The 72,089-nt window shown below is 40.8% G+C and overlaps 1 protein-coding gene across 2 annotated transcripts; it reads left to right on the top strand.

Moving 5' to 3' along the window:
• Nucleotides 1–13,119: 13,119 nt before the first annotated feature.
• LOC130595684 (chondroitin sulfate proteoglycan 4-like) lies at nt 13,120–43,297 on the top strand. Of its 2 annotated transcripts, XM_057402632.1 has the most exons (10): nt 13,120–13,573; nt 14,094–14,257; nt 14,839–18,414; nt 19,413–19,883; nt 20,528–20,704; nt 25,671–25,869; nt 29,317–29,448; nt 33,462–33,634; nt 39,706–39,889; nt 40,367–43,297. In XM_057402632.1, exons 1-10 carry the CDS (start codon nt 13,570–13,572, stop codon nt 42,418–42,420), a joined length of 7,134 nt encoding a protein of 2,377 aa, XP_057258615.1. In that variant the 5' UTR covers nt 13,120–13,569; the 3' UTR covers nt 42,421–43,297. The 2 variants fall into 2 exon arrangements, with proteins under 2 accessions (XP_057258615.1, XP_057258616.1); XM_057402633.1 differs by lacking the exon at nt 29,317–29,448.
• Nucleotides 43,298–72,089: the final 28,792 nt, after the last annotated feature.

Below are 72,089 nucleotides of genomic sequence, written 5' to 3'. Positions count from 1 at the left end.
ATGTTGTTACAGTATTTATTTCCTAAGGTGGTTTTAAATATTACTTCCCAAAGCCTACAGTGCCAGCAATGCTGACCCTTCTGAGGTATATCCAAGGACTGCCGTGGCAAACTTCCCTGCAGAGGATTAGGGATGTGAAACTGTTAAGTCAGACCTGTGCAACACATGAATGTTGCAAAGGCACATTTTTCCCCCAGGCTTCCCCACTGCAGTAGAGTTTTGTTGCAGCAGATCTGGAGGTCTGCTTTTACAGCCTCAGCCTTGTTATTCCATTTTACTCCACATTAAATCCTTTTTTTTTTGCCTTTCTCTTTACATCTCAGACTGATGCTTTTTCACAATTCTTTCTCCAGGTTTTCACAAATCTTCCAGTGCCAGTTTGAAGAGCATGAAATTTATTAGGCCTTTGCCTTTGAGATCTTTAACAAAGCTGTTAAGTGCTATCTAGATGAAGACCACTCCCTGTGATTTCCCTCTGGGGATGGATCACTCCTCCCGCCATGCATATTGTTCTAAAAATGTAAAGATAGTACAGCCTGCCAAAAATTCCTAAGGGAAATCTAGACTAAATGATGACTGCAAACCTCAACGGAAGAGAAGGAACCAGACAGCTGACCCAGAAAAGAAATTCTTGCCATCACCACTTTTTCTTCTTTCTGTCGTTTTGGAATATTATCTCGGTTACTTACTCTGCTTGCTTAGTGTCAGATTTCAGGGCACAAATTCCAGTCCTATGTGTAAGCAAGCAACAAGTTAAAAAAACAACCAACCTGTTGAGACACATTGCAATGCACCCTGCCAGCTGATAACATCGGAGAAAATTTCATGCCTGCAAGGCCATTCCTGGCACAGATGAGATATGTAACTGAAAGAATGTCTGCATATTTGATTAGTTCAGTAAGTGGCTTACACACCAGTGTCCTCTTTGTTTCTGAACAACACTTTGTGCTTTCAAGCACAGGACAACAAGGAGGAGGTGTGAAAACACATCTTATAGAATGTCTACAGACTTAAAGGCTCCTCCAGTTCCAAGGCCCCTGCCACCAGGGACATCTTCCACTAGGCCAGGTTACTCAAAAGCCCCATCCAAAATGGGGGAATGCAGAACTTTGTCTACTTTAGGTCCTGTACTGGTTATAATAATCCCAGTTTCTGTTCCTAATGCTTCTTCCACCTGTTACACGTTTCCTCCAGAAAGAACTATGATGCATCCCTTTATGCACAGCATGCAAATACTGTGAGGGACAAGGCTGCCCCACGCAGCAGAACGGAAGGCTTTGGAACACCCCAGGGCAGCCTCCAGCCGTCACAGGCCACCGAGCGGTGTACAATGGCTGAAGGACTGACACGGCTGCAAACGACCCCTGGTCAGTTCCCACCCCACACAAAGACAAAACTAGATCCGTGACGAGAGTCAAGCCACTCGTGGCAGGTGGCCCAGGCATGCTCCGGAGCCTCCGTCCTCGGAGGATTCTAAGACGTGAGCAACAAAAACCTGAACAGCCTGGCCTAACTTGGCCACATAGCACAACTCAAGGCCACCATGATTGCCGCGTACGAGGCATGGCGCCCCGCAGTCCCCCCGATCCCCCACGATGGAACGGCCCCCTCTCCAGTCCCAGGCCGGTGTTTATGGAGCGGGGGGCGGGCCGCGATAACAGCTGCGCCGTGCGGAGAGAGGGAAGGAAGGAGGAAGGGAAAGAGGAGGCCGTCCCGGGCAGCGGGCGGGGAGGGCCGGGCCGCGGGCCCCGCGGGAGCCAGCAGCGGGACTGGGGTGGTGACACCCTCTCGCCGCTCGCCAGGGTCCGAGCTGGGCCCAGCCCCGCCGCCGGCCGTGGAGGTGCCCGGTCGGTCAGCGGCTCCGGCCTTGCCGTGGCAGCGGCATGGCGGGCAGGCAGGGGGCCAGCGCCCTGCTGCTGGCGCTGCTGATGGCCGGCAGCCGGACGGCTCTCGCAGGTAGGGCTGCCCGCGGGGCGCCTCCATGGCGGAGTAAGCGCTGGCCAGTGGCCCCGCCGGCAGGAAGGCACCTGCGCCGGGCGGGGGAAAGGGGCGGCTCGGACGCCAATGATCGGCAGCCCCCGGTGCGGTGGGGACAGGCGGCTGGGCCGGGCAGGGACCACGCTGGAAGTCGCCTGACCGCTGAAGCGGACTTTTCGCCATGGCCCCGCGAAAGGCAGGAGCCCGACAGCAAGATGCCCCTGCCTGCCAGGCGCAGCCGGCAGTGGGCCCAGTCCCCGCGCTGGCACCGGTCGCGGAAGAGGCCCAGCTACAGCCGCTGGAAGTGTGCGCGGGGCTGGGTGTCCCTCGGGTGGTTGGGAGGCGGTGTCCTGCTGCTGTCGGCTGTCTCTGCAGGGAGCGGCTTCCCGGGAGGCTGGACAGCACAGCCACTGCGGGGAGCTGGTTTTTGGCACCCAAATTCAGCTGTTTTAGGTGTGACTTCAGACGTGCCTTGGGCCTGAGGCTCCCGCTGGTGGTGGTGAGTGTTGAGGCGCGGGTCTTGGGCAGTGACACAAACCATTGGATTTCTTCTTGTGGTATGTCTTCAAGTACATTAGAGCATCAAAGTTTGGTAATCAAATTTCTTATTTAAATACCTTTTTAAAGTAATGGACCCTCAGACAGTCGCAGAAGGGTGGTTTTTCATACTCTTTACATTCCCATGTGACACAAATCGGTTGCCGTAACTCCCTTTCTTAGAACCTGTCAAATGTCTTGCCAGTTCCTGTGACTGTATGGTGGCTGTTTTCACTGGAGAAGAATAGTTAGAAAGAAACTTCTGGTACTTAATTCTAACTTAAAAAGACAGTTTTTGGTTTTCACAGGTTAGTGATGGCTGCATTGGTAGTTTTTCTTACAGGAGTAATTTCAGATACTACAAATGAAATATGCCTCTCTTGTCTTTCCACGAGAGAAGTTCAGAGCTCCAAGGGATGTTCTCACTAGTTTTGTGAACAAAAAGCCTTCATGTAAGGTTGTGGTAGTTGTGGGTTTATTACTTGTAGAGGTGTCTTAGAGCTGTCAAGGATGTTACAAACCAGTCAATCTCACCTCTGTGCCTGTCAAAATCTTGGAGCAGATTCTCCTGGAAGGCATGCTGAAAAACAGCAAGGTGCTTGGTGACAGCCAGCATGGCTTCACTAAGGGGAAATCCTGCCTGACCAGTTTGGTGGCCTTCTGTGATGGGGCTACAGAACTGATGGACAGGGGTAGAGCAGTTGATGTCATCTACCTGGACTTGTGTGAAGCATTCAACACTATCCCACGCGACATCCTTTTCTCTAAATTGGAGAGACATCAATTTGATGGATGGGCCACTCGGTGGGTAAAGAACTGGCTGGATGGCCGCACACAAAGAGTTGTGGTCAATGGCTCAGTGTCCAGCTGGAGACCAGTAACGAGTGGTGTCCCTCAGGGATAGGTGTTGGGACCGGTCTTGTTCAACATCTTTGTCGCTGACATGGACAGTGGGATTGAGTGCGCCCTCAGCAAGTTTGCCAATGCCACCAAGCTGTGCGGTTCGGTTGATACGGTGGAGGGAAGGAATGCCATCCAGAGGGACCTTGACACGCTTCTGAGGTGGGCTGATGCCAACCTCATGAAGTTTAACCATGCCAAGTGCAAGGTCCTACACCTGGGTTGGAGCAATGCCAGGCACAGCTACAGGCTGGGCAGAGAAGAGATTCAGAGCAGCCCTGTGGAGAAGGACTTGGGAGTGTTGGTTGATGAGAAAATGAACACGAGCCGGCTTCAGTGTGTGCTCGCAGCCCAGAAAGCCAACTGTATTATGGGCTGTATCAAAAGGAGCGTAACCAGCAGGTCGAAGGAGGTGATCCTGCCCCTCTACTCTGCTCTTGTGAGACCTTACTTGGAGTATTGTGTGCAGTTCTGGTGTCCTCAACATAAAAAGGACATGGAACTGTTGGAACAAGTCCAGAGGAGGGCCACGAGGATGATCAGGGGCTGGAGCACCTCCCTTATGAAGACAGGCTGAGAAAGTTGGGGTTGTTCAGCCTGGAGAAGAGAAGGCTGCATGGAGACCCCATAGCAGCCTTCCAGTATCTGAAGGGGACCTACAGGGATGCTGGGGAGGGACTATTCATTAGGGACTGTAGTGACAAGACAAGGGGTAACGGGGGGTTAAAACTTCAACAGGGGAAGTTTAGATTGGATATAAGGAAGAAGTTCTTTACTGTGAGGGTGGTGAGGCACTGGAATGGGTCACCCAGGGAAGTTTTGAATGCTCCATCCCTGGCGGTGCTCAAGGCCAGGTTGGACAGAGCCTTGGGTGACATGGTTTAGTGTGGGGTGCCCCTGCCCATGGCAGGGGGTTTGGAACTAGATGATCTTAAGGTCCTTTCCAACCATAGCTATTCTATGATTTTATGATTCTGTGTTAGGGAGATTTGATTGCCACTGAAATTGCTGTATTAATAGTAGTGTTGTCTTAAGTGGTATTACAGAGGGCATTGTTACTAATTTTACTGGCAGTAACATGCAGCCAACCAGTACTGCTTTGAAAATATGAAGCTGTCACTTTATGCCTCATTGTTGCAGTAGTGTCTCCTTCCTTGTTGTTACAGGCAGTGCAAGATAAAGCCAGAGACAGGGGGTATGTTTCCAAACTGCAAGGTAGGGACTTCAGCAATGCAGGCTGCTGATGCTTGTGCTAACCTAGGTGCAGCAGTGCAGGATGCTGCGGCTGAGCTGTCTTCAAGATGAGCTGTGCCAGCCCATGTGTACTGGCATCGCTATCAGGTCAGCTTAAGCTCCACCTTTCCTCTTACTCCAGCGGCTGCTATAGCTGTAGCAGTACCCAGAGATTAAAAGTTCTGGCTCCTAAAGTCTGAGAGTGAAATGGAAAATCAGTTGAAGGCTGGAAGGAAAAAAAGCACCAACAGCTTCTTATAGGCAGTGAACCGAAATGAGGCATTAGTGTTTTTCCCAACTCTTCAGTGTGTTTCTGTGAGAACCAGAAGATAATGTTAGCTCTTCATTAGGTGTTCAGTGCTTTAACTGCAGGACTGTATTTTATCTGGAAAACAGAATCATAGAAAGTTTTGGGTCAGAAGGCACTTTTACACATCATCTAATTTTTTTTGATGGTTTTTAAAGCATTTGTAGATGCAACGCAAGAATGTTCTTTACTGTGTACATTTTAAGTGAGTGTAAGAAGCTTACAGACTTGCAGTGTTTGATTTACCCACTAAATCTCACTGTAATGATACACTGAGAAACTGTGAATCAGCCCTGAGAATCCACTTCTGAATAATGGTTATATCAGCCTTAAAGGGCATTCCTAGTGAATCTGACAGCTCCCTTTTCCATTTCCATTTTCCCTGTGGCCCTTCTGTGCTTAGATAAAAGGACATAGATGGAATTAGTATTTTTCCGTGATGAAGTGTACTATTTTGGTTCTTTGATTTCTTTCTCTCATTCTGCTGCATTGTTTCTGCCTTTTGTCCTCACAGCAAAGCTTCATTACCAAACACCTGTTTTGGGGAGTATCAGCAGAACTGTTTTGGAGAGTGTAAGATTTGTAAGCAAACCATATTACCTAAGATATTCTGTGGTACTGGAGTGCTTTTCAGTCTCACCAGTTAAAGTGGGTTATATCTGTGATGTAGCAAGTACTGAGTTAAAGAAAGGAACATTCAAAATACAGTTCCATCTAGCTGTAAGAGAAAAGGAAGAAGCCATGAGTTTATTTGAGGATGTATTTTTTAAGTTTGTTTTTGTTTGGTTGTCTTTCACCAGGTGATTATTAGTAATTGCTGCTGGATCAGGCAAAGGAGGTTCGCATTTTTCTGCCCCTGCAAAAGTGAGAGTCATTGAGATTCATTGTAAAAGACAGGACTGTCATCAGCATCAGATTACAACTGTGTAAGGGTAGTCATGCTTATGAAGTTCTAGTCAGGACTTTAAAGCCCATTCAGTCTACTTTTAATGGACAGTCACACAAACTGTAGGATTTTCTAACATAAGGACAGGTTTCAGTGAGAAACTTCCAAAAATCAGCTACCAGTCTGATTCTTCACTGCTGTTCAGAAGCAAAAAGCCAGATGTGAAAGTACTTGAAGAAAGTAATTGCTGTTAAATTTTGGTTTTCTCACTGCTAGTTTACTGGAGCTTTGAATCATCAGAACTTGTCATCTTTATTTCTAGAATATGCAGCTCCTGACAACCACATGAAACATATGGCAATTTCTTGCACTATTTGCAGTGCATTTTAAAAAAATAGTGATTTTTATTACTGATGTGTAGTAAAGTACATGCAAACCTTTTCCAAAGTTCCAGCAAAATGTTAGCCATACAAGGTAGTTTGCCTGAAAGAATTACTTTTCAGTTAGGACAGTTTAATATAATGAATTCTTTTTATCCTATCTTCATAGCATCTTTTTCGTATTAACCACTTTTAAAGTAGTTGTACGTGAATGCTAGAACACGATATCTGTTCCTCCAAGATATTTTTATATAGTCTGAAGTTAGGATTTGCTATAGTCATAATGGTTTCAAACATATAATTGGCATATTCAAGGTGAAAGAAAGAAATACAACTAGATGGGGAAATAAATGTAGAAATCACAAAATTCAGAACAGATACAGTATGATAAAAAAACCACTTTGGCTCATTTGTGCTGATAAATGGTTCCAGCTAAGTTGCACAGTACAAAACTAAAACACTCTAAAGTAGCAGACTTTTGTAGGAGTAGAGTCAGTATTTGTACACTAGGGAATTCGCTTTGGAGAGGACTGACAGCTCTTCTAGTGAAGCAGTGATAGAAGTCCTGGACCTGGGTGCAAAGCTTTGTTAGCTGGAAAGAGAGAAATGTTTTGGTTCTGTAGGACGCCTCTAGGCATGTTTATACTGCAGAATGTGTGTCCGTGCAATAACTGCAAGTGAGTTCTTTAATCTCTCATTCTGCCTTTTTTTTTTCTAGCAAAAGGCTGTTAAAGGCTTGTTACATTGGGTAAGTGGAATTTGGTACTCTTTCGCTAATGTTCTCTCCCTTTTTAATGTGTCTACACTTGTCCTGTGCAATGACAGTAAACAAGGCCTTTAGAAGTTATTAATATCACAACGTCTTATTTATATTTGGTATTTATAGGCTGTGAACACTTATTTCCATCACTCAAATCCTATCGCAAGGGAGAGTCTTCCTGTTATATTTATTTTGGAGGTTGTGTGCTGTTTTTCCTGTGGTTTAGGACAGCAAAGTTCAGACCTGCATATTTCCTCTTGGTTACAGCAGAAGCTATTTGGAACTCAAGGTGTCTCTCATTGTTTTGCCTAGCATTTAGTGCATAAGGACCCTTAATGAGTCTTCAAGCTGTACTTCTGTATAGCTTGAAAGTATTTTTACTATGTGGAAACCTTATTTCTTCCCCAGGTTGCACAACCCCTCCAACTCTCACTGGATCACCGTAAAAGACTTCATGGAACAAAATAAATGTACCAGTACAGAAAATCAGCTGCTCTGTTTTGAAGATGGAGGGACAAAGGCAGAGCAGGGGGACCAAGTTATACCACTTTGGTTTCTCTACAGCTGTGAATTGAGCTCCTGCAGAACGTACCTAGTTGTTTAATATTAGTGTGAAAAGGTCTGCTTCTCAAAAAGTTGCACCTGTTTTACCAACCACAGGGAGAGCCAGGTCTCACTCTTAGCAAGAGGTTCTACTTGAACATCCAAAATAGAGTCAAAAACATACCTGAATTTGTCAACACAGGGAAACCCACAGTCGTCTGGAAGATGAATACTTAAGCTACCTGTGCCACTCTATTTCCTGTTACACCTTCATGAGTGAGCTGCAGGGTACAGATCTTCAAGGTGCAAATCTCAGCAGGACAGTGGGAAGCTTATTCATTCAAATGCCTAAAACATGTGTTGCTTCTAGATATGCTAAAGGTGATAAAGCCAGGACCTCATCACTCTCAGCTTATGTTGTATGTGCTTCTTGCACTTTATCTGAGTGTGCTGGTAGGATGGATGCATTAACCTTTATTTTGACTTCACATTTTTCACATAAAAAGATAAAGTACTTTTATTTTCTTAAAGGTACATTGTACAGTTGGAGTGTCTTGGGAGAAATGTGTATCAAGTATTCCAACCTTGTCCTGAGCTGCGTCAAAAGAATTGTGACCAGCAGGTCAAGGGAGATTGCACCTGGGGTCTGCTGTGTCCAGCTCTGGGGTCCCCAGCACAAGAGGGATGTGGACCTTTTGGAATGAGTCCAGAGGAGGGCCACAATAATGCTCAAAGGGCTGTAGTACCTCTGCTATGGAGACAGGCAGAGAGAGCTGTGGTTGTTCACCATAGAGAAGAGAAGGCTCAGGGGAGGCCTTCAAGCAGCTGCCAGTACCTAAAGGGGCCTACAAGAAATCGGGAGAGGGACTTTTTACAAAGACATGAAGGCACAGACAAATGGTAGTGGATTTAAGATGAAAGATGTTAGATTGAGATTAGGTATTAGGAAGAAATGATTTCCTGTGAGGGTGGTAAGGCACTGGAGCAGGTTGCCCAGAGAAGCTGTGGCTGCCCCATCCCTGGCAGTGTTCAAGGCCAGGTTGGACGGGGCTTGGAGCAGCCTGGTCTAGTTGCAACCCCCATGGCAGGGAGGTTGGAACTGTATGATCTTCAAGTCCCTTCCAACACAAACCATTCTGTGATTCTATGATCTAGCAGATAAGGACCCTCTGACTGGGGCTCCTAGGTACCAGGGCACCACAGGCTAACATAGATGGCAAGACAGCAATTTCTAAAGTGACCTTCCCCCTCCTGCTTTCTTCTTTTTAATTCCTTCTTACACAGCGAGCCTGTAGAGCACACTGATACAGATTGTTAGTGAGGCCACTGTCTGAACCGTGTTCTCTACTGAGGTGTTACTGTGGCTCAGAAGTGGTGATTGTCTTCGGCTTTTTTGCTGTCTGCTGCAACAAAAACTGCTGATGCGGCAGTTCCAGAATTTGGAGAGGATCCTTACTGAAAATACATGGGCTATGTTAGACTTAATCCTTTACTTTTATAATTTTATCTTTAATGACTGAGCGGTGTAATAGATTGCATGACTACATGTCACCTTCCCGTAAATTGAGTTATATATAGTTGTTTTCACAGCAGATTAACAGGCTACACGGAAGCAGTTTGTATGAGCACAGTAGTTCTGTAGTATAATTACGGCATTTATTGTAGAGTTGAAAATAGAAGATCAATATGCTAGGTATTAAAAGTAAACAAATGTTTTTGTCTACATCAGAAGGATTTAGGATATCTGAAAATACTTTAAACTGTTACCTACATTATTTTTCCTAACTCTGTAGGCTTCTGGCCAAAGCATTATCTTTAAAGGGGCCTGGCACTGTTATCTCCTGAGCATTCTGAAGACAAGAACTTTGTCCAAATATTCTCTTATATGGGAACTACGTCATTTTTCTGTTTGAAGATCAGATTATTTAATTTTTTTCATAAAAGGATGGCTATTAAGGGCAGGGAAGGGATCTGGTAAAATGCCCCTCTTTTTCGTCTGGTATGAATATAAAAAGCTTTATGAATATAAAAGTCTTTCTGGGTTACTGCTTCCTGTCCGTAGTAAAGGTGAAAAGATGCTGAGCAGACTTGAAGCTGCATTAAATTATTTCCAATTAATATGTGAATATGGAATTGTGATTCTAAGATCACTGTTCATCCTTATGCATTGTTGAGAAGATATGTAATCTACTCTGAAATGAGAAATACAGAAAAAAAATGGGGAAAAAAAAAGTTTGCTCTTTCAGTTAGCTCTCTAGTCTTGATTTTGTTGTTGGATGGATGTCCTGGATGGATGTCCATAGCTTGTGATAGCTGTTTGAGTCCAGGTTTGGCTTCTTGTGGCTACATTTCTGGGGTTGTTAGTTTTGGCAATGGAGAAAAGAGCTTTTATTGCTTTGCACTTTGAGTACAGAAGCCAAGAGGAAAATTATTCAAGGTGTAGCTGTTTGTTGAATTTGCTGAAGTTTTTAACACTAGAGAATGAAAGCTGAACAAAAGGGTAAAATGACAGTCCAATGCCATCACTAGATGCTGAGTGAATGAAGAACTTTCTGGTCTGTGATTATGAAGGCTGTTGCTGTGCCTGACCTGGTTTCTTGCGCTTAATTCTAAGAAAGATGTGGACGGAGCTGGTCAGAAGTCTTTAGTAAAATTACTTGAACCAAAATTCACACTTCCCATATAAATGTTATCTGTTATGATGGAAATATTAGGATGGATTTGTAGCCCTAATATGTTTGTAGTCAGAGTTGAGGGCTGGCTCTAAGGGAGAAGGAAGAGGGATGGGAACCGTATTAGCCATTAACTCAGGTTGAACAGATCCTTAAATTGACATCCTAAGTGATTATACCTTGTTTTTTTTAAGCCTTCATGTAGCTGTGTCCATGTCCATGAAGTGGCCATAGATCTGACTCAGTTGCTTCCACTCATCTTTCCTCTTTAGGGCATAAAGCTGTTAAGAGAGTAGATTGTCTGCCCAGGCATTCCAGAGGAATCATTCCCTATATGATCTGCTGAATTCACCTGTCCAGTAGTAAGAGAGATGCAAGGCTGGTGGTGTTGATTGAATTCCTCTTACTTTCTGTAATGGTCGACAATAAAATGCCCTCTTTTAATAAGCTGTGGCACCGCATTCATTTTGAGATAATTCATAACACGGTTTCAGCCAGAAATCAGTCTTGAAGTTTCTGCTCCAGAGAAACTTGATTCCTATACTACAATAACACGCTTCTTAGTTTGGTGGGTAGTGAAGCAGAAATCGCACCAAGGCACCGTAGGTGGTCTTGGCCCAGGATCTCGTTTGGTACTGGATCAGTGCATAGGCTGATGTTGAGTTTCCTGCTTCGCATTCAGTGGTGGATTCTGACTCTTGAAGTGTTTTATGGAAGGCAGAAACTTTAACTTATGTTTGATTTTTCTTTTCCAGGAAATTCATATATAGTGTAAACACCGAACTGCTTCCCAGCGGCACACTGCAAAATACTGACTCTGTAACTTCATTTCTAGTTATTCTAAATTATACTGAATAATCCATGAATAAGTTTATCTTTCTGCTTAATTGCTTCCCTCAAAATCCTTTTTTTTCCTCTACATACTAATGAGATTATGATGTCTTTAAAAAGTTACTGTTCTATCAGCAGCCTTTAGTTTCAATTCAGAAATTCTGGGCTGTGTTACAATGATTGTAATGAAACTTTAAGGACATCAACATCTGTGAATGCTTTGGATTTCATTTGTTAATTTCTGAGGAACTTCACTGAGAAAATGATAATGAAGTCTCTTACTTGCTGGTTCTGTAGGGGTGCTAGGATGTAATGTAGCAAAGCAAATGTAACTGCTTCTCAGTTTCAGTAGGGTTAGAATGGTTTCTCTTCTCAAGGTAAAACCTTCTTGTACCCATAACGTTATATTGATGCTACTATATTGGCTGAAGGAAATGGAGTAATCTTTTGATAAAGACATGTTATTTCAGGTAGCTAGGTTATGCTTCCTTTGATCTTCAGAAGGTATCTCTGGAGGTCAGGGGACCTTTCCCTTACCTGTATTACTGGGTGCAAAGCTTTATAGGATAGAGACAATCACCTATAGTCATCTGTTTCGTAGGTAGAATAGTGGCAGTCCTCGTCACTGCTGTAGTATGAATTTACAACAATATAAAAATTACAAGCATTTAACCTGTTTCCTATCCTATTAGTAAAAGTTAGTCCTCGTTTGCGTGTGTGTGTGGGTTTTCTCTAGTTCTGTTACCTGAATACATACTTTAAAAGGGAGGTCTTTATTAACCCCATAGTATAAACATTTATTACCAACAAACAGGATTGGTTCTCCTACTGTATAGATTTAATGGAAGGCCTGTGAGTTATATTAGAGCTGGCTATTTGATGAAAACTTTTACTAGAAGTAAACTGATGGGGAAGAATTACTTTTTGTTCAACTTGGAGCCAATTTTTCCATGCACAGTGGTGACTCTTTCTTTGCAAGAAATAGGTGTATTTCAGTAATCTAAAAATCTTTCCTGTGTTTCTCTGGGTATTTAACACACTGTTACATAGCTGTTGGCCATGGGGTTGGCTGAAATCTGATTCTTCGGAGAGCCACCTCGAATGTATACTGCAGAGAATTTTTAGATACTGTTAATGATTGTGTCATGAAACAGCTGTTTAATGAGAACTTTGATTTGGTACTTTGTACTGTGCAAAATCCAGTCAGGGTCTGAGTTAAAGCCACACTTTGTAAGTGTCACCAGAGCATGTGATATTCAGCAAAGGGACAGCTAATGTAGGGACAGGAGCAATTAAACCTCAAAACGTATTTGGAGTTATGGTTACTTTTAAAAAGAACTGTGTTGAAATAAGAAAGTTGACTCAGAATGAAGCTAAAAGCTGTAAAATAAATATTTAACTGGTGGTGTCCTTAAAGAGTTGTGTTCAGACACAGCTGAAAGCATCATAAACCCTGACAGATGTAATCTGAAAATAGACAGGCGTGGGAAAAAAAAAAGGTCAAAGATCAGCTGGCTGAATGAATCGAAGCTTTTACTAAATCCTTCTTAAATATATCAAGAACAAAACCTCTCCAGAGGGTCTGTGCAGCCAGTTGATTGAGATATCAATATAAAAGAAGCACTCAAAAAGGGCATGACTACTGCAGAGAAGCTAAAGGAAATGGTGTTTACTGCTAACTGGGAAGCTTCCCAAGCTGAATTTCCCCCCTTTTTTTTGTGGGGGAAGCAAGAGGCACTGACTTAAAAGACCTCAGGGATGAAATTGCTTACTTGCTAGGGGTAGCATCTGATCTTGTACTTCAGAATACCTGGGTACTTGAAGCCTGGAGGGTGGCAAATTTTATGCCAGTGTTTAAAACAAGAATGACCATGGGATCATAAGCATGACGTCCATGTCATTCATATTTGTAGATACTGTAACAAAGGGAAAAAGATGCCGGAGTAAGTAAGATCAACTTGGGACGAGGCAGTAGGATTGTTCTTAAAGCTGGGCTGGATGAGGCTTTGAGCAACCCAGTCTGTGCAGGGGTTTGGAACTAGATGATCTTTAAGGTATCTTCCAACCCAAACCATTCTGTGATTTTGTGGTGTAAGTTCTGCATTACAGACCTCTAGGAGATTTCTTAATGGGCATGGGAAAGCTAGCTAACATTTAGATTCCCAAAGGGCTTTTGGTGAAGTTTGACATCAAATGCTTTTGAGGAGCCACTGGATGGAAATGCAGGGCTATGCATATTAAATAATGGTTTAAAAGATGGGAGAAAGGGGTGAATATAGGAGAAAAGTTACCAGAGAATTTCTAGTGATTTGGTCTTAGAATCTTTGGTCTTGTGTTTTTCAGTATAGTAATAACAAGGATGGTAAAGGCAGTGAGTAGTCAAATGAGGAAGTTTGCTGCTGTTACTGTTTTTCAAGGCAGAAAAGAGGGGAGGAGAGTGAAGGAAGTCTGCACAGAACTGCGTGACTGGCCAACAGGGCAGCAGGGGTGGTTGTTGGAGGCTGCATGCTGGAAGCAAGAGGAAACTTCAGCCTGGAAAAGAGATGGGTGAGGAAACATGAAAGAATGATGCAGATATCTGGAGACCTGTGGGTCATTCATCAGAGATGACAGAAGATATCTCTGATGGAGATGTAAGAGTGTGTTCTAGATGAATGTTTCCAAGAAAATCTGCAGGAGTACTTCAGAGAGAAATCCTTTGGTAGTTATGAAATAGAGCGACTATGGCAAGCTCAGGAAAACACCAAAACAAAAAAAAAAAAAAAAGAGAAGAGTATTTGAAGAAAAGTATTAAATGTGATTGCACTGTTCTTATGATTTCCCTGTCATCGCTGCTGGAGGTAGAATACTGGGCCATATTCATTCTTTGTCCATACTGGTTTGGCCCTTTGGGCTCTTATCCAGTAGGTTGAACTGGTGAATTTGGAATCTGATACCTAGTTTCATTCATTCATATTTAAGTATATAGAGGGTTAATATAGGTTTTAAACATATGTTTAGCTGTAGAGAAGAAAAATACTTTTGTGTGTGTGTGACTAAGTCCTCCATTTGTTTTCCTTTCTTTCAGTATCATTTTATGGTGATAGCTTTGTGGAGTTGAACATGGTAGAAGTATCCTCTCAGGTATCCTTACAGTTACGGTTTCGAACAAGCAAGCCGAATGGACTGCTTTTTCTTGCAGCTGGGAAGAAAGGTTATTGTTTAATGGAGCTACATTCAGGATACTTAGAGGTATGGTCTATAACTGTAGCTAAAAGGACATGTGTGGCTCGTATTGTTTAGTGTTTTAAGGTGGTACCTATAACAATTCTAATAGGTTATGTTTTTAAAAATGGAAAGATCACAAAATATAATTGATAATTTCAAAATATGGTATTTATTTCTTATAGTTATTAGAATTTGACTCTAAATGCCTTTTGAGATCTGCAGATCTTAAAATGAAGATCATTGTGTTCAAAGCATGAGGTCAGTAGAGTAAAAATTTCAGATTTGATGATGTTAGCATCGTAGAAAATGATTCAAATAATGTTTTTCGTGCAGGGTAAGTCCTTGAAATGTTATTGTCCTTTGGGTTCTCAGGAGTTGTTGGTCCTAGCAGAACTGCAGAGGAGTCTATTCCCTCTTCTGCAATTGTTCAAGCCATATTTGTCATGGCAGGTAAACCTGCAGAAAATTTTAGTGGATTTTTTTTTTTCAATTACATTTTTAAGTAATGTGCTTAATACGAAAATTAATGTATTAGCTACATACTGATATATGATTACAAAAAATACTACTTTGGATTTTGATGGTTAAAATTCTGTTTCTTGCAGTTGAGAATAAACTTTGGCATGGGGGAACGAGTACTGCATTCTCAGCAAAGATCTCAGCTGAATGATTTAGCTTGGCACCTGGTTGAGCTACATCATGAACATGACAATGTCACATTGGTAATTGATAAGCAGGATACAAGTAGTGCAAAAATGCCTGGAATTTTCTATGAATTAAATATTGATTATGGATTCTACATAGGTGGTACTAGTAACCTTGATGTTCCCTACCTTGTTGAAGCACTACCTAGTTTCCGAGGATGCATTGATGATGTATCATTCAATCAGCTAGACATTCTGAAGCCTCTGAGACCTTCTCCTGGCTTTAAAAATGTCCATGAAGTTTCAGTGGGATGCAGTGATGAATTCTTTGCAGGCGAAGATGAACCCATCAGTTTCTTCAGTTCCAGATCCTATGTTTCTTTCCCATCGTGGAATGTTGATGATGAGGGTATCTTGGAGTGTACATTGCAAACCTCAGCCACACGTGGCTTGCTGCTTTACCATGCTGGGCAAGTGGGAGATTTCATTGCAATGGAAATGGAAAATGGACTAATTAAAGCCCATGTTGGAAAAATTAGAAGTAGAACCCAGCTTTCCTCTCATAAGTCAGTCAATGATAGTCACTGGCACTACATCAAACTGAAATTTACTGCAGAATATTTGCAGCTTACACTGGATGAAGAAACTGTGAAAAAATCATTGCCTCCCTACACTAAGCTGCCGCTTCTGGAGGGGTCTCTCTTTGTAGGTGGTGTAGATGACAGCACACGATCAGAAGTGGTTAAGTTAGGGCTAGTCTCGGTGTCTGGGAAGTACGCCAGAGGAGGATCCTTCAAAGGTTGCATACGAGACCTGAAAACCAATTCAGAAAAGAAATCGCTTAAGAATGTTCTGGTAACAAAGGACATTTCAGCTGGATGTGAAACAAAGAGTGCTTTTAATACAAACCTTTCTTTAGAGATGGCTGTGAACAGCCCTACTGTGAAAGCAGCCCCAACATTTGCCATTTCCTCTGAAAGCTCTGTCTTTCTGGGCAAGGAAGACAAAAGCCACCTTTTAGTTCTTAGTAACTTGATTGTGCTTGAGGGTGGACAAGCTTCACTTGAATCTAAACATATAGAAGTCAACTTAGACTTTCAGAAATTAGGTATTCATCTATCACAAATTGTTTTTGAAATTAAAAAAACGCCCTCTTATGGAAACTTGAAACTAGATCTTGAACCAGCGCAGGAGGTAAATACATTTACTCTGCAGGACATACGGCAAGGAAAGATTCTTTATGTCCATGATGGCTCTGAGGGCACTTATGATTATTTTAATTTCTCCATTTCTACCAGCAGGGAGAAGATTGTGCCTCCATATTTGCAAGGAAGTGAGCAGCATGTGTTTAGCATTACTGTCACTCCAGTAAATGATGCACCTGAAATTATACTTCCCAAGGGAAACTTGCTTCTTCTCTTGGAGAACTCAAAGAAACGTTTGACTAGTGACCTGATAAAAGTTGTAGATAAGGATACAGCTCCTGTTGGTCTGAGTCTTTCAGTGCTTGGAAATCTGAATGCAGATGTAGGGTATTTAGAAGATTCAAAGCATCCTGGAAAAGCTATTACTACTTTTTCTAATGAGGACTTAAGAGAAGGCACTGTTTTCTTTGTCCACACAGGCATCAAGAACTCAAGGATTGTTCTGAGGGCAAGTGATGGTGAGAAGGTGAGCAACACTGTTGTGTTACGCGTCATGGCAGTTCCATTGGATTACAGAGTTGTTAACAATTTGGGAATAAAACTACTCCAAGGTGTTACAGCTCTGATCACACCTAGGCATCTGGCAGTTGAAACAAATGCCAACCTCCAAGAGCTGGAGATACGCTACAAGATCACAGAGCCACCCCAGTTTGGGGAAGTCCAAAGGCAGCATTCAAGCGGGGAATGGAAGCGAGTCAGCTCTTTTTCTCAGCGCTCCCTTGAGCGCAGCCGTGTGAGATACTGTAGCACTTTTAAAGAAATACAGCTGGGAAATGTTACTGACCAATTTAAATTCAAAGTTAGCATAGGAAACACAATGAGTGAAGAGCATGTGTTTCCAATCAAAGTGAAATGGTTGAGATACAGTTTATCGAAACATGCTCCTCTAGAAATTGAAAAATCAAAGAAGAAGTACTTGAATTCAGATAATCTTTTTGCTGTGATTGTGGATCTAGAAATACCAGATCATGAGCTTAATTTTAAATTGCTATCCCTACCAAAGAATGGGCAGATACTACTTAATGACCAGCCTTTAGAAAAAGGTTCAGTCTTTAGCCAGAAAGATATTATGGATCAAAAAGTGGCATATGAATTAAACTGCAGATATCATGAAGGTAACATTGATTCATTTCAGTTCCTCATTTCTACAAAATATCTGGAATCAAATGTATACAGCTTTGAAGTCTACATCAAATCAGATCTCAGAAACATCATTTTGACTAACAATGGCCTTAGAGTTACTGAAGGTGAAGGAGAGTTAATAACAAACACAGAGCTGTTTGTGCAAACACCAGATAATAAAACTTTCCAGTATAAAGTTGTACAGTTTCCTAAACATGGGAAATTAAAACTCATTAATTTTTCAGGCTCATTTGAAAGTAATGACAATCTCACTACTTTCACTGACAAAGATGTAACTAATAAGCATCTTATGTACGTGCATGACGATTCAGAGACAGTGTTTGATGAATTTCTTGTCAGAGCTTTGAGTTCCAGTGAAGAGTCAGGAAACTGGACAAACCTGGATCCTGAAGTAGAACCTTTGTCAGTAGAAATTAGATTCAACATTTCTGTCCAGCTGAAGAATGATGAGAAACCAGTACGTGTAATTGATAAGATATTTAACATAGTGAGAGATGGGCAGCGATTATTGACTTTGGCAGATCTTTGCTATCATGATCCTGATTCTGATTTTGATGATGGACAGTTGCTATATACTAGACGTGGCATTTCCAATGGGGAGTTGGTGCTAACAAATGATACTTCACATAGACTCTACCAATTCAGACAAGTGGACCTGGAACAAAAGCAAGTCCTGTTTATACACCATGGTGCGGATTTTGGGCGTTTTGTGCTCTTTGTGACAGATGGCAAACACTACACCTCTTTGCTTCTAGAAGTTAGTGCCACTGAGCCTTATGTTACTTTGGCAAATAATACAGGCTTGTTGGTTCAGAAAGGGAAAGAGGAAACTGTTACAACAGCTAACCTAAGTGCTATTACAAACCAAGATATAAGAAACGATCATGAGTTTACATATGAGATATTCTCTTTCCCAAAATATGGAAGAATATATGTAAATAATGTGTTGATGGATACCTTTTCTCAACTTGATCTGATAAAGGGGTATGTGACCTACAGGCATGATGACAGCAGCAATTTTATTGACACATTTAACTTTACGGTCCATGCTGGAGATGCCCATCTGGATGCTGGAGTGCATGTTCACATATATTTGGAAAGTCAGCAGTGGCCACCAACAGTTGTGAACAAAAACAATCTCTTGGTTGAAGAAGGAAAACCAGTTAAAATCAGTAAAGGAAAGCTTCAAGTAAGTTAACTGTGTTGTTCATTTCTCCAGTCTTGTAGCAAGTTTTCTTCACTGCTTTCTCAGCTGTTGCAGTCTCCAACGCTTTTAGTTTGCACTAACATGACTGCATTCTGGACGCTTTATTCTGGAAGGGGCTGACACTAGCAATCTTCTGTTTCTAGAATGGAAAACTGGTTATGTTAAAGAAAAAGGCTGCCCATAGTCTTTGATTCCATTACATATTGGTGCTCGAGAAGGTTAAGATTTGAAGATACTGCACCTGTATATTTGTTTTTTGTTGTGACAATTGCTGTTACTTCATGTATCATTCTTACTCGAGCTGGTGTGAAATTCCAGGGAATCATAGAATCAACCAGATTGGAAAAACCTTTAAGACTATCAGTTCCATCTGTTACCCCAGGACTGCCAAGTCCATCACTAAACCATTTCACTAGGTCTCAACTACATGTTTTTTGAACGTTTCAGGGACAGTGATACCACCCCTTCTCTGGGCTGCCTGTTCCAATTCCTGGTCACCCTCTCAGTGAAAAAAAAATTCCTAATGTCCAATATAAACCTCTGGGGTTTTGTTTCATTCCTTTTGGAACTAGCCCAATTAATACTCTCTGAGGATTGCATCCAAATCTTTGAAAACATCCGTTCACAAATCTGATGAGGTGCTTTCCCTTTGGTTGATACCTTCCTGCACGTTGTGTGTAGCCTTTCAGTAACCACCGCAAGGGGGCTCTGGCACCACATTACTGTGTAACTGAAATCCCTCTTTCATGCAGGGGCTCTGAGGCTGTTCGTTAACAGTTCCTTTTCAAAACACTACCATGCCATCTTTATTTAACACATGTCTACTTGAAGTATTGTATTAAGAACCATGTAACCCGAATAAGGAATCCCAGTTAATTAGAAGGAGAATGCCATGGTTGAGAGTAAAAAAATCAGAAGAGAATTATAGAATTTCTCCTGTTTCTGTTTAAGTAATTTTGAGGTGTGTTTTTAAATTTAAGGTTGTTCATGAAAACAGTTCTCCATCTGAGATTGTGTTCACAGTAAGACAGTTTCCAGTGCGTGGATACATTCGGAAGTTTTCCTCCGAAGAAAGTTATCTCGGTGCTGACCAAAGGCTAGTTTTGAGCTTCACACAACAAGATGTTGATGAGGGCAAAGTTCAGTATGTGCAGACAGTTCCTGACCAACTAGATGACCGTTTTTCTTTGGATGTGACTAACGGTGTCCGAACAGTGAGTGGAATAGAGGTCTCCGTAGACATCATCCCCAGAACGATTCCACTGGAAGTACAGAACTTCACTGTGATTGAAGGGGGCTCTAAAGCTTTGGTGGAAGACTATCTCAAAATTTCTAGTAGACACTTTGTTGGACTCAGCTGTGAATTTGTTTTAATTGAGCAGCCAAAACATGGGTATGTCGAAAACTCTCATGTTCCCGGAATAAAGTTAGCCACATTTACCAGAAAACAGGTAATGTGTTTAGATCTGCTCTGCTGTAGTCCTGATGAAGTTTTGTATTGCTAAAAGCTGTGGGATAATTTGGTGAGAGGTGGTGAGATGCCTGAGTTTGAGCTTTATTCTGGCCTTGTATCAAAAGATCTGTCTGCAGTTGTTAGCTGGTCATTTGGGGTGGGGAGGGAGGGTGCATTGCTGGGATAAGCTGCCACTGGTCACACAGACTAGTGTGCTGTAATCACAGTATACTCATGGCCACTCATACTCAGGCAGAGCTGATACTCTGGAAACCTAAGACAGATTGTGGGTACATTTTGAAAAGAGAAAACGGTGTGTGGATTGAACAAGGAGGAAAGTGGGGAAAAAAAAACCCTCAGGTCATGGTTCCACTCACAGTGATCCAGTATATGCATGATAAGCTAAATTTCAGTCTTTTAGCTCTAAGAAGTGAAACTTCTTATCATAAGTCACCATTTAATACTATGTTCAGTTTATAGGTTCCAGGAAACATTGTGGTAAGTATAGGGGGATTGGATTTTCCATTTTCCCTTGAGGAGGGAGGGGAAATGCCAAGACTTTCAAGTTAAGATATTCTGGCTAAAAGAGTGGGCAGATGATGTTTTAGTATCTTTAATTTTTCAGGTTGTTATATTTTCCAGGTGGAACAAGAATTAATCTACTATGTTCATGATGACAGTGAAGAACTAATGGACAATTTTACTGTGATAGTGAATAACACGGAATTATGGAAACAAAGCTTGCCCAAAACTGTATTTATAACAGTTACTGCAGTAAATGATGAAGCTCCTGTTATAAAAGTTAACAGAATTCTTAAGGTATGTTTGTAAAAATTTTGAAACATTAAAATTATATTGAACCTGATACCATTTAGTGCACCTTCATTAGCACAGTGTTAGGTTTGTATATGGTGGGATAGTCAATATAATAAGTGGTGGTTCCGGAATTTGAATAAATTACTGTTAGTGAAGCAAGGCAGTACATGGGTAGTGTGTATTTATGGAGATTCTAGTCATCATGAAGAACAAGTCAAGTTTATCTAGGAGGCTGACTGAGCTTTCCTTTTATCTAAAAGATACATAAAGTCTCTTTGGACTGAGTTAGGGCTTGTGGAGTAGGATGTCTTGCACCTGGATCACTGTTGTGTTTTGGTGTTGTTTGCTAGGGCATCTTGAGGGCTGTTGGTGAACAGTGTAGCTTTGAAAAGTGCCAAGATTAATGATGGTGAGGGTGCAAACATCTCACTGTTGTCCTTGCAGAGCCTTGAGACTCTGCCTCTTGCCATTAACTGTACCGAAGGGTCAGACCTGTTGAAGTGCATTCTGCTGCCTACTCTTCTCCAGATCTCCAGTGGGGCAGGATGACACATGAGAGCAGCATTCTCACTGGTGCTTCATTAGAGAATTGACTACATGTGGAGTATTTGTGTTACAAAACAGGAATGTTTCCCTCTTTAAAAAATCCTGATAAGGATAATACATTCAATCTGTGAAAATCTGGGGTGTTAGATATCATCAAAATATTAGTGCAGACACTGAAGCTGTTACTGTGTAATACTGTGAGCTGAAAAAGGGACGTTTCTAACTCTGTTCCACCCAAATTCCTGAAGAAAATTTTAAAATTGTTGACTGATGCTACCTTTGTCTCCTAATAACCATAACTGGCTTTGTAATCATTCAGTCTTCAAAAAAAAGTAATTTCTGTCACTTCACTTCCTGTGCTTTATTGGATTTATTTATTTATTTATAGGACTGTTACTTGTTTGTGTTAAAATAGCACTCAGTAACCAGAACCAATCTATTATGGAATTACTGCCCATGTAAACTAAAAAGCCCCTGTGTGTAAAGGATGCCGATCTGAGATCTGATGAGTAAGAGCAAATTAGATGATTGAAAAGTGGGTTTAAATGGATATATAATAAACCTGTGGTCACAGTAAACCAGCTGGGAGGCATCAAGACAAAGATATTTAGAAATAAGTTTAAAAGAAGCTAAGCAGGGTATGCTGAGGCTCCATCCACATGTATTGTCCACAGTGCTGTATGATACAGTTTACACAGTGGTGATACCTGAAACATACACTTAATTTTACATAGTTAGTTGTGTGTGGCAAAGGGAGAATGGGTTACTGCAAAAGTGATTATAACCTTGTGTTGTGTATTTAGGCTTTTCACATGAGGAAAGACATAGTATTTGAAGAGCAGTAGTGGTAGTATTGTGTAGCTTCGCAGCAAAGGTAGATGATCTGTGATGAACTGCAGGTCTCTATGATGCAAGATACCCTGCCCTGAGCAGAGAGCACTGGCAGAAGGGCAGACTCACTTGACAAGCATTTGGGTGGTACCGAGTAAAAACTTTAAATAAAGTATTTACAGTGGTACTCTACAGACATCAGCACAGCATGCAGTAATGTTTGTCCAGTCACAGACAAGAGGGATGTATGTCCAGTCAGAAATTTTTCTGTGTCTCCCTTCTGGTGCATTGCTGGCATTGAACTGCAGTCTGTTAACAGAATTGAGGCCTTGCAGTGCTCTGCAGTGCAGCATATGGATTTTTCTAAAAATATCTAAGTCTGGTCATCCCAGGAACAGTGGTAACAGAGCTTAACCTAGCCAAAGTTGGCCCTCTCTGCTGGGGAGGCAGTTTGCATACCAAGAATTGGGATGCTGCCTTTGTGCCTGTGGTTTTGCTTGTCACGCATTAAGCTATTGCTGAGAATTAACCTTTAGTTTTTGCATGAGTGGGTACTTATATGTGCATAAATGTTGGATTCATGTGCAGATTGTAACAAAGCTGGCAATTTTATACTGGGAGGAATACACTGAGATGATCCTTCAAAGCAAACTTGCACACCCCAAGTAGATGGGAGAAAATGGATTTCTCTTGGTCCTGCTAAATATTTAGATGAGCTAGGCATTCCTGAGCAGGGTGGTACTAGCTGGCGCCCAAACAGCCTGTGCTCTTCCAGGACATTGCTAGTGGCAAATGTTGGCGTGTTACTTTTAAAAAGGCAGTAGCTCTTTTATATCTTTTGACAGGTTGTACAAAATGTACGAAGGTTTACGTGAGGTCCAGTAGGACCATTTGGATTGACTGAAGTTTAGCACCTCAGAAATTTTGCAGGTCCCAATATAAAAAGTTAGAAAGAACTATGGCTGTGTATGAAATATGGTTAGTGTATGGCATCTGCTGTTGAAATCTCATTTATGAGGCATCTGTAACATCTATTCAAACAACCTTGTCTGTTGTTCCGAAGGTTATGAACACCATAGGAAGAGGTGCAGGAGGACAAACGATGAACCATTTTGTAGAGATTTTTCTTATTTTTCTCTAAGAACTGAAAGTGAAGTTTTTAGCCTTTCCATTAGAATGTAAGTGCCTGAGGGATATATTTCTTTAGAACCATAGAGCATTTAAAGTGTAATTCCCTAAAATTTCCACAGGTTCTGTGGCAATTTCTTTTTTTTTCTGGGGTGGGAATGGGGAAGGGAGATAGGATCTTTTTAAGAAAATCGCTATCTGGCATTATTTGCTGCATTTATGTATATGTTTAAATATATGGGTAGGGATGCTGTGAAATTACTATATCCTCCCTTTGCCACAAGAGGGCTGTATTTTCCTAGAATTAGATTTTAAAAAATCCAATAAATTGAAACACTGATTTTTTTGTTGTTGTTTTCTTAATATCACTCACTTACCGGAGTAATAAAATGGCCGTGAATAGAGTGTCTGGTAGGATGCATAGCATGCAAGGAGATACTGCTGAGCTGAATGCTGTAAGTAGAACAGAATGAATTATTTTCCATTGGGCAGGGTCGTGAATTTTTTTTTTACCATGCTGTGGAACATGCAGAATTAGTGAAATGGTACGTCCTGGAAGTTTCAATGCAGTTTTCATGGTGCTTTTAAAGGAGGACTTGATCCCAGATGTGGAAAATAAGACACTTGTACAGCAATTGCAGTATTCTGGGTGTCCACTTCCTATAGCCCTTTTCAGCCCTTGGATCTCCTTTCAGTCCTCAAGGATCATGTTGCAAGGCATGTACAGTGCTTTAAAAAGCATTGTGTGTTAGTATGCTGGAACAATAGAAGTAAACACTGTCCTTCTAGAAAAAAGCTATTTTTTTCCTTTAGGATGAGAAAATATTTCAAAACTCAGTAAGTCACTTGTAATAACATGTTTGCATAGTCCTTTCTTATGTTTTTTGGATATCCTGTACCTGGCCTTTTATTTTCTGTTCAGAATAATCTAAATCAAGTTCTATAGAGACAAGTTAAAGGGTCTCAGTACACAACCAGTGACACTGATGTGCTTATTTGGTGCCACTCATTAAGTCAGCCTTTCTTATTAGTTATCATCCTTTGTGCTCATAGGTAGCATCTTTTATGAAACTTCACTAGTAGTAATTACATTACAGAGAAATACATATTAAAGGAAGGAAATAGCTATTTCCTGTTTGCAAGACTTCTATTATAAATTGTAATACAAATTCTTTTTTAAGCCTTTTTTCTAACCAGAAAGCATGTATCATTTCATTTTAATGACTCTTTTTCCATGGCACATATTTTGTTACACTGTGTAGTCTGAAATCTTTCCTCTATTGAAGTGTTGTGGCAAAAATCCCAATGGCTTTGAAAGGTTTTATTCCATGGTTTTTATTAAAAAGTAAAGTTAATACTTAAGGAAAAATCTGTGATTGCTCATTTTTGGTTTAGGAGAGGTAAAATGCCCTTTTACAAGGATCACACTTCCTCTTCAACCATTTGGTGTGATATTATACCAGATATTTTTCAAGTGTACTGAGACCCTTTGAAGACAGGAAGAGATGATGCAGTTATGTGTTTTGAAGCTCCAGCTGAGATTTTTAAAAGCTCAGGCTCTTGAGATTATACACTGTGATATAAACTCAGCATAGAAAGCATTGGCATTGATGGAATGAATGTTTAGGGTTTCATTTCATGTTGAGATAAACATGTATTGTTGTTAGTACTTTTCTCTGTGATTCCAACTAAAACCGGCAAAGATGAAGAGTAAAATGGGCTGTTGCATATTGTTTCCAAACAACAAATTACCCAGTAAGACAGAGATGAAGCTCAGGCAGCAAACCCTGCTTGAAAGAAGGGTATTTGCAGTTCATGCATATCTTGGACTAAAAAAAAATTAAATAAAAAAGCATGACTTTGCAAAGTGCTAAGTAGCTTTTGGAGGTGTTGATTTTGTCATCTCCCACAGGACTAAGCACCTCTGTAGGTTGTTTGGTGCACTGAGAAAGGGCCTTTAGCATGTGTTGTTAGAAGGAAATAAGGCAGCTAGAAGAAGTGTTTCTTTGTATTAGAGATTGTGCTGTCCCTAGATTGTTTTTTCTTTTCTGCTGGTGAAAGTAGAGCATATTGAATGCATTGCCTGCTGTGAAGTACATAACACTAATATTCATGTGTATGTGTTGGAAAGTTGCTCCTTTGACTCAGTTGTCATAATAGAATTCTGTTATGTTTGTAAGAGTTTGGATAGTGCCTGACAAATAGAGCACTCATACTGAAGCTATGTAAAACTCAAACTGGCGCGGGATGTGTTTGCTTGTGTTATTTCATGGTCTTGTATTTTGAAAAACATTTGCCAACTGTTCCAATCTATGAGGAGAGAGTCAGGAGAAACACGTCATAGCTGCTAATGTTGCACAGCAGAAATACTTATTGTTTTCTTTGAGGACTTTTTCCCCCTCTGATTTTATTTTGTATGCATTTTGTTTATTACTATTAATACTTTTTTTTTTTGCTTTTCTAGGTCTGGGTGGGTTCAGTCACAGAAATAACTATTGATGACCTCTGTGCAGAAGACAAGGACTCCTCACCATCAGAACTCATATATTCCGTTACTCCACCTAGCAATGGGCACTTGGCTCTGAAGTCTTCTCCAAACAAGAGCATCCTTAGTTTTACCCAGGCTCATATAATTGAAGGGCAGCTAGTATTTGTACACAATGGTATGTGGTTTCAAAAGTACCACCTCTGTTACCAAAATACTGCTCCTATTCTGTACATTTGTAATCCTTTGAAGATCTCCTTGTAATGTCACAAAAATCTCAAAGCACCGGTTATGTGACACATAGTCTCACAACTAAACAGGGAGGGGTGTGATGGCTACTTTAATGTGTGCTTACCAAGAAACCTTGGTGTATTAGTGGTTCTCTTGGTAGCAGCCTTCTTTCTGAATGCAGGTTTGCAGAGAGGACCGTTGTCATACAGCTTTCAGAGACTGGAAATTCATTTTTTTGACCTTTGTCATTGAGGCTCTCCTGGAACCTTTGTGGGTTGCTACAGTGCAGAGGTACACATGCACCAGCAGTGTCTCAGATACCTGTCGCAGCCTAGCTGTGTTCCTGAACAGCTCTGGGCAATAAAGTTATGGTTCATCTAGGTGATGTCAATCTCCTTTTCAGACTGTGAAGGAGTTCAGAATTTAAAGATTGGCTCCTTTCTGCCAGTGGCCAGAGCTAGAGGTCAGGTTGTTCATGCTGCTGCTACAGAAAGAATGTCTGGGGAGTAAAAATAAAGTGGCAGTGCTAGGAAGCCACAGGAATGAACATCCTAGCAGGGTTACAGCCAGAGGATGAGGAGAAAAGTAGCTATCGCCAACTCTACTATCATCTTACCTCAGCTGAAAGAAGAAGGGAGGTGCTAATGAAGCAATGCCAGTTTTGGGGAAGAAGACACAAGAGGTACTCTCTTCCTAGCCCTCAGAAAGGCTGGAATTGTTTGCAGTGCTCCCTTGAGTGCAACAGCCACTCTAGGTCTGTGCTGTGTATTCATGAGGCTTGGTTGCAGGTTGAACTTCTCTGACATCCCATGCTCTGTCTTGCAGAGTGCAAATGTGTTGCTGAAATTGTTTTACAAGCAGCTGCTGGCAAGCTCTAAATATACTGCTCAAATAATTTGGTCAGGAAATAAAAGGTTAAGAGCATGGCAAAAGTGATCCAAGCTGTCTAAATTGTTCTGAGGGAGACTTTGACGTGTAAAAACTCCTATGGTGTTAGGATGGTGGTAGTCTCGGTGTGAGGAAATGAATCCACTTTGTGTTCTAGAATGGGAAAATGCACATCTGCAGTTTTAAGAAGTGAACCTTGATTAATAAAAGCAAAAAGAACAGCAGTTTAAATTTTCTAGTGAGTGGGAGTGTGGGTTGTATTGTAAATTTGTAATGTTAAATTGCTCAGGTGATGTGTCACCTTTTACAGCTGCTCTGAGCTGCCGTCTGCCTAACCTCGTGGCCTCCAGTGTTTCAGAAAGTGCTTTGGACATTTTGCTGCTTTTCCTTTCTCAGTCTGTGATTTTCTTACCTTCTTCATGTTGGACTGTTGGTAGAAGTGTGCTTAGTACTCTAATGTTACTGCTCCCAGCCTTGTCCAGGGGGTTTGCTTATCTGGTTGCTGTCATTCAGCTTTTTACCCCTTTTCTCTTGCCCCTTTCCAAATGCTCTGTCCCTCATCTTCAGTCTTCTGGTGTGTGCTAGATTCTCTCCTGGGAGGAAACCCCACTTCGTGGTCTCAACAGCCTGGTATCTACTCTTCCTACTCGCTCTAGGCTTTCCCAAGGGGAAGAGCAGCATCTTGGCTGAGGCAGCTTTTCCATCCCCTGGCTGCTCCTCATGACACCATGGGTCTTTTACATCTGTACATGGAAGTGACTCAGGGTCTTTTGTACTACTAGAAAAAGTACTACTGAACTTTGCTTTTGTGCCTCTAATTTTCGATCTCATAAAATTTTCCCTTCATCTTTGCTCAGTCTTGCGAGTTACATTGTGCTCTTTATTCTGTGCTGTGACTTGCAGATCTCCCTCTTTGTTCTCATGTTTTCCCCTTAAATTTTGTGTTTCCTCTATAATCCCCTGTCACCAGCATAAAGGCAGAACCAGAACATGGCTTTCTGGTCCTGTATTTCTCTCTCAGTATGAGAATTCCTTCCCTTTTCCACCCTTGCTCTACTCCAGGGTGCTCTTATCCTGCTTGCACAGTATAGGGTCTGCTGTTAAATCCTGTCTGTGTTTTTTTTCCCTTAGGGCAGTAGTGAACTCTTGATGGTTCTGAATTCTCAGTGTCTTTTCAATGCAGTACAATCCTCTTTCTCATGTCCTCTTTATCACATCTGATCAGATATGCCTTTAAAAATCAATTGTGATAAAGTAATATATGCTCCACCCAAGCAGCACCTCAGGATTTAGTTCTGTTCCTGACTGCCAGTGACAAAATGTGTGTGTGAGTTGGGCAGTTGAGCTGTATTAGCCAAAAATACAAGTGAGGCTAGGTATGCTTTTTTTTCTGCAACCTGATGCAAATAGTAGACTCCTCAATGCCTTTTTTAAATGTGCAACTACTTGTGCATTTTTACGAAGAGAGAACATCAGAGAATAAAAACATTTAAAATAAAAACAATATGATCTGATCTTGCAGAACTGCTTTTGTGCCTGGCTGGTTATAAGAGCATTGCCTAGGGGAATTGTTAACTATAATCTCAGAACCCACATTTGATTCTTCTGGTATGCTGATTTGTAGTTCAGCAGGCAGTACTGATCTTTATGTGAAAATACATGACACTCTCTCACATTCAGGGAATATATTCATGTAACAGTATCTCATGGCTAAGTTCGGCAAACCAAGTAGATAAGCAGTGATAACTGCAGCAGTTAATGTTTTTTCTTTTTCATTCCCTCTTTCTACCTAATTATACAATCTGGGGAGCCTCTACTTAAAGCAGTAAGTCAGTTCTGAAACGTGTATTTTTACAGGAATCCACTCAGACTCCTAGAGGTATTTTGCTATTGCTTGTGCCAAAGTGCATACAGGTCCTAAGATTAAAGAAAAAGATGTGCACTTATTATGAGTACACATAACCTCTGAAATAGTTTAAGCTGTAACAACACAGGCTCTTCAGCAAAGATGAAGCAGAGTAAAGAGACAAAGGAAACAACCTTCAGGATTCAGTCCTTAAAATGTAAATCTAAATGAAAGAACTTTCTAGTTGTTTTTGTCCCCAGATTCCTTCTTTGCCAAAATGTGACTTATGAAGTGCTTTGGTCCCTCCTAAGATACAAAGGAGTAGACAATCTGGGAGTCACTCTCACCCCAAGTTTAACTTGATTTCAGCTTCACTGTGGTCAGTGAAGAAAGAAAGAAAAGGACACTCTGCTGATTTACATCTAAGGGATGTCTGGCCTTCAGTGTAAAAAAATAGCCAGTAGTTCTTCCTTGGGAAGTTCTTCTTTCTGCATTATAAATTTATTTTAATTAAAATATAAAGATACTAGTAAAAAATTGGTTCAATATTACTTTGGATATATTTCACTGTAGCCAAGAGCAAAAGAGGTCCTGTGTATGTTTGCATGTTTTGGATGACAGAATAATATAAGAATAAATTTATGTTTTTGTTTTCTACAGGAGCAGTGTCTGGAGGCTTCAACTTTCAGGTGACAGATGGTTTGAACTTTGTACCTCGCCAGATTTTTAGCATAGCAGCTCAGACACTAGTCATTACCCTTGAAGTAAACAAAGGACTTGGAGTCTTCCCAGGTCTGTTTTTAAAAATTATTGTGATTTCATACACTTGAAGAAGTTGCATATGTACAAATATGTATACATTTCTCAGATAGCTATCTGAGTAAACTATAGAAAACTGTACCTCAGAACATCTATCTGTCTGAGTTTTAAAAGAACATTTACGTTTTCTCAAACAATGTATTACTTTATTGTTTTATGATCTTTAATGTGCTTGGAGGCATGGAAATTGGCAGTGAAATACATAAGCACAGAGTGACAGCTACACTGTCCTCCTAAGCTCTCAACATTTCCCCTTCATATTTGTTTAAAAGGTCAGTATTTTATTCATATATTTAGAGGTGTCTTAGCTGGTTGTATTTTGCCTGGTAAAAGCAGAGTGAAACTTGTGTCCATTGGATTATGAATAGCAAACATAACTCGCCAGATTGCTAATTCGCTTTCTTACTGTTTGAGCTGAGTTATAGACAGCAGCATTGAGTCACTGATTAATCAGGAGGACTGAAGACTTTGATTCATGTTTGTGCATTTGTACTGGCTGGTTCAACAGCTGGGCATTTTTTTGGTGAAATCCTGCCATGCAGGAGTTATGTGTTAGGAGAGTCTCACCAGATCCATTTACTACTTTGCATTGGCAGGAGTAATCCCTCATTGAGTTAGTAATCTAACATTAATTGCAGGACTAAAGTTAAAATGAAGATTAGTCTTCTCTCAGCAGTGTCTCGCATTACACTTTAATGTGTGCTACCTTCTTTTTTGCTCTGAACATCTGTACGGCCAGAGAGAGACTGAGAATTGGTAAAGCTTTATAGGTATTAAACTATACCTTGAGTTGCTAATTTGATACAGAAGAGGAACATTTTAGTTTCTTAAGCTTCCTGGGTATAAGCTGCATAAACACAGGCTTGCAACAAAAGCTACTTAAACACAGGCAACAAAAAATGAGATTGTAGCAGCATGATCTTCTAATTCAGTCAATATAAATGGGATTCACATAAATCCACTTAAAAAGCTTATTAATCTGTGATTTGGTGTGTAAGGTTGCCTCAGGCATAGGGATTTATGGAAATTCTGTCTTAAGCTAAAAATAATTGTAAGAAAATTATACCTTATACTGCCATAGAAAGCAAAGACTCTAGGCTATCAATCTGTTTTCCAGTTTGCAAAGTACAGTATTTCTTTCATCACTGCAAGCTATGTTCATCTAAGCCCACAGTTTTTCCTGAATTCTTGCTTACTTTGAGTTAGCAAAACTCCTTTTTGGTGTTAAAAAGTATTATTAGCTTTTTCATGTGTTTGCTTTATGATACTTTCTAAAGACGTTCTGGAAGTGTATGGGCTTCAGCTGTACATGATGATCATGAAATAACTATTGCAGTAATGATACTGCCAAATGGTTAATACACAGAAAAACAATAGCCAGTGTCCTGTTATATTTTATAGCACTGCAGGAAGAGTTAATTTTGAGACAACTTGAAGAATTGTCTCTCTAGGGAAGTGAAAATTGAAAATACCATGAAGAAGTTGCCGTGTCTTCATGACTGGGTGTTCTCTCAAGTATATTGTTCTGCAATTTTATAAGAGCATGTACTGTCTTCTTTTGTGTTGGATATACCAGATTTGTTCATATAATTCATGGATATTTTTCTGTTTAACAGAAGCTTGTTTTATTTGATGTGCTCAGAAAACTGACTGATAGATTATTTTTTTTCTCATGTATGCTAGATATCTATAATGTGAGGATTTGCTTTCTTCAGGGAAGCAATTGCTCAAGGAAGGAATGAACTGGGTTGCTCTTTGAGAAGGAAAGGCAGCCTTACTCGTAGGTATTTGTAAGCAAAGCTGTCTGAGCAGTCCATAGATGAGATGATTCATAACTGTTTAGCAGTAATAGGCAGAATGGTCATTACAAAGCACTTTCCAAGTCTTAAATGTAGGCAATTGAAAATGGGTACCAAAATTGTTAGGTACCAGTGATAGTCTTATGCTGTCATCTTTTACTTTTCTGGATTAGTTTGGCCCTACTGTGCATCATCCATCCTTGTTGTGTGTCTTCCTTCCATCTCTGTTCATTTTCCCTGTGTTTGTGTTGGGTTGCTTTTGCAACCTCTGTGCTTCCATGTTTGGGAACAAGGAGACAGTGTTCTCACTTCCCTTTCCTTCACGCAGTCTGTTGACTCTCTCTGTTGAGGTGTCAGACCACAGCATAACTACTGCAGGTGCTGGAAAAGGTTCTTAAGTCTCAGGACAGAAGTGGGTGAAGGAGCAGGTTAAGTTTGGCAGAGGATCTCATTTTTGCAGAAAAGCTTGAGAGACTTTATTGTCTGTGGCCCTAGACTGTATTTCATCTTGTGTAGCGAGTGACATCTGCACTGTGATGGTGGTGGTATGGTAATTTGTTGCTGTTATGAAAAACTGGAGTGGTAACTTCCATCAGTGCAGTGTGACCATGTTTGAGAGTTGTTCTCTCTTACTTTGTTAAGGCCATGAGGCTTTATTTGTGTAAGTAGGAGGTTACTAAGAAATAACTGTGTTTGCAGGTGCACCTGGTCTGATTAACTGTTGCTCTCAATTGTACATTCCTGATCACATCTGCTATACACACAACACAAGGTCACGCTTCACTCTCAGCCTGTCATGCAAAAAAGGGAAGAGAGAGGAAGAGGAGGGAGACTCCTTGAAATTAGATACAGTGTGGAAGAATTTTTCTAGACCTGCGTGACTGCTTTACTTTTCAAAGCAGTATAGACAAAGAGAGGCATAGGAAGGTAAAAAGGGGAAAACAGGCAGAGCCAAAACATCTCATTTCATTATAACAACTCTATTTCAAATCAGATGTGATTTGAACCAGGGCACAAGTGCATGCAAACAGTCAGAATCCTGATGTTACTAAAGGCTTGCAGAGCATCACCATTCTTCGGTTTGCTTACTATATTTTTTCTTCTGATTATTATAGCAGGAAAATGTTATTTCGTGTTATTCATGTATAAACATTATGCTTCATTGAAGATGGATTGATAATTCAGACTTCTAGGATATATAATACTAGCATCTGAAATTACGTATTAGTACCTATAAAAGCTTCTAGCTCAAGAAAGAAAGAAAATGTAAAAATGGAGGCAGAAGTGGAAGCAGGGGGAATAGGATTATGGGAATCTATTGCTCCTCCAAAAGTATCATTAAACATGTACCATGAAACAGTGCATCAAAAAGAAGACAAATAAACATACTTTTTTTTGTTGTTGTTGTTAAGGAAGTAGTAGGTTTTGTTTTGTCGCTATATCAACATTTATTTTGTTTGACTAAATGCCAGAAAGCTCTTTATAATCTTTATAATATTTAAACCAGAATGTACTGTTTAGTGTGGTGCTATGTATTAAAAGGATTTTGTTATCCCTCAGTCTCCATCCATCTTAATAATACATTATTTTAGTTCAGGTCATTATTTCTGTGATGTGATGTTCTTCCTAATGTGTTTAATTCAGTATTTATGTTTTAATTTCATTTAATGAAAATCTTTCATATTGATAAAGCATGGTTCAAGCTGCCTGTAATAATCAATTTTGGTTTGTGTGTTCACTAGAAAGTTTGCTTGTTGAGGCTTTTCCCTGCCAAATCACCCTGCCTTCTGTGGACAGCTGGGATTACCAGAAACAGTGGTGACTGGAGTTTTAATTCAGTTCTAGACATGTAATTTAGGAACAGGGATTCTTATGCGTATTCTTTACTTTGGATTGTTTTTGCAGAAGCTAGTGTTTAGCAATTACATGCGCTGAAAAGAACTGCAGTTTCTTCATTTATTGTAAAACCAAGGTACATGCTAGTGATGGACTTTTTGATTGAAAAAGCTGTAGAAGAGTTGTAAGTAGAAGGTAACCAAAAAAAGGGTAAACCTGCTAATCTTATAAAACATTACTAAAATGCTGAGTAGAATAGCTAGATGAGAGGGTGAGACAAGCATACAAAACTTGCCTTTTGGGGCCCTTTGCTCTTTCAAATCTGTGTTACTTATAATTGACATTTTTTAGGTTCCAGGAAGCCTATTTCACGACATGATCTGAAAGCTGTAACCAGTGATGTGACCAATGCAGGAAACAGAACTATAACTTTTATGATTGTAACTTCCCCAAAACTTGGAAGGCTGATCAGAGTAAATTCTGATAATACTACTCAGGAAATCCTCAGTTTTACGCAGTCTATGGTAAGCATTTACTTTACAATACCAAGTTCAGGGGTAGATTGTTACTTCATAGGGTATCTCAGTTGCTTGTTCTTTGTCTGATCCATTTATATCTGTTAAATAACCAGGCATATGTGACCCATCAGTGCAATCACCCAGATTTGCTATGTCATTAAGTATCTGGCATCTAGTAATGAACGCAGGAGGAGCCCTTTTTCCCCTCTACTTGGATACTAGCAGGGTCTTGGCAATTTTCACTGTTTTGCTTGTAACGGTATTTTTCAGAAAGAGCTGTTCTGGTGCCATTAACCAGCAGTCCGAGGTTGGAAGCCTTTAGTTTTTGGCAGAAGGAGTAGCCTTTTGATCTACGAAAAATCCAAGTAGGAGATTAATTTCAGCTGTGCACAGTCCTCATGGGTGTCCCCAAGAGGACTTTTATTGACTTGATTGGCTGTGATATTAAGTGTTTAAAGAATCTTAGCTGTAATACAGGGACTCATATTTGAACGACTGAAACGTGGCAGCTCACGTAACTCAATGGAAAACATTCTTTTGCAACTGAAATGACTTCTGTCTGTGTCAGAATCTGAATATAACTGTGAGCTCTGCATGCAGTAAGTTATTTTCGGAAAATCTAAGTGGTAGAGATAAAGGGAGTTCAGTATTAGGAAAAAATAAGAGATAACTTGGTTTTAACCTACATTTACACATTTTTAAAGTGGCTGTTTGATTAGTATATATGAAGGAATGAGAAAACCTATTGGCCAGAAATGAAACTTGACCAACAAAACCTGGAATAAAAGTTGACTTTCTTACTAGTTATCATCAGACTTTGAAACAACCTGATCAAAGACTGTAATGAAATGAATCTCTGCTTGAACATTATAAATCAAGGCAAACACAGAATGTTGTAATCCCATTGTAAAAGTGTTGTAATCCCATTATGATACTGCTCTTGTTGCAATAGATGCCAAGTTTTCTCTTATGTTTTAATGGAGATGAACTGTATGATGACAATGTTCTCTTCTGTTCCTAAAATCTGTGATTTTTATGAGCATTAGGTGAAACAGTAAGCACATCAGATAGAAAGTCTTTCAGCTAAAGTTCTGGAATTTTACGCTTTTTGCTTATGGGTATGGTCTTTACGTGTGTTTATCAGATAGTGCCATGTCAGAACATGCCACTTACTCTCTATGGCTTTAGTTCTTGCTAATGTAGATCTAAATTTCCTTTGATCTTTGTAAGTTGTGTGAGGATTTGAGCTGCAATAATGTGTATGCTTTTCTTCTCTGACAGAGGTATTTATACTGGCCATTTTTACTTCAGACAAAGTAGAGCTAAGTGACTTACTGCAGGTAGAATTAATGTATCTTAACCAGCATGCTGATTATTCTGGTATAGAATGAGGTATGTGGGAGAGAAAAGAGATCCTAAATAAAGCTTTCACTATTTAGTGTGTTGTAGGCACATGAAGCAAAATGACATTGATCTTGCAAACATATTCTCTATGTAATGGAGAATAAGACATTAAATTTCTTTTCGGTAATAAGAAGCTTGTAAATCTGATTTGAATTGAATTTGGATTTTTGTTAACTTAATTCTGTTGCGGAACTTGAAATTTCACTTCTGAAAAGTACTATGCAGCTAGCTTATAAAGATAGTTGTCAATTTTGCTATGATTCTGAACTCTTCCCTGAGCCCTGTGGCTTGTTGCTTCATTGCCAAAAAAACACTATAATTGAAATCACTATTACATTCCAAGAAATATTTTCATGAACGGTTGTAGTTCTCAATATAAGAAAATTAATTCTGCATTAAAAACCCTTATAGAATCATAGAATCATAGAATAGTTAGTGTTCGAATGGACCTTAAGATCGTCTAGTTCCACGTCCCCTGCCATGGGCAGGGGCACCTCACACTAAACCATGTTGCCCAAGGAAGGCTCTGTCCAGCCTGGCCTTGAACACTGACAGGGGTGAAGTATTTACATTACAAGGGTGGAGCATTTACATTACAAGGGTGGAGCATTTACATTACAGGGGTGGAGCCCACTTTTTTGGGCAACCTGTGCCAGTGCCTCACCACCCTTACAGTAAAGAACTTCTTCCTTGTATCTAACCTGAACTTCCCCTGTTTAAGCTTTAATCCCTTACCCCTTGTCCTGTCACTACAGTCTCTAGTGAAGAGTCCATCCCCAGCATTCTTACAGCTCCCTTCAGATACTGGAAGGCTGCTATGAGGTCTCCACGCAGGCTTCTCTTCCCCAGGCTGAACAGCCCCAACTTTCTCAGCCTATCTTCATATGGGAGGTGCTCCAGTCCCCTGATCATCCTCATGGCCCTCCTCTGGACTTGTTCCAACAGTTTCATGTCCTTATTATGTTGAGGACACCAGAACTGCACACAATACTCCAAGTGAGGTCTCACAAGAGCAGAGTAGAGGGGCAGGATCACCTCCTTCGACCTGCTGGTCACGCTCCTTTTGATACAGCCCATAATACAGTTGGCTTTCTGGGCTGGGAGCACACACTGAAGCTGGCTCAGGTTCATTTTCTCATCAGCCAACACCCACAAGTCCTTTTCTGCAGGGCTGCTCTGAATCTCTTCTCTGCCCAACCTGTAGCTGTGCCTGAGATTGCTCCGACCCAGGTGTAGGACTTTGCACTTGTCATGGTTAAACTTCATGAGGTTGGCATCAGCCCACCTCACAAGCGTGTCAAGGTCCCTCTGGATGGCATTCCTTCCCTCCACCGTATCAACCGAACCACACAGCTTGGTGGCATCGGCAAACTTGCTGAGGGCGCACTCAATCCCACTGTCCATGTCAGCGACAAAGATGTTGAACAAGACCGGTCCCAGCACCGATCCCTGAGGGATGCCACTCGTTACTGGTCTCCAGCTGGACACTGAGCCATTGACCACAACTCTTTGTGTGCGGCCATCCAGCCAGTTCTTTATCTGCCGAGTGGTCCACCTATCAAATTGATGTCTCTCCAATTTAGAGACAAGGATGTTGTATGGGACAGTGTTGAACACATCGCACAAGTCCAGGCAGATGACATCAACTGCTGTGCCCCTGTCCATGAGTTCCGTAGCCCCATCAGAGAAGGCCACCAAACTGGTCAGGCAGGATTTCCCCTTAGTGAAGCCATGCTGGCTGTCACCAAGCACCTTGCTGTTTTTCATGTGCCTTAGCATGCCTTCCAGGAGAATCTGCTCCAAGATTTTGCCAGGCACAGAGGTGAGACTGACTGGTCTGTAATTCCCCGGGTCATCCATTTTCCCCTTCTTGAAATTGGGGGTTATATTTCCCTTTTTCCAGCCTTTGGGAACTTCACCTGACTGCCATGATTTTTCAAATATGGTGGACAGTGGCTTAGCAACTTCATTTGCCAGGTCCTTCAGGACCTGCAGATGAATTTCATCAGGTCCCATGGACTTGTGCACGTTCAGGTTCTTAAGATGGTCTCAAACTAGATCCTCTCCTATAGAGGGTCTGAGGTCTTCATTCTCACAGTCCCTGTGTCTGCCCTTCCACTTGAGTAACACAGTAGTTTTCAACATGATGTTTGGGGTTTATTTCTCTGCCAATACTTTCTATGGTATCTTGAAAGTATTTTCATCTTGCCGCAAGCCACAGTTTCTTTGTTATATTTAAAATCATTGCAGAGGTAAACACAGAAATCCTTACCAATCCCATTTTCTTCTTATCCCAGATATAAGCATAGTCTTGCAACTGAAGAAAACCACCCTAGCTTATTAAGACTGATACTAAACACTGTTGGATTTAAAGAATACATATTGTGCCTGTTCTTGTTACATATATTAACATTCTCCAACTTGAGGTTCTAGATATATGCTTTGGGAAGTTACCCTGAACCAGTGTGTCATTTTAGTATCTGTTTTGTCCTACAATAGCCATTAAGAATTAAATCAGTATAGGGAAAGTACAAAACTGGAGATGTGCCTATAGGATTTTATCACATCAGTCTGAATTTTTTAGACAATGAGATGGGATGGTTTTGAGTCAGCTGAGAAAACCGACCCTGAAAGCCCTGTTTCTCTAGTGATCTCAGTGGGGTCTGTTGCGGTAATTTCAGGATTAGCTCTCTCTGTAGTCACAACTCAGATTCTATACTGCTAAAGTGCTTCATCTATGATAGCGGCGGTGGGCAGGGAGGGGGTTGCCAGCAGGGTGTTTTCTTTTTTCACACCTTTCAAGCATATGTGATAGGAAAGCATGGTAGTGAGTTCCTTCAGGGTGTTTGCCGCCTGTTATGAATAGTAAACTTAGAATCAGCACCATGTGAGACAGGGATCTTTCTGGCCATTATGAACTAACACATGAAAGCCAGGTCAGTAGTTCCCTGGGAAGTTGCCAGGGATTTAATAGGTAGAGCTGTCTTCTCTGCAAGCCAGTGAATGAATTATCAAGCAGACCAGATACTGAATCTACTGGATGAGATTTAGTAAGAGTTCTGGTCTTGTGGTTATTAGGAATCCTATTGCAGTTTCAGTATATCATGGTATTGATCTTAAAGTGTAGGTGTGGAATGAGAATCCTAGTCTGAAAATTCTGCCTTTTGATTTGGGGCCTAAAGAGGTAAAGGGTTGTATCTTGTATAAATATGTGTTTCTCTGAAGACTGACTGCAGCATTTCGCAGTACTTTGAAGCATAGACACTCATGCTGGGATTGATTGGATTCTCTTGAGTGTGATGATTTGCAAAGTCAATGAAGGCAGGTATAGGACAAACCAGATCCATTTGTGACTCTTGGGAATCCCCTTCTTGCTGTGATGCAGGAATTTTTCACTAAATAATCTCATCAGCTCTTGGTTGTAAATGAGATTGTATTTCAGTGGTTACTGCACCTCCTTCTGTTTTCCACAGTCCCTTACCAACTGTGTTTGCCTATTCATCATGAAATACCTGCATCAGAGTCCTTTTCAAGCCTTCAGTCTTTCATGCGCTTTTTCAGGACAATGAGTCCAGATCCACTGGTATCCTTATAAAGAAAAAACCCTAGATATGAAACTCCAATTCATTAAAAGTACAGTCCAGCTAAGGTCCTGTTTGCCATTGCTAGTTTGAGATGAATTTCTCAGTGTTTTATATCTATGTTCATCACATGAGGACTTTAGTAGATATTCATGCACAGTAACATTTCACCTGCCTTCAGGTAAGCTTGTCTGGTAACACAGAGTCCATCTTATGAGAAGAATTTTGAGGTAATCTCAGTGTATGTTACATACAGGCTTGATCAGTGGGCTGAGGCAAATTGTAGGAGATTTAACAAGGCTAACTGCTGAGTCCTGCACTTGGGCCACAACAACCCCATGCAATGCTACAGGCTTGGGTAAGAGTGGCTGGAAAGCTGCTTGGCGGAAAACCACCTGGGGGTGTTGGTCAACAGCTAGATGAACATGACATAGAGGGGTCACAGGACCACGTCAGTGATCATTCCCCTGTTCTCGGCACTGGTGAGGCTGCACCTCGAATCCTGTGTTCAGTTCTGGGCCCCTCACTATGAGAGAGATATTGGGGTGCTGGAGCAGGTCCAGAGAAGGGCAATGAAGCTGGTGAAGGGTCTGGAGTGCAAGTGTGATGGGGAGCAGCTGAGGGAACTGGGAGTGTTTAGTCTGAAGAAAAGGAGGCTCAGGGGGGACCTTATCACTCTCTGCCTGAAAGGAGGTTGTAGTGAGGTAAGTGTAAGTCTCTTCTGCCAGGTGGCAGGCAATAAGACAAGAAGTTGCGCCAGGGTAAGTTTAGATTGGCTATGAGGAAAAATTTTTCACCAGAAGTGTTGTCAAGCATTGGACCAGGCTGCCAAGGGTGGAGTCACCATCCCTGGAGGTCTTTTAAAACTTGTAGATATGGCACCTAGGGACATAGTATATTGGTGGACTTGGCAGTGCTGGGTTAACGATTGGGCTTGACTGTAAGTTTTTTTTCTTATGATCCTGTATAAACTTTGTGGTCTAAGGTACAAAGGCTTTCTTGAACAGTGTTCCAAATATTCTTTTTCCTGTCCTTACACTTCTGTGTTATGTCTCTCCTCTTACATCTGTGGCTTCCCTTCATCTGAAACAGGTGGATGAAGGTGTGATCATGTATGAGCACTTACATGGTGAGTCAGCTGGCTGGAGTGCAGAAGATTTCTTCACATTTACTGTCTCCTCTCCACCATCGGCTCTGGACCTACACGTGTTCCATATTGTTATTTCATATGAAATTACAAGGCATGATCAGAACAGTCGTTTTCTGGCAAATACAGGTAAAGACACTGTACAGTTTGGGCTCCAAATTTGTTTTGATCTGTCAGGATTCTAATGAATAAATGTGAAAAACAGTGCTACTTTCTCATCTGTAACAAATGACTAAAATATCTTTTTAGTAGAGTGTAGTGTAGACAGTAGCTTGGAAACCTGCATCACTGCATCTTTAAAAATGAGATTAAGTATCTGCATTTGATCCTTCCAGCTGCTGTATTCTCCATTTTGCTATATGGTGTGTGAAAAGCTTTTGGAATATAGATATTTCTTAATGCATGCATCAACAGAAAATCTTGTCTCGTGTATGTGCCTGTATTTTTAAACATAGTAGTAATGTATTTTTAACCATGACATATGGAAATCAAGGATATTATGAAGGAGAATCTTTACTGAGGATCATCAGTGTTTGATAGCTAGTTTCTGAAACATTACAACTATAAAATACTCAATTTCTAAGATTCTCTTTACCTTTCTGCTAGGTGCCACAGTCCAGGAGGGAGGTAGAGTATTAATCAACAGAACAAATCTAGATGCTTCAAATCTATTGGTTAAGCTACCTAAGGTGCAGCGCTCCACATATGAAGTCTGGTATCAAGTTATATCTTTACCCCAACATGGTGTGGTAGTTGCTGGAGAAAGGAACATTACCAAAGAAAAACCCAACTTCTCCCAATATATACTGAACAAATTTGGAATTCTGTACATACATGATAATTCTGAATCACTTAAGGACAATTTCACTTTTGCTGTTTGGTTAAACCTAAAGAGCAAGTCTGTGACAAAGCCCCATGGCGAAGTTTTAGAAGAGATATTTAATATCACAGTTGTTCCAGTGAATGACCAAGCTCCAGAACTGAAGACTAAAAGGCTGCACTTGAAAGTCTTGCAGGGAGATGTGTCAGTGCTGGGGTCAGAGCATCTGAAAGTTGAAGACCTAGATAACGCCCCAGTTGAGCTCAAATACACCATTGTTAATAACCCCAATAATGGTTATTTAGCAATGAAAAGCAATCTCAGTGTCTCTATAAATGATTTCACACAAGCTGATGTTGACAGTGATAAAGTTTGGTTCGTACAGGATGGAAGTTCATCTTCTGGGGTGTTTTATTTCAGTGTGACTGATGGTAAACATCGCCCTTTATACAAGCTATTCAGTCTTGAAGTCATACCAATCACTCTTGTCCTGGTCAACCTGACCAGTGTTGCTCTTCCACAGGGCCAGACATCTGTCACTATTACTAATGTTCAGCTTTCAGCTGTCACAAATGGAAAAAGCACTAATATCATATATGAAATAACTCAGCCGCTCAAATACGGGCACCTGATGATTGGAAATGAACAGGTTACTAAATTTGAGCAGGCAGATTTGTACTCAGGAAAGTTGTGTTACCACCTGACAAACCTCACTGGGTCCAAAGAAGTACTAGAGTTTATGCTTTTCACTACAGAATGCAATCTAACAGGACAAGTGCTGAACATCACAGTGAAGCCTTTAGTACAAGTTGTATCTGACATGCAGATTTCAAATCAAGCAGCTTATAAATTCAGAAGCAGTGACCTGGATGCTTCCGAGCTAGCTAATTTGACAAATAGCAATCCTAGATTTGAAGTGATAGTGCCCCCATCTCATGGAAGGATTGTAAAGAAAAGGTTTGTGAATGATGTAGTGTTCGAAGACATTCAGACATTCACCCAAGCTGACATTGATAGCGGTGTTGTGCTTCTAGACATTGATACGAATATGACGGGCGTTGATCTGTTAAATGACTCATTCACATATATACTTAGGGCAGATGCTGTGCAGCCTGCTGTTGGCTGTTTTCAGTATTCCATTGTGCCACACAGTCCCCCACTTGTGCAGGGTTTTACAACTGAAGTGCCTTCCATAACCAGCATGACCACTTTAAAGGTTCACGCTACCTCAAAGGACAAGGGAGCAGCCCTTTTTCAGAATGAAGAGCCTACAGCAGCACCACAGAAGACTGAACCAACCATGTGGCCAGGTCAGAATCACTGGGGAAATCTACATGAGGAAGGTCCAATGCTAAATCTGGCAGTGGGAACAAGTGGATCTGCAGGGACTAAGACCACAACCCAGGGTAATGCCAGGAGTCCCAGAGATCAGGCAGGTCAAAGTAGCAACCGTCGGTACATCATTATCCCCCTGGTCCTGGTGTCTGTGCTGCTCATTGCTGCTGTCATTTCTGTGTGCATTTTGCTAATGCGTCAGAAGAAAGAGAAGAAAAAAACACTTGTCAAAAGTCAAACAGCCACAGTCCTCAGTAGTCCAGATCGATGTCTGGAACGGAGCTTGACTGTACCCAGCGTCACAGTGACTACTCTCCGGAAGGGTGTTGAAAGAAATACAGCCTCACCATTCATGGCCATAAGACATGAACAGCTGCTTCCTGCAGTAGTTTCTCTCACTGTAGAACAGTCTCCTCAAAACAGCTGGTTAAACCTTGATCCTGAAATGATCCAGTACTGTCGAAAAACAAACCCAGCTTTGAAGCATAATCAATACTGGGTGTAGTTACAGCAAATTTTGGTCATGCTCACTGATGTAATATGGAAAAGACAGCATACATTGTTCATGAATAAATTGTAGTATATTACACTTATTTGTTATAGGTCAAGTGATGCACTGTTTGCTAGATGAAATCCACATCCCTGTGAAATAATAATAAAAGTGTTACTGATCACAGTAGATAAAGTAACATTTCCAGTTGGTACTTCAATGCAGAATTTGGCCCTATAGATTTTGACTGCACCTTGTTTATGCAATATTTTTAGTTACTGTTGCAGGTGTAAAATAGAATGTTCTGTCGTGGATTGTATTCTTTTTATTGTAATGACTTTTTGAAGAACCAAGTTTGCTATAAAAGTCTGGTGTTTTTTCCTGAACCACCACTTCTATTTGAAGAACTTTCAACTGTTTCTATATGTAATTGCCAACATCAAGTTGTCGAGGTGCTAATCTCAATAATGTAATTTTGACCCAAAGGCTCTTCAGACACCAATATTAAAGAAACAGAGATGTTATTATTTTGACAAGTATTCATCTTGGACACAGAACTGAAAGTCTAGAATTCAATTCAGCAGTAACAGTAGATGCAGATTCCAGTAAATTACTCTTGCTGTGAGATACTTGTTTTTTTTTTCTCTTACTTGATACTGAACTGTAGCCTTTCATGTCTGCGAACTGGTAAAATGTACCCATGACTCCTAATCCACATGGCAAAAACTGTGTCTCTGCCAGTCAGCCTGTCAGCTGCATTATCTTTAGGCTTAGGTTATGTCTGGAAGTAGACATCAAAACACTTAACTGAGGTGTGTTGTCATCCTGGTCATACCAGAGAGGGACAAATCATGGCAACTGCTGGGGCTTGGCCTACACTTACAGAGCCCTGTTCAACACCGTCCAGCACCTTCAAAGAGAAAGGATCTGATGGTAAAGCAACAGACAACGCAGCTACTCCAACTCCACATACAGCACTGCACCAGCTACTAAGGAGACAAATGACTGCTACTGCTGAACCCAGGACACCTCCTCATGACAACAGGCTAAATTCCGCCTTCAGTAAAACAAACACAGCTCTTTCTGGAGTCTGGTAGTTCAAGCAGATAACGGTAGAATCAAGTCTTCTGTTGCATACTGTTGTATGTTGGGGAGCTACTTACAGAAACAGTTCTGCAAAGAAGTATGTATACCCTTCTGAAGTTTTAGAAGTTACATTTCACCTCCAGAACACATGTGCCTTACACACTATGACAAGTCCTACCTATTCTAATTTTTCTCTGGTGGTAAAATGTGCAATAATTGACCTGCTAAGGGAGCTTTTTTGTGTTTCTGGGAGTCCAAGTTCAATAGTGATGTGCAGTCTCCAGTTAAGGTCCGGTCTTTTTTCCACTGAGAACAACAACAAAATTCTTGTTGACTTCAGAGAATGAGCTGACTTCAAGTGAATGTTCCTCACTAGCCACTGAACATAATCTATTTTTGTACTTTTGCATTCCTACAGCTTCCAGTTAGCTTTTCTGTAAAAACACTGTGCTCAGTATGAGGATGCAGTCTCAGCACTGCAGTCGCTCAGTTAACACTGGAATTTTTATTTTGAGCCTAGGTACTGCAGATTTTGATTTTATAGAACGGATGTATGGGCCTTTACATCCTTGGTGCTATTCATTTCACACTACTTTGTTTTGGATGATTTTTTTTGTTGTTGATGATTACCTGTGTTTATATCATTTATATATTTGAAGTTTTTACCTGTGAGGAGGGCTGCTTACTGCTGTATTCTGGGAGCTAAACACAGGAGCAGTAGGGGCAGTCTTTCTCACCTTTACCACCTCTGCCATAATTGTTGTGCATTTTGAAGCAGTGCATTTTTCAGAGCCCACTTCAAGGACAGCATTCCATGTCACTGGAAAATATGCAAGCCACATTTTCAGCTCCAAGTGGAACACTAGAAACTAAAGATACGAACCCTTTATATGCTCAAGCTAAAGTGTATTTGAACACTTTTTGTATTTCTCTGTCATTACCGTATTTCCCTGATGCCAGTATGAGCAGATTTGAATTCAAGCAGTATATAGACAGTGTAAAAGGCTTAGGGTTTTCAGGTGCACTGCTGCAGATCTGTACTTCAGACCTTTTCTGCTTTTCCGAACAAAATCATTGGGACTGTTTCTGGAAACTCATCCAGAGAAGTGGTGCTGCCAGCCACCACAGGGACACCCCAACATCCTTTGTAGAGGTGCAGCTGTACATTTCTTTACTGTTCTCTAAGACCACCAATTCTGCTACTACCGAGAACACAGCAGTTTCTTCCAGATCTCAGCTGTCAGCAACAGTCTGCCTCTGATGCCTTCTAGCCTGTAGCAGGAGCCTGATCCCTTTACGCCTCCTCCAAAGCCTCACTCCAAGAAGGAGTAAAGCATTATAATCCCTACACTTTCCTGACACTTAAAGAAGCCCATCTCACATTTCCCTCCTTCTGAGACCTTCCTGTCAACAGCACAAAAGACGTGTCATACTCCAGTGCCTACCAGGAGACCAAGTGATATGCCTCTAATTCAGTACTAAAATAGTGTAGTGCTAAATGCTGCTGGAGTGGTGACAAAATCCACTATTGACAATTTGCTGAATGTGTTGTTGTAAAGACAGGTGTGCCAAAGTTGTGGTGCTCTGTGTGCAGTGGGGATGAAACATATCTGCTGTAGTGCTGGCAGTGGTAAAAATGAGACCATGACATACAAGCAACTGAGTTGAAAAAACAGCAATGCGATTAGAAACACATAATAGAATGGGCATTCTTAAATGTCAGCATTCGCATGCTCTGAGCAAAAAATTGTACATCAAAAATACAGAAAAGATGGTGTGCTGGCTTTTTGGCTCCAGCTGAATGGGCTGAACTCTTGCTCTCCAGAATTGGAGAACATTCTCCAGAATGATTCTGGTTAACAACAGGTGTTCATTTCAAGTAGATCAGGCATTATGGAATTGTATTTTAAACATTGAGGTTTGGGGTTTTGTTCGTTTGTTTTTGTTTTTTTGGTTGGTTGGTTGGTTGGTTGTCTTTTGTGGGGGGGGGGGGGGGGAGGGGTGGTGTATAGAAAGAGACTAAATGCCTAATTCATCAGTAAATGTGCCAGCATTCAGTTTTCTCCCCCAGTTGGTGCTACTATGAGACAACCGTGCCATATTATGGAATGTTTTGATGAGAACTTCGTATCAGTATATTGTATCAGTATATTTTAACTGACAACTACATACGGATTTGCTTTATATCATACCCTGAATTCCCAGTGTAAAAAATGAGATCTGATTGCGTTGACGTAATTCCCTGTGGACAATACAGAATAGTCTCTGGCAGAGGACAGTTCACCTTGTTCTTACATAGATAATAAATATGAGGGGCATCAACTCTGGGTGAGCTGAGGTGACTGGCTTAGCTAGGAGTCCCACTTTTAGATGGTAAAAACTCACTGGGATGAATCTCATCCTGGGTTTCCTAAATACCAGTCAATCTAGAAATACCTCTCATCCAAAACATTTTGTACTTAAGGATTATATTTGTGATTCCAGGAATGTACGCAGTTCACGATCAGGATCTGGTTTGAATTTTTTGCTTGTTTATTTAACCTTGAAGTTATGTGCTTAGTTTAGTGAAGATGGGGTTTATGAGGGATTACCTTTCTTACCAAATGGAGTTCTAAACTGCAGCCTGAAAGTGCCTTGAAAACATATGTAAAATCAATAAAGTGTTTATAATCCACATGCTTATGTGTTTGTGCTTTTTTTAAGGACCTCTTACTGCAGATGGTGCAGAAACACCACAGCATCCCACTGTCAGTAACAGTGTTCTTCCAGATTTTCTGTGTTTATTTTTCAAATTGCACATGTGATGAGATCGCTATTGTGCTGTTGTGCCCAGCGTTGTGCCTCTAACACAATGCATGCAGCCAGAAAAGTAGAGACATATCATTAGGCATCTACCTGGACAAGTTTAGCAAGTGATGACTGTAACGTAGAAATAAATGCATTGATTTCAGCTTGCTGAAAGAGGACTGCGCTGAGTTTAATTCACTAAATTGTTCTGTTTAACTACATGTGCTTGGAAGATTTTAAAATACAAAAATCTTAGATGTTAGTACGTTAGGGCTCTTTTGTCTTCAATTTTCATCTTGAGCTGCAATACACACTCACTGCAGCCTGACCCCAAATGCATTGTTCAATCTGATCTTGATATTTTGTTGATCAGAACTTAGCTGTGTGTAGCTGTTCTTGTAGCTTGAGATAAGGAACCTTTTCTTGAGACGTCATCGATGGTGGTGGACCCGGGGCAGCAGCTTCCTCTGTGCCATGACTCAGTACCGGAGCACAGAAACTCTGTCAGCGGTAGTGGCACTTGGTCTTGGGTCATGTCCTCTCATCCAGCCCCTCTACAACTCAGAAAATGAGTTGGGAGGAAAAGAAAATAGGACAGAAATGGTCATAAAACTCTTGTTTTTTCAGTTATTAAAATACTAGTAAGGGCCAGCTTTTCCTGCAGTAGCCTGTTCCCACATGTAAGGCTGAATTCAGCAGTGAATCTACTTGCGTGTCCTGAGCTACAGACCTCCATCGTGCTTGAACTGTCCTTGTGATGTTATATTGAAGTACATTCTGTGAACGTTTTTAAACAGGCTGAAAGTAATTGTCCTGGCATATTCAGTGGAAACTCTATTAATTTATCTTCACTCATTTCAAGTTAAATAATTCCTGCCAGATATTGCATATTCCAAATGCAGTCCCAGAACAAAATGTTCTTTCCCTGCAACTGGTGAAATCTCTCACTCTGATTGTAGGGAGACTCTATATGGTGAAATGCTTGCTTTACATGATTATTTCGTCATTTCCAGTGTTGCTCATTGGTTATTTCTGCACTAACCATAGAATAGTTTGGGTTGGAAGGGGCCTTCAAAGCTCATCTAGTCCAACCCCCTGCAATGAGCAGAGACATCTTCAACTACGTGAGGTTGCCCAGAGCCACATCCAGCCTGGCCTTGAATGTCTCCAGGGATGGCACATCTACCACCTGTCTGGGCAACCTGTTCAGTGTTTTACCACTCTCATTGTACAGAATTTTTTTCTCACATCCACCTGAATCTCCCCTCTTTTAGTGTAAAACCGTCACCCCTCATCCTACCACAACAGGCCCTGCTGAAAAGACTCTCCCCATCTTTGTTATAGGCCCCTTTCAAGTACTGAAAGGCCATAATAAGGTCTCTCCACAGTCTTCTCTTCTCCAGGCTGAACAGCCCCAACTCTCTCAGCCTGTCTTTGTTCGGGAGCTGCCCCAGTCTTCTGATCATCTTCATGGCCCTTCTTTGTACCCTCATATGTGTTGGTAAGCACTACTAGACATGAAGTTCTTTGTAGATTGGGTTTTAGCCTCAGAAGCTTTGCATGGCATCATACTGAGAGGGCATCAGGTCTTAAATTAGCTGGAGAAGACCAAAGACTGAGCAGATTGAGCATTACTATGGGATAGTACCGAGCGTCAGAACTTCTGACAAGAAGAGAGGGAATAGATCAGAATAAACATGCAATTTATAGCAGATGACTGATCACAGTGATTTGCTCCAACAAATATGCTGTACGATTTCATCTTGCATAGTAACTTTTAGGTATGGTGCATGAAAACACATTGATGAGGAAATTCTCAAGAGAAATAATTGTAAGAATCAAAAGTTTAATTTAAAAGTACCTATTCAAGTACATATACATGTAATTGAATCTGTTAAGGGAGAGGCACATAGGAAGTTGGTTTGAGACATACAAAGCCATCAGGAAGCTTTTTTGCTAGCAGAGGGTGCTGAGGAAGAGGTTGGTTAGAGAGCTAGGGGAGGATAGGAGGATGGGGCAGAGGCAAGTGGTCTGGGGTTAGAGGAGGGTTGTAAAAAGAAGGTAATTTGGAAACAGACCCGTGGGCTTGTTGGAAACACAGAGGTGACATGCTGGGCTGTGTCTCAGGGAAGCAGGCTATGATGCACCATCCTGCTTGGGGAGCTCGCCTCACTGCCAAAGGGAAAAGCAAGAATCAGGATGATGAGTTTTGTTCTCATTAGAAGGGACAGCTGTGCCTGGTGAGGGTGGGAAGACTTAGAAGGTCAGTTTGCTCTTTCTTCTGCTTCCCCCTGCAGCTGGCAGGAGATCTCATAGAAGTCAGTCTGCTGTGGCATGAACTTTTTGCATGTTGACTTACTTACAAGCTGCCTGTCAAGAAGTCCAGTTGTGGGGGCTCATCAGAGCAGATCAGACCTCTAAAATCCTTCCATTGCCCAGTCTGGCTGAGCTGAGTTGCCAAGGGTGTAACTCAGATGTTAAAGCCTGTTGGCATGAGTGTTGCCTTAAAAATAGAGCTGCAATGTTCCTGTTGCTTTAGTCAAGGTGCAGAAAGGGAACAGGATGAAATTGCCTGAAGTTTGGACTGATAGTAATCACCATTAATCATTAATGGTAAATCTAGTTATCTGCAGATACTGAAAAGTATTTATAAATAAGGCAATAGAGGTGTTGATTTTGAGCACTGAGTACATGCAGACAAAGATGCATCTGAGCTTAGTCCTTGAAAGGAATTGAAGTAGCTAGAGGACTCATCTCATTTACACATGGCTGCACAGAACACTGTTGAAGAGCAGTTCAAGGACTAAGATTAGACCAGCTGTAAGCAGAAATGAAAAAAACCCAATTGACTGCTTTATAGCAGTCAATCTTGGTCAATCTGTATTTTCCATCCCATGTCCTATACTCTCCTAGGAATGCTGCAGAATAAGTAACCATCAGTGAGACAAGTTGCCTATTTTCCTTCCCTAAATCATCTTGCTCCTGGTTGTGTACTTCGGTTCATGAGTCTTCCCTGTTGTGTTAATTTCTGGGATTCTAAGATGTCTCATTGGTGGTCCTTGGTTGTGAGTATGGGATCCCCCCTTAGAAGCCCAGTACTTCTGTGCATGCTGTTCATGAGCCACTGGGGCTCCACTGATACGTGTTGTGATCTAGTCTAATCTGAACCCACAATTTACACTTACAGACACATTAAACCCATTTCTGCTTCACTGGTTCCCCAGAAAGCTTGAATGTTTGTAAAACAGTGAGTTTATAATGCCCCTCAGTGATGCCACCGCTTGGGAAGCAGCTGCTTGTTCCCCCAATATCCAGCTCAGCTGCAGCATGCTCTGTGCCTGGCGGACCAGGTTCATTTGGCAGTGTCTTTCATGTCATACCAGGCTATGACACAGGCAAAGGGCGAGAGCCTTCTCTCTGCCTGGACTCTGCACTGCTTCAGCCATTAGAAAGAGGTCTTCTCTTGCATCTTAAGGATTGCAGCTGCTCTCAGGGGTTGTTGACTAGTACAGCTCTGCTCTGGTTTCATGAACTCCCCACATCCACGCTAATGGGGAATTCTCAGCCTGGCAGCTGTGAGCAGAGATACTTCACTAAGAAAACCAGAAGTACCCACGTTCTGCTTTAGAGCTTGAACTTCCTTTTAATACATAAATAAATAATCTTTCTTTTTTAAGAAACACAAATCCAGAACAAGAATATATGAGCACATACATAAATCTGAGCTTCTGCCAGATATATAAGTGCAATTATAAAGCAGAAGCAATTATAATAGTTTGAAACAGTGCATCACCTCCCAGGCATCAGAGCTACAGTTTCTATAGGATGGATGTGGTAACCTGAATGCAGCTTTGCCCATTACTTCAGTGTCACTTTATGCTATTGCCAATTGTGGATGTTGTCATTTTCTTCAAACAAGCCTGACCTCCTAGGAAGTTTACTTTGTGTTCTGTGACACTTGTCTGTGTTCTGTGACATGGTTTAATGCTCACTGGTCACAAGTCATCAATACATGTTTCTTTAGTTTATGGGAAAGCTCGATGAGAAGCTGTTCCAAGTACACAGAATTTGGAACAGAAAGTTTCTAATACTTCAAGCGTTTGAAAGTCTTTGAAACGCCAGAGCTATTGGATTTGGTAAGTGTATTTCAAGCAATAGCATGGCTGTTGCAAGTTCTCCAACTTTTACTGCCTTGGGAAAAAACAAACCACCCCTGCTACACATGAATAACTGTAGAACAGTTTAAAATAAATAGTGAAATATATTAAAGTATTCTTCATGCTTTTTGATGATGATGTGAGACATGGACCCCATTCTTTCTTAGCTATTCATATCATAGACAAAAGGCAGCAAAAATAGTGAGGCTGGTTGTTTGCAAAGCCAGTGCAGAGTCCCCTGTGACTACAATTGCCTTTCTCCAGCAAGTCATGAACAGCTGTAGCTGGACATGTGCTTTGGATGCTGTATGGGGAAATCATCCAGCTGGTTACACTGTCAGCACTTCAGTGCTTACACTGATACTGCTTAACAAATACCAAAGGTGGATTTGGCAAGTATCTCAAGGAGTATTCTATTTTCTTGTTTGCAGTTTTCATAGAGGAATGGAAGTTGTTGTTTTCCTAATGGGAGATATTTAAATGTACAAAGTACTCCAATGAGCTCAACTTCTTGTCCCATGCTACAATGGTCAACACAAGTGACTAATATCTTCCACACAAGCATGTGATTTGGAAAGAAGGTGTCTGACTCAAAGCCTCTGCAATCTGCCTTTGAAGATTCCACAGGCACAGGAAATGGCACAGTTGCTCTTGCTTTCAGGGCAGACACACAGTACTCCTACATCCTTTGAAAGTAGCACAAGTGTTGAAAATGCACTGTTACACAGTGGATCTGTACCTTGCCTGGTTGAAGTAACTTCTCTGTGCCACTTTACTCATTCAAACCTAGCTCAGGGGGATCTCTCATAGAGGGTATAGTGGGAGCAAACACTGTTGGCACCAGCATGTTGTTCAGTGGGTGAAATCCATCTGGTGTGTTATCCAGTGAGGAAAAGGAAGGACATCTAGTGTGCTATTTCACTCCAAGGTACATCACAATGAACTGTGTACCTGTCCTGGGTTCAGCAGTAGCAGTCGTTTTTTCTCCTTCTTAGTAGCTGGTGCAGTGCTGTGGTTTTGACTTTTGGCTGGGAACGGTGCTGATAGCACCGATGTTTTTAGTTACCGCTCAAATGTTTGAGTCTGGCCAAGGACTTTCTGAGCCTCATGGTCTGCCAGGGAGAGGGGAAGCCCGGAGGAAGCAGAGACAGGACACCTGACCCAGACTGACCAAAGAGGTATTCCATACCACAGCACGTCATGCCCAGGATGTAACTGAAAGTTACCCAGAAGGGCTATTAGACTGCGGGGTGGGATGAGGTATCGGTCGGTGCTTGGTCAGGCTGGGGGGGTGAGTTATCAGTTGGTGGATGGTGAGGTGTTGTATTCTCTTCCCTTGTTATTTCCTTTATCATTATTATCACTGGTGGTAGCAGTAGTGATTTGTGTTATACCTTAGTTACTAAACTGCTCTTATCTCAACCCGTGGGAGTTACATTCTTTTCGATTCTCCTCTCCATCCCTCTGGGAGTAGGGGGAGGGAAAGAAGAGGGGGAGTGAGGGAACAAGCTGTCTGGCTGGGTTTAAACCACAACAGTATCACCTCAGCTGCTTAGTTGATGACATACATCAGCATTCATGAAACCTTGAACACTTCTGGTAGCTGGAATCACCAGGCTGTGCCTGGTTTGACTGGGGTATGCTGAAATCAGACTAGCTATTCTTTGGCCTTGCCTTGGGTTTAAGTATTCAGTGGTGAAGTAGAGGCCAGCACTGGCAGTTCCTGGAGGCAAATGATCTGGCTCTAGCCTACACCTTGGCTGGGTTAAAAAACTAAACTATGTTTCCTTGCCACTGTGTTTGCAAATCCCACATGCTCTGGGTTAACAGCTGTTGGTGGCGGGTAGGGATGGTGATTGGGGTGTTCATATAATATGAGGGAAATTCAGGTTTAAACCTTCTTCATCTCTGACTGAGAAAGGGGTCCCACTCCATTCCCAGGAGAGAGTATAAAGCTGCGAGGTACAGGTACTCTTTACAAAAACAGTGAATGAACCCTAAACATCCTTTAGGGCGCTCTCTAGAGAGCGAGGGTCAACACTATGGTGCACCAAGTGAGTGCTCTGCCCTTTCCACTAGTGCATGCAAGGGAAATCATGTTGCCCTAAACAGGATCCTCCTGGGCTTTCTGAGAAAAACAGCTGAGCTGGTTTAGCTGTTATCTGAGTCACTGGCCAAGGAGTGCTGAGAGACCATGCTGAGTGGAGACTGACCCTGTCTTACAGCCTGCAGCTGAGAACTAACCTCCCTTCCATGGTCCAGATCTGGTTCCTTCTCTCTGTCTGGCTCAGGCAGCTGCAGGCACATTTCACTAGCTACTACAAAAACCTTTTTCAGGTATCTAATGATCCTTCTTACTGTGTGGATGAGTTTCTAATGCATGTTTTGGTGTCTAATTCGCCAGCTTGCAACTTTTAATTCTTTTGTATAAAGCCACTGACTCCCAGCGTGCTGTTGTCTAAGCATTCAAATCCCCTAGGACAAAAGCATTGCATAAATTTTCTTCTCCAGAAAGCTGCCTTTAGATGTTAATGACAAGGTTTATTTTCTATTGTTTTACAACTTTTTTAGTTTTCAGCTCTCAGATAAACAGTCTCACACAAATCGCATCGTGGCCTTTGCAGTCCCAGGCAAAGCAAATTTTCTGACCTTTTACTGTCACACAGCAGTTACCCGACAGAAACATTTTCTCATTGCTTCTCCAACAATGCTTACTTTGTTTTCAAGTTTTGATTAGTTGTATTCATCAATGTCTGCTCTGTCTTGACAAGTTGTTTCCCTATTGCTGCTCCAGCTTCTACTGTTATTCTAACAGTAAAGAGTCTAGCTGGCAGCAGATATGAATCTGCCATGGCAGAGTCTCTTTCTCAAATGTGTACAACACAAAGTCACACTCTTTCTTGGAACCCATGCTGTTTTGGAACCACTTTACAAGAAGGTATTTTGGACCAGGAAATCCAGGAAACAGCGTTCAAAGAACGCGTCCTGAACTTGCTACAGAATGAACTTTTACTAAATGCTGTTTTTAACAGCATAGGAATAATAATATAAGGGTGTGGGTTCAACTTCAAAATCCGTTGTGATTTGCCATCAGGTTTCTAAGGTCAGGGGATTTCAAAACCTGGTTCTCTATTCATCTGAAGGTGATATAATCAGCTGCATGTGTTTAAGCTACAAAGAGGTTAAGTATAATATTGCTAAGTGCAAAGAAAAGCCCCTCATCAACTAAAAATGCAAATGATATTTAATAGGAAGCTGGTATAAAATTGAATCAGCTCAAACATTTCATGCAGTCTTCACTGTATAATTTTTTCCATATGGTGAGGTTGGTGCAAGGTGATGGCTATGCCCTGGGAAAAGATGGCAGAAAAGTGTGTTATAATGCTGTCATCTCTTCATTGAGTTCTGTGGGATATCAGTGAGTTTCCTAGTGTCACAGCTGTGATGACACTCTCTATTCTTGTAAATTGCCTAACTAAACCCACTGATGATCTGGCACATAGCCCAGAAGTTATCAGTAGTTCTCGTTTCCTTGTCCTCATTAACAAGATGGTAATTTCTTTAAAAGGAATCACTAGAAGATGAGGAATGGCAAGATGAATGAAGTCTAGCTTCCCTTAGATGTGTGTTTTATAGGCCCTAGTCCTGTCCTTCCTCAGGTTCACCTTCAGCTCCTTCTCAGATATCTAACACAGAAAAGCTTCAGTGTATCCTGTGGCTGATTCAGAGCTACATGGGTCTTAACAAACCAGCCAAAACGTTCCTATACCTTGGCCAGATGGCTGCTACCTCTTCAAATAGCTAAGATGTTGGATTGGGTCTGTCTTTCACTCACCATGAGATATAAAATTTGGCTTCTTTCTTCTTTTTCACTGTCAGTTTTCAATGAACTTGCAAGAACTTAGCATCTTTGAGAACTTCACACCTCTTTCTTTGAGATGGCTCAAGTTGGGTATTGCACTGAAATTGGAGTTGGGAGGCAGACAAGCAGATGGCATAGCTGTACAGGGCTTGTTCCTTTAGAAAGCCAGGCTAGAAAAGAAGAATAATAATCCTGAGTTCAAAGGACTTTTCAGTGTTGCATATATTGAAAGACTGAAATGTGTAAAACAGCTACACGGAAGCAATCTGGTAAAATGATGTGTTGTAGATAACTGAAGAATGAGGAATTATGTTTTAAAACATGTTCTGTGATTGTCAAAGATAAATGCTATTACCACCCTCCTACAGTTCCGCCTCCCTCTCCTCTTCCTTCAGGTACTCTTGGTTATTTTTGGAACCTTTTTTTTTTTTTCCTTTTGATCCCCTTTTTCTTTGTTGTGCTTCGGCCTTGTGAAAAATCTCCAACTACATCCACAAACAGCTGTATCTGAGGGAAAAGACTGGAAGTCAAAGTGCAGTTTCCCTCCTCCTAGAAAGCAGTGACACTAAATAGGAACTACAGCTGATTGCAAATAACAGTAGAAAACCAGTTCATCTGCGTTCCAACACTTTAGATCAAAGGGGATAATCTGTGGCTTTAGTGACTTAAAGAAGTATTATCTCCATACTGCATTTATGGGAGCAAAAATGAACAGATTTTTCAGTGCTGATGTCCATGTTTGGAAAAGTAGTTGAAGTAGGAAAGGAGCCTAAATCATAGTGATTTGGTAATGGGGAATATTTGAGGAAATCAAACCTCTTCCATTTATGAGAAGACTAATAAGCTGTGATTATTTTGCTTTACAAAAGTATGACCAAGATCTGGCTGATCTGGCTTAATGATGGCCTATGGAAGGTTAACAGGTAACAAAAAAGTCAGAGTGAACTTTGGTGCTGACTGTGAAGGAACTTAGAAATAACATTTCTGAGTGCATAGCTCAATGACTGTAAAAACATACTTAGGAACATCATTGTGCATTTGTTTATTTGGAAGTCTTCAAATTAAGCCTGTAAGTCTTTCTTAAATATGTATGTAACACAAAGACATTAATAGGCTTAAACAGACTTAAAGTCTGAAAATTTATGAACTCAAGGATTGAGCCAAGCCTTGTCAAGCAGAAGTGCTCTTGTGAAAGTATGAGGGAGAAAACGAATGCCAGCAGCCAAGCAAAGGGATCTTACCCACTTCATCTCCTTGGGGAAGGCAAAACAAACAGGCTGGCATATCCTGATGCCTGAGCACAACCTCCTGGGCACAGCACATGGAGTCTGTCCTTCCTGGCCTCTGCTTTCTCCCATCCCAACAATTTCCAGTCTCTGGCTCCAAGGGTAGTGGGTACTGCCTGCCTGAATACATGGACTTCTTAGGTGGTGGAATGACCACTAGGCTTTTCCCTGTCTCACACCTTGCTCTGACAGGCAGGTTGGTGCTTAAAGTTCTCCTGAAATAACTGAAGAGCTATAGTATGCACGTTACCTCTTGCCTAAATATTCTCATTTTGGAGATCAGCTGAAGGTCCCTTGGATTTTGGCCCCAGGACACTATGTCTGTTTTATTGCACGTGTTTTTTCAAAATCTAGCGAGGCTTTGGTTTGGGATGGAAGGAAAGGGCAGAGCAGGAGTGGTTGCCTTATACTTCTTCAGGCTTTTGTTAACTACTGTTTTTTTGGAAGAGTCAAATAACCATCTGGTTGCAGCCGATTGCTGGTGCAAAGCCCAGCAAAGGCAGTCCTTGCAGTGCCATGCTCCGAACGCACAGCAGTTCTCCTTCTTCCTGATGTGGAGGCGCTTTTGGTGCTTCACCATTTCTGAACAGAAGAAATTAATACTCCTTTTCCAAAAAGAAATAACACTACCATTTTTTCCTGAATGAACTTCTTTTACCTTCAAAAGCAAGGATAGGCAATGTCTATAACACTGGATGAAAATGTTATAACTGCTTTGTCCTGCATTTTCACAGTATGCATGCAGCTCACACTCTCAGAATACAGAGAAAAGCACACTTTTATTTCTCACTTTGGGTTCAAATTCATAAAAGGCTTCTAATAAGCAGCCATCTGGCTGCTGTTTAGTGTACTCAGTGAAATAAGGATAGCAGTCTGAACTGTGTGTCCAGGGAACAAGTGTCTGTATCATTGGAAATTAGCAGAGTAATTGGTAAAAAGGCCAGAATCTTTGGGGGATATGTAGTCTAAGTAACCTTTCCGTAATGAATGAACTTAATTTAATTTTTTAGATCATTAAATTGTGAAGGGTTTCTGTTTTGGTTTGGTTTATTTTGTTTGATTGAGGTCTTTGTTGTCGGTTTTTGTTTGGGATTTTTTTCAGATACAAGTGTTGAGATACTTCCTAATGTCACGTTTTCAGTGTTGTTGTATTTCTAATATTAAGGCCCCCATGATGGGTGCTGTATGCCTGTCCTAAGAGTCTTAGGTGAGAAAAAAATGCACTTACCAAATTAAATGACACAAAATACAAACCAACGTGATCTTTTTTAAAACAGCTCACTTACCATTCCATCTGTTATTTTGGATTGTGATGGTTAAACTGCTAGGGTGAAAAGTGCGTATTATTCAGTAGGGGAGATAACAGGGAAAGGACACTGGTAGGTTGCAGCCTAAGTAGTAAAAGGGTGAGCCTTTCCCAACGTAATAAACCTGATATATCAGCAAAATAAATAAAATCGGGTTTGAGAAAATTATTTTAACTTTAAAGCTACAAACAAACAAGAAATCCTTCTGAGCAAGGACAGATTTGTAGTGAGTTTTCAACCATTTCTTTGAGTGGAATTTAAATTAGATCTAGTAGTTCAATAGATTTATGATTTTTAGAGTTATTAGATGATAATATCTTCCCAGCAGAAACCTGTTCACAGTCTAGTTAGATTATAAGTGACTCCAAATGTTTGTTTGTTTTTTAACACCCTGAAATACTTGAATTACATAATAATAGTGAGAATTGTGTATTTTGATGTACATATTCAAAGCAGAGTATTTATATATTTGGGGGCTATAGCAGACGTAAGAACCTTAATTTTACAAAAAATTTGAAAATATTTTGAAATGTAACCTTTGGCTTTCAAATTTGAAAAGCAGACTGCTTTCTCCTTTCAACTTCACAGTGAATAATGAATGACATATACTTGTGGTTAGTTCTGCCTGAGATCACTCTGTCCTGAAACTACCCCTTTCGTTACCCAGAACTTACTGCTGGTCAGTTGCTTTCACAGGAAAGTGTAAGTTTCTGTTTCATTCATGCTTACTTCCGTTGAAGTTGGTGTACTAATGACTTCTTAAACTAAAGGGACATTTTGTATTCTTGTATCAATTACGAGCAGAGGATTCAAGGATTCAAGTTTAGCAACGTGCAGGAAGCAATGTAATTTTTGCACATACATCCCTCACATTTCAGTTCAATAAACTCCCAAATATTTTCACTATTTTAATATTATTCACAAAGTGTGTACATCTGTGCTTCCTCTGCGATTGCTTGTTCTGAAAAGGAGGAAATAGATAATAATAGGTAGCTAAATATGGAGATCAAGATTGTAGAAATCCTGTCTTCTAATCCTAAATGGCACTGATTTAGTCTATGTCTTTAGGTGAAGTGCTTTGAGGGGGGTGGGGGGGTTGTCATTCACACATATCTTCTGTGCCTGAAAAGGAAGATATCAAAAACCAATGGCTAAATAAGCAACTATGCCTTATCTTCTGTTTGCCCCAAATTTCTTAACTCTGAGCCATAACCTGCATCTGAACTGATAAAGAGATCTATATATTCATTTTTCTAAAGGATTTTGGAGTTCTTTGTTTTGAATAAAGTGATGGAATTCAGCTATATTCCAGCCTTGGGAAAGTTTGAGATCATGGAAAGTGGATTTCTCCTAATAAGGGAATTTAAGAGTGAGAATAAAAACTGATCTGAAAGCAATGGTCCCTGCAAAGGAGTTGGCAGCATCCTGGGGTGCAAAGGCAGGTAGGTGTACAGGCTCAGCTGCACTGCCTTTGCAATTCACATTCTCACTGCGTATCATGCAAACCACCCTGGTGCACAGCAGGCAGATGGTCCTGTGGCCTGCTGTGGCACACCCCCGCTCCTTTCCCACCACAGGGGGAAGAACCTGCCTCTACCACCACAACTGTATGAGGTGCATGCCTGCTCACACCTGTTTCCATCCCTTTCCTTTCCCTGTTCATCCTGCTCAAATTACGCAGCTAACTCTGCCACTCTCTTGGTTCATGCCACAGAGCCATCACCTGCAATAGTAACTCCCTTTAGTTGAATCTAAGTGGTTCAATATTCCAGGTATCCAGCTACTGCTACTTCCAGTAATGTCTTTTTCAAAGAAGTGTGGTGTATTCTTGGTGTAGTCTTAGAGACAGTTAATTGCCCAGATTTTTCATGTTAAGAGAGAATTGTTGAATTGGGTGATACAATTTAGTGTGAGGTAATCCTGCCCATGGCAGGGGGGTTGGAACTAGATGATCTTAAGGTCCTTTCCAACCCTAACTATTCTACGATTCTATGATTCTGTGAATACGGGGTTAATGTCTGTTCATGTGCATTAGAGGAGTAATAATGGTAGCAGCTGGAGGAGGAAGATATCCACGTGTCTGAATCTGTCCTTCCCGTGATTCTCTGCAATGCCCCTTTCCTTGCAATAAACCTGTTCCCTATTCACAGGATACAGCCATGCTACAAGCTCCTGTTTCTTTTCAGTGTGTTTGTGGAAAATGCTGTTTCATTTTGTGCACTGACAAAACAAAAAAAAGCACTTTGCCTGATTGCCATAGACCCTGTGAAAAAAAAAAAAACAGTGGTATTAATGTGAATAAAGCTTGCATGACCTTGCCTGCAATGTGTCTAATGTGAAGAATTACTAATATTCAGGTTTTCTTAGTAACTCCTTTATGTCAACATTTCCTGGTTGCAATAGTCATGGGTTTTTCTTTCACTGAAACATGATGAGTTGGGCAATGTGGCCTCTTGCTGGGCAGCCTGGAAAGATGAGGACACAAACTGCACTAAATTATAGCTGAATCCGCTGTTGCAGATTCCCTCCACACCCATGGTGTTTTGTTTTCCCTTTTGTTCCACAGGCACCTCTTCTTTTAAGTATTATTTTTCTGTGGTCTGATGTAAGGTTAAAGAATGGAAGGGAAACACGGGGGGGGGGGGGGGGGGGGGGGGGAATGAGAGTGGAAAGCATCAGGATCATTGCCCAAGTGCTTAAATAAGATGGCACTCTCAAAGTACACAATGAATAAGGTAGTCCTTTTCTATTTCTCGTCTTTAAATTAGCTATTTCTATAGGGCACTTGTTCATTTAAGTGAACAATACGATGACTAAGGATGACTGCCTACACGGTGTATAATTTTTTCTGAAATTTGCACCCCTTCGCTGTGTTCTGATATAAGGCAGGTTGTTTAAAGTGTTTGCTATAATTATCTCTAAACAGCAAGATTTGAAAGAATAGCAACCATACAACCAATTTTTATATGGTAGTTCATCTCATACTGCAGTCTGCTAATAGGAGTAGTAACAACAAAACTCGGGTTGGCTTCTTTGGCTCAAACTGCTGTTGACTGTATTTGTTCTCTTTCCCCATCCAGGAAAAATGAGTTTTAAATTCATTCCAAATGCACAAGAACTTGTTAGTGCCTCTATTTGTTTCCAAAGGCAAGTTGCATTTTCCTGTGCTAACTGTCCAGAAGGTTCTGTGCTGGGCTTTCCAAGTCCTGCCTTTGCCATTATCAGTTCTTGGTGTTCCACTGGAAGATTCTGGTGGAGAGACTAGGTCTCACATCATTTGTGTCAACCTCAGAAGGAAGATGGAAAAGTTGGATTTAATCCACTGTTAAGTCAGGACACTTGCAGACAACAAGGTGTTTCAGTGATGGGTTCTAACCTGCTGTGCTCTGCATCCTCTGGAAGAGGTTTAGGGGCCATAGTACCATTTGTAGGTACCAGCTATTGTAATAGTAAAATCTAAAGATCACAATTACAAAAGTCGTTTAAGTAAGAGCCCAACTTAGTGATTACAGCTAAGATGGTAAATCAAGCATAACATAGATCTTTCACTAGCACAGAGGCCAATCCTTTTAGGACAGCCCACAGCCCATTAAGTCCACTTGCCTTCCCTAACATGATGACCACAACTGGAAATTACCATGTCTAGGAAACTTTGGGAGTTTATTTGTTGTCTTGGACCAAAAACTTTCTGGGAACAATTCTAATGATCTAACAACATTGAGTGCCACTGCCTAAGCACATCCCACAGCACTACTTAAGTCATTAGCAGTGGTGTACCTCACATAACCTGTATGTCTTGTACTTCAGTGCAATGCTAGCCCTCAGTGCACAGCTGGCACAGCATGAGACAGGACCACTTCACATAACGGTTTTTGGCAATTTTGAGTTCTTGGACCCTATGTTTAAGTAAGAACATGAGTTCCAAAATCATACGCCTGTTTGAAAAGAGGGATTTTTCCCCTGTGCACTGGAAGACTTCACTGGGGAGATTACAACACAGGAACAGCAGTACCCTGTGGCTCGCAGCTGTATATTCCACTGGTCTGGTATTGTCATTTCCCAGTGAACAATAGCCCCATCTTTTGTGGGTCTGCAAAGTCCCCCAGGAGATTTCCTCATATAAAATCAAGATGGGATTCTGTTCATTGTCAAAAAAGAGAAAAGACTGTTCACACCAGCACAATACAGAGGCAAAATGCTTAAAGAGATAGAGAATGATAGGAGAATTTATAATCCCAGTGGCTTCACAGGCATATAGATTTTAACTTCAGTGAGTTGTGCTAGCCAGCCTTTCAAAAATACATGTCTTGCCATGTACTGTTTGGCTTCCTGACTGCCTTTACACTCAATTCATCTGTAAGACAAGAGGGAATGGCTTTTGCACTTTTTATATTTGTGAAGTAAGCCATTAATAGTCAGGTATGCTCCAAAGGAAATTCAGTGTGAAGGAAATAGGAGAGAAATGAGTGATCAGAACGGTTTTCATGAGAAGTGCAATGTCTAGGGAAACCGAATCCTGTGAAACTACTTCTTTTTATGACAAAGAAAAGAATAAACAGCTGACTCACTGAAAATAAACGGGAATTAGAAATTACGACCACAGACATTTAGCATCTGACACAAATTGATGAGTAAGTTTGGAAAGACTCCTTTGCCAGAAAACAGGAACTGTTTACTAATATAATAGCTTAGCTCCGATATATTTTTAAATGAAATGTTGTAATTACTGGGGTTAGTTAGTCTCCGGACAAACTGATCCAGGCAGTTGCTACACATCACCAGTGTTGCTTAGGCTGTCTACACTAAATTCAGCTTCTTAGCAAGGAGACCCATAAGCTGACAGGCAGAGTATTAAGTACTTTTCCCAGGGTGATTTTTGCTTAGGTAGAAGGGAATAGATAGGGTGATGCCCTGAAGAAACACAGAGAGATTGATCTTTTATCTGCACACAGCTGGACTGAATGACAAAGTGCGTCCATACTGTGATCTAGCAGTTCTGGTGACAAAAATGAGGACCTCCATTTAAAAATGAAGAGCCCAACACAGTTCTTTGCTTCCTGGAGAATTCAGATTATTTCCCCTCCCTAGAAAGAGCCTGATTTACATACGTGCAGTTTCTGATTCCATAATGGACTGTTCTGTCCTTAAACAGGACACAATTGTTAAAGTATGTTTTAAATATTCAGAACTAGCATTGCAGATAATGACATCATTTTAGAGTAATCAGGATCTTAGAAGGGATACCTGGGCAGCCTGGCATAGCAGTTTCAATGATTTAAAATTATTTAATGGAGATAGATGAATTATACAGTACGAGTCATTCACCTGACCAACATGGAAATTTCTCTGCATATGAATAATGACTATTTCTTAAAATTAAAATTATTATTCAACCTGCCTTCACATTTAACAAGGCTTAGAATTTGTCCCTGTCTACGTTTGGTATGTCAAAATATGTGAAAAAAGTCTTTTATATTACATTGGCTGCCTAAATTTCTTTCTCTTCCTTCTTCTCTTTGTCACAGTATTTTGAGGTAGGGTGAACAAAAAAAACCGCAAGTTCCAAACTGAAAGAAAGAAGTGGGAGAGCAAAAAGTTCCTCATCCAGACATTAGGTCATGAACGTTTGTGCTGTTTTATGCATTAACAGCTAACACATAGGGAAGGCATCAATTTCCGTATGCAGTTGCCTATATTGCACGATGTTTAACAAAAGCACAGTGCACCCTTTCCTTCTTCTCCGCAGTTGCAGTAGTATTGAATCACTTCCTTGGTCCTTTTTGCAAAACAGGGGCTGCTTTTGGAGAAAATTAAGTATTTAAAAAGTTTTAATTGAGATGGCAAAAATTGATCCTATTTGATTTTCTGATTTGCAGATCTCCCCAGTCTTTTCCAGCGCAGTTCATGAATATGTAGTTGAGAGAATTTTTTAACTAATTTAGCAAGCCTGCTGACAATTGCCTTGCTTTTCTGTTGCTGCTTGTGAATCTTACAGAAATAGTCCACAGATCATAAATTAAAAAAAAAACAGTGAACCACAAAACAGTATTAGAAAATGCTTATAAATTATTTCTCTTATTCTACCTGCTTTGCATCTGCAACGTCTGAATTACTTAAAAACAGAAAATGAGTGCTGACTGTGAAATACCTGTCACCAGTAAAGCTGAAGTGCTAATCCAGGAAAGCTGAAATATTCATACACTGAATTATACTGGGAGAAGTTATGTATCTTCCTTGACATTCAAGAAAATAATCAATCAATAGTGACTATCCATCTGAACTGTAAACCATATGCTGGATCAGTGTGCTAAGAATTCAAGTCATGATCCGCATGTCAAAAGTAAAAGTATTTTCAGTTGTTGCTGGGTAGTCTCAAATCTTGTATGCAATCTTGTGCATCTGTGCTCTCCTGGGACCATTTTCATTACAGCCCAATAATCAAATTAATCCATTATCTGCACTTAGCCTTTATCAAGACAAAGTGACATACTGATTTTCAAGCATTACACAAATTGACAAAGCAGAGTGTGCCATTTGAATCTAAGTATTTCCCTAAAGACATATTATTTCTAAGATACACAAGGCCTTTCTTAGTCTAGACCTGTTTCCTGCTGAGTAGGCAGACTCATTTATAGAAAAAAATGTGTTGTATATGGCACAGACATTGCATGTTTTAAAAAATTCTCACTTGGGTGACAGTTTTAAGACATTTGGCTGTGTAGATCCCACTAATAGCATAAAAATACTGTAATTTCTTCCTTGTTAGCATCAATTTATCAAGGTGTCCTCTTCCACACTGGGTGTGCATATGATATACATACCTATGAAGAGCAGGATAATTCCTGCAGCAGTTTAAGAAGGTAAATAGGTAGCAAGTACCATCTACTCCATTATCCGGTGTCCATCAGTAGCTAATATTAGATACCTATTTGAAACATGAATCAAAAGAGAATGCATAAATAATATTTGTTCATATGTTCCTAATATCCATCAATCTTCAGATTTTCAGAATCAAATGAGTGGGGTTTTTTTATCCCATGGTGGCTTTCTCTGTCAAGATTTTGCTTAGTTGCTTTTTATGTAATGTTTTCGCGCACATAAGTTCCTATGGTGTAAGACTTAATAAATTCAAAGTAGTTTGTTGAAAAAGAAAACAGTCTAATCCCAAATCTCTTCATGGTATTCATGTGTTTATCAATGTCTATAGTATCTCTTCTAATTTGCCTCTTTCCAGTCCCTATCTATATAGTTCTTCTATATTTTCAGTCATCTAAGTCCATTCAGGATCTCATTTACTGGATAGCACTATATCTGTCTAAATGCATCTTGAATTCTGTCACCCTCAAAGCAAACAATCCTGGCCATGGCAAGACAATGGAGACACAGCAATTCACAAAGCCATACATTCAAGTGGGTTGTTGCTGTAAGAGAAGATGTGTTTGCCGATAGAGATGCCTTTCTAGCTAATTCCATGTGCCTGTCTTGCTCTGCAAAACAATCCCTCCACCCTCAGAATGCAGTGTGTGTAGAGCATGCCACACTCAGCTGCTAAGTTTGCATTAAAATTGGCAGAAAGCATGCATTGCTGTCATTTTTCAACTGGTCTTGAATGCTAAGCTCAGCTTCTATGACACCACTGTTGAGCCCAAGGACCACTGCCAGCAATAAACTCAGACTAAGAGTAGTAACTGAAATATTTATTCACAAACACAATTTCAGGCTACACATGGTTGCTCTCTGCGCATGCATTTCCAGTAGCATGGAAATTACTGGTTTCCTGCTTGGTGTTATTTCTGCTTCAGTTGCTTGGCTCTTGCTTACACTCCTGAAGCCAGACTGTCAGAGAAACAAAGACCAGCTCCAGATTTTAGAGTCAGATGTGCTGTTGTCACTCTGATCAATGAGCAAGGTGAAAGGCAGAGCAACTGTCTTGTACAGTGGCTCACAAAGCTGTGATTAATTATGCTACTTCCAAAAGATAAATGAGGTCAAGTCAAAATTAATCTTCTAATTGAATTATCCAGTGCTCCAGATGGTGATGACCTTAAAAGTCAGACCATGCAAAGAAGATATAATCTGAAAGAAAATCTGGTTCACATTGCACTTTAACCTATGCATCTTCCTGGGTTATTTATGATCCAATGAAACCAGCATCTGCTCTTTTAACATATAAGATAAACATTTTACTTCTGGTATTGAGCAGCTGGAAGCCTTTCTGCTGAAACAAGGGAGACCTAAAGCTCTCTCCAAAGCCCTTGGCAGCTCTTGAGCAGTTCAGATGGGATTCTCACACAGGACTCAGTTGAATGCCCAGCTATGAGGCCATGCTGCTGTACTCAGCAATGCGAAGAAGAGAGCCAGCGGGTGCGGGCAAGCTGGGGACGTGGTGAGGCCAGCACTGCTTGGTCTAGCAGCACACCTTGTGCTGTGAAGTGCAGTGCAGCTGGGCTCTATCCCAGGCTGCCACCCAGCTACCTGAGCAGTTGTGGACCCTGCCTGTGGCTTCTGCTTGAGAACTCTTCCAGAGTATCCCTCTCCTGTGGCATGGTCGCTTGTATCTCTGACTATGTGGCTGTTACCCGCACAAGGAGTTTTGTAGGGTCAGGATGGCTGGCTGAATGCTTTGCAAATGGTATGGCCCTGTCCTAAAAAGAAGTCAACACTGACTGGCCTTTATGGCCACATCTCGGCACAAAGGCAGAGTCTGCCTGTGTGCTATCATGCTGAGGAACTAAGGAGATCTAGTCGATCCTGTAGGATGTGAAAGCAGACAACAAGTTGTCCTGTCTTACTGTGAGGAAACTGAGTCAGAGAACTGACAGGGCACATAATTTCACTTGATTAGATCACTAGCCCAGACAATTTCCTCTAGACATTTACTGTCTGGAAAGCTAAAAAAAACCAAACAAACCCCCCACAAAAAAAACACACACAAAAAAAACAAAACCCAAAGGAACCTCATTTAATACATTTTTGTTTACCTCCAGTTCCTGCTGCAGAAATGTTTGCTGTTTGAATTTGATTAGGTAACAACATTACCCAAACTTTCTGCATAGTTTTTTTGGATAGTATTTTGGCTAATATTACTCACCATGCATGTATCATTCACTTGCAGTGACACCAATAAAAAGCATGAAAATAGTAATCATAATAAATGCAAAGTAATGCAAATCAAATTTCTAATGGTGATGTTGAACATTAGAACTACTCAAATTGAAAGAAAACCCATACAACTCAAAACGGGTATTTGACAGCAGTCAGATAGGGGAAGGAGGATTTCCCTGGGTTTACAACTGGCCACGGTAAAGTAGTCCAGAAGGTCTGGAGCAGAAAAGAGACATCCTGACCTACAAAGTCAACATGCCTTCTAGATGGTGACTCAAAAAGGGTTTAGAATCTGATAGCTCATTTAATCTCTCATACTCCCCCCCCCCCCCCCTTTTATTTTTCAGAATAGTAGGAAAAGGTACAGAGTCCTTTTCCCCATTTTTTTAGAAAATATTTCAGTGCTGTAATTTTGGATTAATCTTGCTTGTAAGAAATGAAATGAAAAAGAACAGATATTAAAAAACATTGGTGTTGCGTCAGGTGCCAGCTGAAAGTGGACACATCACATTGCAATACTCCACATAGTCTGCTTTCTTTTCCTTTGAAAAATATATTTCTGTTGGTTATGCTGAACTCACTGTGAGCTTCTTGAATATCACATCGACATCTAAAAAGCTTCAGGCTTATTCATATTGCTCCCACGATCCCTGAACCAAGTTTTCTGTAAAGGAGAGATTTATATATCAAGCACAATCTCTAAAGATTCATCCAATTTCATAGAAGTCTCTTCAGATCAAAACTTTGGGGAAAGGCAATGAATAACTTTAAAAGCATTGGATAACATCTGAGAAGGGGTTATTTCATAGTACTTTGTCTGAAAACGTGCCAATGCTTTTTCCATCTACCTGCATGGTATGAACACATGCCACATAGAGTAAAATACTACAGGAGGTTCAGCTTTAAAAAAAAAAAAAGAAGACCAGAAAATTGAACATTTGGCTTTTAAACCATTCATTAAAGCAACACACACCAACCATGCATGTGACAAGACACCACTGGAGTTTGAAGTTTTACACATATCAAACCAAGAAATACTGAACAGTCCTCAGCAGGGAGGTGTTTTGAATATTTTTAACAACATAGCTGAGCCCTAATCTGTGCAATCACTTTGCAGACTGTTCTTTGTACCTGTTCAGTATTGAGCTGAGTCAAAAGATGAAGGGTCTTACAGTGGTTAAAGCAGGATATGTTAATTCCCAATGGGGATTTGGGTTCAAGACACACAAGACAGGAAAGCAGAAAGATATCTAATTTTATTCAACAGCACTTTCCTGCACTCAGAAGTTACCTAGGATAGTTAAACCATCAGGAATTAAAGTTTTTCATTTGAAATCCAAGTTACAGACCAGCAGTTCTCTAGCACTGCAAAGCCATGAATATTGGATGGCACTTGAAATCATGTCTAGCTCAAGACCCTTTTCCTAATGGGAAGTCAGCCAACACATTTATTTCAGTCTGTTTCAATGCACAGTTCTATACTATTGTTTTCTGAACATGTACAGACTCCTTAGAAATTTCATATATATATATATGTAAAGAGATATAGAACATATATGGGTTTGCCATCTTAGTCATCATTTCAGGACCCCTGAGAAGTACACATAGCTTCCCCCCAACATATGCACATTGCACAGTTCACTGCAATTATGTGTCTTTTTTTTTTCCCCAAGATAAAAAACTTTCCTGCATCTCTACCAGTATGCATTCACAGAGCAGTAGATTAAGGATGATCCATCTTTCCAGGCTTGTCTTGCTTGGGATTGTTGATTAATGAGTGCTGAGGGGAGGTGAGCACAATTCTATTTTGCCTTCTTTTCTGAAAGGAGCTAACAGTCCTCTGGGCCTCTTGGGTGGTCTGAAGCTCCTTTGGGTGTCATACAATAAGCTACAGAGGTGCAGCTGTAGTTTAGGTATTATTTTTTATTGCTTATTATTTATATTTCTTGGTTTGTACACAGGACACTGTACAGGATATAGTAGCTGCAGAGATACCTTTGAGATTAGGCTGTGGATATAATAATATAACATTTTCAAGTTTCAGGATGCTGACACTTTGGGATGGGTTGTACCTTACAGGCATTCCCAGCAGATCTACTGAGTGCATCCTTGTTTGCTTGCAGCTGAACAATGTTTGTGTAGCTCTCTTTAGTAAGGACTCTAAGCACTACTGAACTCAGTGGGAAACTGGTTGATGGCAGAAAAGGATTGGATCAGACCCTGATTTTTATTACAAAACAATTAAAAAAGAAAATAAAAATTCTAAAGTTTCATAAATCTGCTTTTTAAGTATCTGCCATGGATGGAGAAAGTTGCAATTTTGGCCCATATGAATATATTTTATGCTTAATTCCCCATTTTTTTTCTTCTGTTTCAGCTACTTCTGCATGTCTGCAAGGTGCAAAGCTGCAAGGGATTAAAAGCATGGTAGAAGGAACACCAATTTTTATAGAGTGTAATATCCTTTTGATGAGGCTATTTTAACAATTTTGATAAAACCTTGTATTCTTCTCCAAAATTTCATGGGATTTTACAGGAAGCTCCACAGGCTGCTGACAAGTGCTGAATCCTGTTGGACACAGCTGAGATGGAAAGTACTCTGCTGCTTTCTGTGCAAAATGAACCATGTATGTTTTCTCTGTTATAGTACCAGGGTATCCAGGAGCAATATAGCCATATGCTATAAAAAAGTTTTGCACACTCTGTTTCAAAGGCAGACAGTAAGCCCCTATAGAAATATTTGTAATATCTGTGGGATTTAATGGAGGTTTGCAGTCCCAATGAGATGGGGCAGCAGGAATAAAACACTGAAGTTCTGCAATGTAAAACCAAACTACAGAAAAAAGCCAGTTAATCTTAAATTCAGATGGACCTTCTTCATGTGGGTGTGATTTATCTTGCAGTAACCATATAGAGTACAAGACAGTCTGCTAATTACTAATGTTCTGATTTGCTTTATTTGCACTCTACATCCTCACATTTATTTCATTCTGATGCCTCTACACTTTTGATCTTCTTTGCCCACAGCAAAGTCAGTGTAAGTTTGACATGGTTTGTTATTGGGACAGGACAAGCACACTTCTCTAACTCTAGTCAGGAAAAAGTCCTGTCTGGAGCATTGGACAAAAGTAGAAACAGCGTTCTGAATACTCATAGCTTTAGTTGAGAAATTAGTGTCCTTGGCCTGAGCTCAGTCTCCTCTTGTCTATACTGACAATGACAAGGCCCAAGGAGGACACCTTGACCTTGGCCTTGGTTTCATCATCAGTTCAGACCAGCAGAAGTCATTCCTGCAGGCTCAGAGCTGGTCAGAGAGTCACTGCCGCCACTCCTGGTGGCTTTTCTTTCCTCATGTCCCACTTCTTCCCATGTGCTGCCCCCAGTCAGGGAACTGATTATCTATTTTAGTGAAAAATAAGGTGGAAAGTAGTAGCAAATGCTGTGATTGTCATAATTGTATGAGGACACTGTTTATGAGGCTGAAATTGCTCTGGTTTCTAGATGTTTCTGATGAATTACATTCACATCACAATGGCCAAATATTAGAGGTTTCTGAGTAGACAACTGGCTAAAGTGTGGAGGAAAGCGAGGAGGACATAGGATACATAGGAAGTTGATAGAAAAAGTAAGAGGAAGGAAAAAGCAGCTAAAATAAGCACGAGTGAATAGGGAGGAAATAATATGAAGCTTTGAATAGATAACAGAATGCCTCTAGAGAAAACAGGAAGAATAACACCAGGAGAAAAATGGTAGGAAAAATGGCGAAGACTGAAAAACAATGAAAAACGGTCACTGCTGAGAAATTTCTGACTATCTGTAAGCTAAAAGGACACAAACATGAAAACTGGAGATAGGAAGCATGTTATGGCTGTTATCTATGAAATGGTGATATTTTTTTATTTCCCTGTGATGACAGCAGAGGGAAATGAATGTTATCCCACCAGTAGCATCTGCATGCCGTCGTTTTTTAATTTTAGCTCTGTTTCCCTTGCGTACTTTGGAGAACCATAATTAGCTTTTGACAGGGTCAGCATCTCCCAGACTGCAACATGATTTGAGCAACAAAACCACTTCACAGTCTACACCTCAATGAGTATGTGAAATAGACATGAAGCCTGCAAGCTGATGAGACCTTATGACATTTCTGAGAACCTAAGACCCATTAAGTGCTAGGAGAAGATTAAGCTATCTTGGGCCTTGGGGTAATTAAGGGGTAGGATGAGCACTCAGTGCTGTAAACTTCACAACCAAACATCTACATACTGAGAAAACCACATAGGAGAGGGCATCTGGAAAGTCAAATCTCTGGAGCGTGCGGGAGAACGTGCTTCTTTTCTCCCACAACACCTTAATCTGCCTCGACAGGGGCATTTCCAGCTCAGCCCTGGCAAGCAGCTCCACAACATCTCACACTTACCCATCTCAAACTCTACTGACCTATTCAATATCACAATTTCCTTGATTTGTGTCTGTGCTAACCTGCCTTTGAATATGGGACATGGTGAGAACAGCCACAATGTTCTAGTAACTACCGTGGCAGAAAGTTTTGTTAATGGTGAGCAAGATGCATGAAGGTACATAAGAGGCTAATATAGCAGAAAGTATGAAATCATGTTACCATTTGCTGTTGAAAGTTACTATGTGGGTCGCTACCATAATCCAGCCACCTCCAGGATAGGACTGAGCAAGTACTGAAACTGCTCAGCTTGGGATCAGAGGAAGTGAAGGGAAAAATTTCAATCTTTAGAAAGCTCTATATATAGTAAAGCTGACAGCATGCTAACTTGGAATTTGTCCAGGAAAGGAGGAGAATGAACACACCTGTGATTTCAAAAAGTACTATAAAACTTTTAATCACCACAGGTAGCAAACAACTGATTTTTTCCCATCTCTGGATTCCTTCATCTTTTATATAGCATTTATCATCATTATATCTAAATGTTGACATCTAAGAGGCAGTTGTATTTCCCCTGAGAGGAATAAGAAAGCATGAAGGAAATCCAAGAGTTCGTGAAAGGGAGTTTGTGGCAGTGAGCTGGCTCAGTTGAATAAGCATGCCTTGCAGCACACAGATCTGCTTCTGTAACAAGCACAAACACTTAAAACTGTATCTTAATGAGAGTCTGAAGTGCTTCTTTCCCCTTGCAAGCAAACTGAAGTGGCTGATGGACTTGGATATCTTCTTTTTTAATTAAAACTTTACCATACAGCAAGTTTCCTCCAGGTCTGCTATCAGCAATAAGCATAAACTAGCCAAAGTAGGATGCTTCACATTCTTCTTGCCTAGAGGCACAAACTGCTTCATATTTGCTGGAGCCATGGCCTTCCCTGCAGAGCTGCCCTGACAGCACATCCCTGGGAGAGAAGTGCACAAGCTGTAGCTATGCTAGGTGTAGTCAAAGGATTTACCCCATTGCCTGCAGTGAGGGACAGAACAGACCACCCTCATCAAATGAAAAATAAGGTGTGGGGAAGAGACATGCACAGGTTGACAGGCAGCTTGACATACAATGGAAACTATTGCAACATCAGCTTTCATTCCCAAGAATTAGATAGGTGACAGATGTCGTGTGTAAACGTAGATTTCCCAAGGGAGAAAAAAGAAATGGTGAAGGAAACAGGTCATAACAAAGTAAATGAAACTGTACGGCTATACAGCAATACCTCAGATTAAAATGCACTCAGAAACCAGCTATTTCCACAGGGGAGATGTGAGCTGGATAGAGTCTAAACCAACATCCATCATTTAGAAAAGACACCAGTGAAGATTAGCTTGCACCACATGGTAAGATGCTTTGTGGTCTTTAAAAGGTAAATTTTCAGCACACCCAACTAAAATGTGGTGGCTTAGTCATATGTCACCCTGAAAATACACCCTGTTTATGTTAATATTTGAATGTGTGAATAGAAGAGCCTATGCCAGGGCTTAAATAGATTATCTATATTAGAATATATGAAGAATCTGAGACTAATTCGAATTCACTTAAATTTCGTGAACATTAAAAGTTAGGTCAAACTGTGGCTGGTCACAAAGCTCAGTGTCTGCTTTGCTCTGAGCCTTTGATAATAGGTTTGTTACTTCTCTCAACCACTG

This window comes from Pezoporus wallicus, unplaced genomic scaffold (assembly GCF_028554395.1).
Source record: "Pezoporus wallicus isolate ANWC-B61680 ecotype Strahan unplaced genomic scaffold, APGP_CSIRO_Pwel_v1 contig_2870, whole genome shotgun sequence".
NCBI classification, from domain to species: domain Eukaryota; kingdom Metazoa; phylum Chordata; class Aves; order Psittaciformes; family Psittacidae; genus Pezoporus; species Pezoporus wallicus.
Note: the sequence above shows the minus strand (reverse complement) of the source record. Positions and strands in the feature narration are given on the sequence as shown.

What these genes read in the sequence shown, in the direction of transcription:
- LOC130595684 (XM_057402632.1), top strand. An exon ending in AAGTTAACAGAATTCTTAAG is followed by an intron (nt 20,705 to 25,670) that starts GTATGTTTGTAA and finishes TTGCTTTTCTAG; the next exon opens with GTCTGGGTGGGTTCAGTCAC. An exon ending in TCGTTTTCTGGCAAATACAG is followed by an intron (nt 39,890 to 40,366) that starts GTAAAGACACTG and finishes CCTTTCTGCTAG; the next exon opens with GTGCCACAGTCCAGGAGGGA.